The 71,372-nt window shown below is 45.0% G+C and overlaps 2 protein-coding genes across 2 annotated transcripts; both read right to left on the reverse strand.

The window, feature by feature from the left end:
* Positions 1 to 11,290: 11,290 nt before the first annotated feature.
* Positions 11,291 to 27,746, reverse strand: PPM1F (protein phosphatase, Mg2+/Mn2+ dependent 1F). The gene is made up of 7 exons (XM_088532262.1): positions 27,577 to 27,746; positions 19,245 to 19,375; positions 15,936 to 16,135; positions 15,193 to 15,381; positions 13,823 to 13,966; positions 12,692 to 12,785; positions 11,291 to 11,732 (listed from the first exon to the last, which is right to left on the reverse strand). Exons 1-7 carry the CDS (start codon positions 27,744 to 27,746, stop codon positions 11,359 to 11,361), a joined length of 1,302 nt encoding a protein of 433 aa, XP_088388388.1. The 3' UTR covers positions 11,291 to 11,358.
* Positions 27,747 to 28,464: 718 nt separating this feature from the next.
* On the reverse strand, positions 28,465 to 41,520 carry TOP3B (DNA topoisomerase III beta). The gene is made up of 17 exons (XM_010220687.2): positions 41,371 to 41,520; positions 40,539 to 40,670; positions 39,451 to 39,557; positions 38,973 to 39,047; positions 37,802 to 37,998; positions 37,301 to 37,457; positions 36,078 to 36,191; positions 35,100 to 35,190; positions 34,579 to 34,733; positions 34,242 to 34,347; positions 33,466 to 33,612; positions 32,777 to 32,950; positions 31,819 to 31,947; positions 31,454 to 31,603; positions 30,917 to 31,017; positions 30,477 to 30,678; positions 28,465 to 28,980 (listed from the first exon to the last, which is right to left on the reverse strand). Exons 1-17 carry the CDS (start codon positions 41,438 to 41,440, stop codon positions 28,499 to 28,501), a joined length of 2,589 nt encoding a protein of 862 aa, XP_010218989.1. The 5' UTR covers positions 41,441 to 41,520; the 3' UTR covers positions 28,465 to 28,498.
* Between the last annotated feature and the right edge of the window lie 29,852 nt (positions 41,521 to 71,372).

The raw sequence follows: 71,372 nt of genomic DNA on the forward strand, positions 1-71,372 counted from the left end.
CATCATTAACAAGAAAATTAGAAGACAGATTTCGAGGAGCATGGACAGGCCTTTGCTGTCTCCCCTTTGCTGGAGGAGATTATTAGTAATGGAGAGGAGAGGGACGGTTCCAGTAGTGTTTGTATTAAGGAAAGATTGAAGCAGTTTAGGATATTTTCATTAAAGTAAGCCCTGAGTCCACATTGTCTTCCTCACCCTGCAGAGACCAACCACTGCCTAATCATTTTTAGCATTTCACAAAACTAAACAAAACTCCACCACAAAACACCCATCAGCTACAAAGGGGGTAAAACAGGATGCCGTGGAGTGACTCCTTTGCCTTAGAAAGCAAACAAACCCAAAGCACAAACTGAGATGATACAGGCAATACAAAACACAATTTCAGAAGCACTTCCAGGAGGAAGAACACACTGAAAAAAATCCAGATAAAGTTATTTTTTTCTAAAGTTTTAATACTGGTCCAACAACAAGCAAGTAAAATACTTTTTTCATAATCCAAGATTACTGTAGAGTTTGTTACAATACATATCAGGAATTTCAGTGGTTTAACTGCTACACTCCCCAGACACTATGCTTAATTATAACCTTAATCACAGAATCACAAATGGCTGAGGTTGGATGGAACCTCTGGCAATGATCCAGTCCAAGCCCCCTGCTCCAGCAGGGACACCTAGAGCACAGGGTGGCATCCAGGGGGGTCTTGAAGATCTCCAGGGAAGGAGACTCCACAGCTTCAGCTCTACAGTAACACTGTGATGTTGTTAACACTCTGAAGAGTCATTTGGAAGGGTCGGAGAAGGGGGATGTTTTAAAAGCAGCCTCACCAACAGAACAGAGCCTGCCCACAGGGCCGAACGTGACCTTGGCCTCAGCTGCAGTTTTATTCCTTGGGAAAGGTCTAGGACCATGTGGGATGGAGAGGAACCCCAGCTCTTCCTATCCCAAGTCCCTTGGGTCTCGGCTCCTCCTGGAGCCAGGGGGGTCCTGCAGCTGAATCCAGAGGCAGCAGCAGGTTGCAGTGCTGCCCCGCACGCGATACCTGGGCCTGGATGCAACCCAGCATTAGATCCATCATTAGCAGCTTCCCTTAATTATAGCTTAGGACTCCTTCAAGCATAGACTTTGCACAAGATTTTAAATGCCTATAATTAAGCATACAGAAAGCTCAAAGTGTCTCCTGAACTATTGTTAAGATGGTGCTGGAACTCAGTTTCATAAAGCATCCAGTCTTTCATTCTGAAGTTAATGGACTTACCCATGCACACCATCACACAGCAATTCTGTGGCCTTGAGGAAAAGCTAGAAATTGATTAGATCAAGTATACAGGGGCAAAATAAAGACTTAGAAACTCGAGTTTAAGGAGGGGGGGAAAAACAAAACAAAACACAACACAACTATAAAGCGGAGCAAAGTGCTGGTGTACCTGCATGAGGCAGTTCCCTGAGACCTCCCAGCACCCAGGCAGGACAGCAGAGACCTTGGACCTGCTTCCCTGCAGGAAGGTGCCATCACCAGGAGACCTCGCTGCCTTTGGAGAAGCTGAGGCCTCTGCGCACTCAAACTTGGTGTTGAGGCCAGTGGCAGTGACCCTGGGGAGGAAGGAGAGCTGCAGGGATCCTTCATCATCCTCCTCCTGCATCCATCTCCCTCCTGCATCCTCCTCCACCATCCTGAATCCCTCTGTCTCTTGCATTCTTCTCTCCCTGCTTTCCCTCCTTGTCCACCTGCAAGGGATGGCCTGACCCAGGCAGGAAGGGATCCTGGTAGCATCTGAGGTAACATCCAAGTCCCCTCCCACTGAATGAGTGACATGACTCACTGAGGTGGGGCCTCTCATGCAGGGAATGCTGCACTGAAGAAATTAGGCTCCCTGGGGATGTCTGGAAAAACATTGAGTGGAGCAGAGCACTATGGAGTAACACAGAATAAAGTGAGGGGTCATGAAGCACCATAACACAGTGTGAAGTGGAGTGAAGTGACAAGAAGGGAGAAGTGCCACAGAGTAGCATGGAGTAAAGTGGAACAAAGTGGTGTAGAGGAGCATGGAGTAACACGGAGCAGAAAACTGGGCTTAATAGTGGGGCGGTATGAAGTAAATTGGCATGGAATGAAGCAGTGTAAAACAAGGTGGAGTACAAACAGCTCCAGATAAGAATATGGGAACACAGCAAAGGCAAGCTTCAAAACATTGCAACTCTAGTTAAAAAATAAATAAATAAAAGCCAGCATGTAGCAAATTGTTAAGAACCAGCCAGAGTGCAAGCGGTATGTTTTGTGAAATACCCAAAACAGAAAAGGTCAAGATTAACACATCACATCAAAGAACAAATAAGATGTTGACCTTAAAATAAAAATTATACAGACAGCGACATGGAGGCCTGGAATCTGCCCAGGCCCCCGCAATTGCAGCCTTATTCTAGCTGCAGACTGTGTCACCTGGCCTTGCCAGAGCACAGACAGGAGCCTCCTGCATTTCAACGCAAGCGCCTGCATTTCTTGCAGCTCTCGTGGTCATTCCTGTCCTCACCGCAGGGGACGGGCACTTCCAGACCCAGCTGGCAGAGCTGCAGAAGTAATTCCTGCTCAGCCACCCCCGGGACAGTTTCCCAGAGAGCCTGGATGAAACCAGCCAGCCCTGATCAGCCCCAGCCGAGCAGCCGTGCGGGACCTAAGCAGCCCACAGTGGTCTGTAAAAGCCTAAATGGGGCTCCAGGAGGAACACCTGCCTCTGCAGCACCGCGGCTGCACTGCTGCCTGCTGCGGCTGCAGATTTCACCCCATCGACTCCTCTGTCAATAGGAAGATCCTCCGTGAGGAGCGCTGAAGATGCCTGTAACTCACTGGAGCGGCTCTGCTCGGCCCCGGGTTGTTTCCATCGAGGAGCTGCAGCTGCCTGTGGCTCTCGGCGCTACCCGGATGATGGATCCCCGGAGCTGCTCCTGGAGCAGCAGCAGGTCGCTGTTGCTCATGCTCCCTGGTGAGCTAAATAAATTACAGATTAGGAAACTGCTGCTAAAGGTAGTCAAGCAAATTCCAAATCTACACTTTTTTATTATTATTATTAAGAACTGGTTTCTGGGAGATTAATACAAGTGAATTTTCACATTGGGGGAATTATTAGTTTTTTGAAACAGAGCCATGAAATGGAAGATATTTTCCAAACACTGCCTCTTCTTCCAGAAAGGACCTATAGAATGAAGCAAGATTTTGTGACACTCACCAGTACAACATGGTAACCCCACAGAGATGTTTGCAACAGACCAAAGGCTTCAGCTACTTGAGGGACAAAAATGAAATACACATTTAAGAAAAAAAGCAAACCATGCTCCAAATCACTATGCTTTATTAATACTTCAAAAAACATCAGATCCTACATTGGAGAGCTCTTATCCCCAACTTGTTTCCAATCATTGCTTTGAAACATTTCTTGCAATATGCAAATAGATACATGAGGCACCGTGTGAATACAAAAGTGACCATACAAAAAATTCAACAATTAAACCTCATGCGATACATATATATATTTATACACATAAATATATATATAATACAGTAATGTGGCAAAATACACACAAGCACTATTAGAACAATCCACAAACATACAATATGCATAGCACGTAATCATTACTAACAACAGGTTTTTGACTTGTGCACTAAAAACCAGTCAGCTTGACTAAGAAGAGTTTTAAGGAACTAGATAACTGGTTCGGTCACAGCTTACAAACCCTGCTGCAGCACAGCTTTTCTGCTCAAGGTCACAAGTGCAGATTAACATACAAAATAAATAAGGACGCTTGGCTAACAGCTCCTATTGCAAAGTCACTGGCCGTCTTGCTTTCAGTCAAGGTTCGTTAGCCAATACAGCGGCAAGAAATGTGCCTAAAGCAACAGTTCTGCTCTTGGACTATTTTAATACTGATAAGAACACATTTTTTAAGTCAGCAGGAGTAGTTACAGAAGTCTAATTTACCACTTATAAGTCCAGGATTGAGTTCTCATACAGACCAGACACTGCAGAATTGCATCAGCTGAGGGCTGATGCGCCACCAACCTGCCTGCTCAGGCACCAGGCAGGAAAGGAGGAGAACAGAGCGGGTAAAGGAAACTGGAGAGGATTTTATTTTTTCCTTCTTCCCCTCAGCACTGCAAATAGTTAAAAACACAATTCTGCCAGAACAAAAGGATATAGAGACAAGAACATTTCTCAAATCCTGCAGTCAGGATAAGGGAACTCCTGTTTCCTGGAGCAAACATAAGTATTCCTATGTAAGAACATGCAATAACAAGGTTTTCTCCCTGCACAGCCAATACTGGTCAGTGTCAGAAAGACACCAGTGACAGTCCTGCATCTTCCTAGCTGACATGGTGCTTTCTGCGCTCTTGGAGCTGCAAACCTCCCAAATCAGGCCACGCTCACTCCAAACAGGCAAAATAGAAATTATAGAATGGCAATTACAGTGACTGTGGCTATTACAGCCAACTGAGATTAATGTCCATGAAGCAGCATTTTTATTTTGGCTGGCACATACAAGGTAGAAGAAAAAGACTGGGAAGAAAATAAGGAGTTAGAGCAGGATTAATTTTCAGAAGAGGAAATAATTTTTAACCCTCAACAAAACAAACATCTGGCTGTTATTAAAAATGATTTTTTTCAAGCCCACAAAGCTAAAAAAACCTGCCAGCGCATTTATCATCCCTTTTTAAGCAGAATGCTTTTTAAGAGGGTTAGGAAATGGCAATACCAGAGAGAATACCTAATTGCCCCAAGAAGGCCCCAAAGGATCCCTGTAGTTTCCAAGCTGTTGTCTCTATCCTGAGATACCCAAAGGGAGCCATCGTTCTTTAGGCAAAAGAATAAGGACGCTCCCGCGTTCCTGCTCCGCTTGCCCCGGTGCCATCGTCCCCCTGCTGCCACCCAGGGGTGGCAAACCAGGCAAAGGGACCCGCTGGAGCGGCCCAGCCCAGAGCCCTTTAACCATCACCAAGGTCAGGACTTGCTACCTTAACATCTCCTGGGGGTTAGGAAGCAAGCTTGATAGCTGAGAGAAAATTCAATAACCATGATCTAAATAGAACAGTCACAAAACCCAGGGACATTCAGCTGCTCAAAGTTAAATATATCTTCTCCAGACTAAAAAGGGTGTATCAGCAAAAAAAGGTCACAAAATCTTCACTCAAAGGAGCTTATTAGCAAAACAAAGCAGATGTTATAAAGACGACAGGTTCATTCAGTGGTTTTAGGTTGACAGTGCACTGCCAGCTCTCCAAGGTCGCATTTTTATCCCATTGTTTGCATTCCAAGACACTTGAAAAATATTTCTTTCCCTATTGATTTTTACCCTCTTCTGTTTGACGAAAGTTGCATCTTGCTCAGGTCCCGAGGCTGCCAACACAGCTGCTTTTTGCTTGTTTGTGTGCACCACAGCCTGGCAGGGCCACACACTGCACCAGCAACACCCGAGGGCTCCGGGAGGCCCTGGGCACTGGCAGGCGCTGCTGGGTCACACACAGGTGAAGATCCAAACGATCCCCCATTAGCTCTTGGTCTCCCTCCCTAAGATCCAAGGCCTATTAGCTCATTTTAAAGCAGTATTTTAAGAAGCATCTCTGACAGACCCGTGTTCAGCTCCACTCCCTCATGTCTCTATTTGAATGCTTTTCCAGTGACATGACTGAAGTCATTAGAAATAGCTTTAGCTATAGTAGGATCCAACAAATATTTTAAAAACAACCAAAACACATGAGGGAAGCAGCTGGCTTAGCCCTTAGAGCTGTCTACACTACAACCCAAAAACTCAGCGGGGCTGGTTCTTCGCAGCTAGATTTAGCACGAAGGACTACGCTCATGTTTTCTGCACTGGCACTTTTAAAGGTTATGCCTAGTTTGGCAGAAAAACAATAATCTTCAGCATAATTACTGAAATGGTAACAGATATGCTATAAGATGTGTTTAGCGAGAATACATTGCTCGGCGCAGATTAGGGAGTTTGCAGTCATTTGAAGACTCATTTTTCTCTCTGTCCCTTCCTTCCTGGAAGACATTTTGTCCATCAGAAGTTGTTTGCTTCTGAAAAAGGGGAGCGGGATCAGCATAGGCCCACTTGGTAAGGGACAGCTAGGCAGCAACAGAACGAAGAAGGGAAATTTAATTTAGGCTTAACTGGAGCTAAATTACACATGAATCATCTGTAACACGCTGTGTTGTGGCTAACATCCCCCCACCTTCTCCCTAAAGCATTTGCTTGGTGCTTCAGTGCTGTAAGGAGACACACATCATGTCTTGTGCTATGCAGTAAGCATCTGCATCCACAAGAATCAATCGCCTCACCAACAAAATCTCAGCTACACCCAGCAGAGTTGCAGTCTGGATTTAAAGAATCCTAAGCAGCTCTACTGACTGCTTTACATATTGGCAGTGTTTGCTGGTTCCTCAAAAGCGAATGCCTTTTGGGCAGCACCATGTAGAAATACTGCTTTTGCAGGCACCTCTTTTGGAAGCACCTTTGTTTGCTTTTAAAGGAGTCCTGGAAACAACGTTTCAACTCCCCAAAAAGCTGTTTTCCCTGAAACTATCAGCTGAAAAAGGGTTTTCTAATGCAGACAACTTATTCACTTAACAGAATTCAGAAAGCAAAAGCCAGAAATTTTCCAAACAGCCAGAACTCCATACCCTCCCCCCAAAAGAAAAAAAAGAAAGAGCAGAACAAACATGCACACACCCTGCAAATTTTAGTGGCTCGTCATGACAGAAAGCTAATAGCACTGGAAATGCTTTTAAAAAGAGCAGTATCTCATCTGACTTTGAATTCAGATAAGTGTCTATTAAATGCTATTAAAGTCATCACTGTGATCAACACTATTCAACTGCCAGCTCTGCGCTGTGCCCAATTACTCATCCTGGGAGAGCAGCATCCATTCATTACCACACTTCACACCATCGACTCAGGCAGCAGTGACCAACAACCGCCTGTACCGAAGGTTCCTCGTAGCACTACCTTGCACATGACACGTTTAGAAACATCCATTTAGTAGCACTAACACCGAGGACAGTCACTGCAGAAAGCCACCTGGAACACAGGAGTATTTCGATTCCATCCCCAGCTGCTTGAAGACAGAGTTACCACATCAGAGTTTTGCTTTTCATGGGTGTGTTTCTAATTCTTTCAGGCATTGGTGTTTCACTCTAAGGAACTGACATCTGTAGCTCTATTTTCCAGCCTACTTCTCTTTTAAAATAGGCATTAATAATACTTAAATGCATTCCTACCTCTCTCTTTCACTCCTCCATCACTTAGAGGGTGGATTTTACTTATTTTTCCCCTTTCTAAAAAAATTCCTGTCTTTCTATCCTCCATAAAGTATTCTCAACACCAACAACAAGACTCTCATAATTTGTAAAGTTTTAATCTTTCTGAGTTAGACCCAAAAGATTTGGCCGTTTTAGGTATATTTCTTTGTAGGAGAGTGAGAAGTAGTGAAGCAAAAGGTAGAAGAATGAATTATCCCTATCGAAGGCTGATATTTTACACCCACTAAGTGGTATGACAAAAATGAGTTTCAATCAAGCACGAGGCAAGAATTCCAAAGTGGGACGTTTCAAATGCAAGCTCCCTTACTGAGCAACTTTCCTGAAGTGGGATACCAAAATGCAGGCAAGGCCACCCACAGAAGCCTAGTAAAAATCTGAAATTAATTTTCATTAAACGTTTGTCTTGAACCTTTCACATAGCTTTTATGGTCTCAAAGATTTTGGCTAGGCTCAAGAATTGTTTTTGTTGCAAGCTCAAAGTAACATGTCCATCAGAAAGAAAATAAGCAAAGTCAGTCTTTGGCTTACCTTGGTTAATAAACATTAATGCTTATTACACTGGCTAATAAGCATTAATGTTTTTAATGACACCTGGAAGGCCCAGAGATGTGGAACCATTCTCTCACCAAAATTGCATACTAGTTGCAGAGTGCTGAAACCAAGGGAGACAAAACAGGGGAGGAAAAAAGGCAAAACAGAAGACACCACACTTGAACCCCAAGGAGTTTGAAGAGGAAGGAGCGGGAACACTAATGCAGCAGATTAGTACTGTAAATAAAAACATAGCACCTTTTTTGGACAATTTCCTTCAACTCTGCAATCTGCCAGAGCTCCTAGCTCTCTCCCACCACCATAGTGGTGACCATGGCTGTAAGATCATTTCACATTATACTGCCAACTTCTAAAAGTGGTATCAAAGTCGTAAGTGAAAGAAGAGTCAAGGGTCATTATCCATCCCAAGGAGAAGACCACTTTTATGGCCATTTTCAGTAGAATTTTAAACACTCTTCCAAAATCCATAGTTGCATCCTTTGTTATACTCAAATAGTATGTGAAATCAAGTTGTACTCTAGGGAATCTCTTTTGTCTTATTTAGCCCAGACAGGATACAAACTGCCATTTCTTGACCATGTTAAACCTCCTACAGATCCGACTGGAATTTTTAAAGCTAGTGAGAATCCTCTGAAAATTAGAGAAACCCCTTTTCTCCTCCCCACAAAATTTCTGTTAGTTCCCAAAGACTATTCCTACCCCTTTAGGACTCAGAAGGATGCACCAAATCATTGGAATGAAAACCTCTCTATGATGGAAGAGATTCTCAAAACGCAGTTCAAGAATTATCTGTGTTTTTGTCCACGGACAGCTTTCTAAATGCACGTTTCACACACAGCTCTCCCCCCATCTTATTAAACTAAAATTTGATGCGATATTCTCACATGGCTCTAAGTACACATTATAAGACTTGGATTTTCACCATCTGCCTAAACAGGCTGAATAGAAGGATCATTGCAGAGAGTTTGGCCTCTCTGGTTCCATCCACATGGCAGAAAATTGGAAAAATTTCAGAAACCAGACCATACCATGAGCTTACCAACATTTCATAGCTCTTCTCCACAAATACTGTAGCTTCTCCCTCACCCCCTAATAACAATAAACTTCAGGGCAGTGAAGTCAGACAAGTCTGTGCGAGTCTTACCATTATAGTAATGGTATAGTAACGAGACCTCCCTTTCCAAGACCCCAAAAGGCACTAGTGGTCATCACAATTCGGCCTGACACCGAGTATCCGAGTTAGACACCGCAGGGACGCGAGGCAGGAGGCCCAAGGGGTTTGCTGGGCCAGGCTGAAGGCTTCCTTAGCTGAAGTAGATTCAGAACAAAATTTTAACCACCATCCCCAGGCTGGTGTCACAGACACTTTTCCCCACAAAAGATACCATGAAAGAGTGGTTACCACATTCCCAGGGGAAAAGTTTCTGTATTTTTGCAGCAAGTCTGTTCGAGGCGCTGCGCAGGGCCGTGGCAGCTTGTGGGACACCCCGAGTCACTGCGTTGGGCTGCCCCATCGCCCAGAGCAACGAGGAGAGAGGCCCAAGTCACTCAGGTAACTGCGTCACCCCCAGCTGCTGCCTCGGAGGCCACACGGACACCAACAGCACCGCCATGTTCCGCCACTGCCCAGTCATCCCTTCTAGCTAAACTTCTTCCTGAACAACATGAATTTCCAACACATTTTCATCACCAGGAGTGACATACTGCAAAGCTGCTCTTTGCAAAGCTTCTCCTCTTCCTACGAGGCGTAAAGCACTTCTTGCTCAGGTGCAGAAAGTGCTAATACCTCTGAGCACCGAGATCTTGTTGCATTTCCTGACAGACAGGCAGCGAGGCAGGATAGAACAACCCGCGGCTCACACAGGAAACACATCTAACACTTCACACAACACCATATAGGTTCATTAAGTTTCTTTCATCCTTTCCTTAGCTTCACATCTCCTTAAGTTTTCTGGGCCACAAAAGTTGATGGCAAATGGCTAACATGAAGCATCTATTAAAATTTTTAATTTTAGATAAAATTTTTAATTTTAGATGTTTAATCTATTAAGATCAAGTAATAGAATAAGTAATTAAAGAATTCTACTACTAGACAGATTTAGTTTGTGTTCTTAAATTTTCTTATGAAGGTCAGAAGAATAATTGATTTTAAATGAAAGTCATTATGAATCAGCTAGTTAATTTATGATTAACTATCTAGAGATTTTTGCATGGAAGTGGTAGGGAAATAAATCACAGTAAGTATTGTAAAATTTTTACTATGAGCCACAGGATTTGGCAGCACTGAATGAGATGTTTTCCTGAAACCCAGTTCCCAGCAAATCATTCACAAAATGAAATGGTTAAGTGCATTAAATGTTAATATTAATGAAATGAAAAAAAGTCATATTTTAAAAACATGATAAAGTGGCTCACCAGAATATGCTAGGAAACCAGCAATCTCTATCCTTGGGTGAAATATTTAAGGCACTTGAGGGTAGTCAGTTTTTAAAAACAGATAATAGAGACATAGCCACTTAAAAAAATCTAAATTAAAAAACAACAAAATAAAGTAACACTGCAAAAAATTCTCCAACTGTAAAGTTCAGTAAATAAACACATAAACCCTTAAAATAAAAATAAAATATTCACTCGTTATAGTACAAAAAATATGGCAGAATCAGAATATATGTCACTGGCGGAGCATACATATCCTGTAAAGGACCTCTTTCAAACATATCAATATGCATCCTTTCTTTCCAGGTTGCCAGATAACCAAGAAAGCAAGTTTGCTAGGGAAAAACAATCCAGTGCAGTTAAATATTGTATTCCAGTTTATAACCTGAAGCATCCTAGAGAGCAGATGTTTTTGCTGGGGATATTTCTGAATAGCTTTCTTGCTCTTTTTCCTGGAGCATTCACCTTCATTTTCTCCTCCTCATATACACAGAATTTAACCTCTTTGAAGAAAGTGGTCACAACATTCTCTTAATATCATCTTTGGTATAAAACAAAAATAACTAACAGAACACATGGGCTTCTACTTCTGTTTACCCAGTCCTCTGGCACCCCAAGCCTGTTCCTACAGGCCACACAGACTAACAAACCTCTCTGATGGTACTGCTTCTCTCCTCCCAAGCCCCAAAGTAACATCAAAATTAAAAATAACATACAGCTTGCTTTGTAAGCACTAATTTAAGCTTCACTCAGAACTCACAAACTGGCATTCTCACTGTTAGCTTATACATATTACAGTTTCTTACCACTTCCAGGGCAGAAGGATATGACCAGCAGCCCTAGGACACACTTTAGAAACTGTTCCCAGAGAAAAAATAGCTGCACAAATCTCCAAGCCTGCTCAGCAGTTTTTGAAGGGAGGAGAATAAAAGACAAGTGGGAACTCAGTAAAAGGTGCTGTTGTCCATTTGTCATTTTGTTTTGCCTATTATAGACTTCTTCAGTGGAAAGCAATTCCTTAACTTAACCTATTTCAATGTTGTGCATTAAGCAGATTCTGTCAGTGTGCAGCTGCTGCCTCGCAGCCGAGGAAGTTAAAGGCTGAGCTTCGAGCATCCTCACCAGCCCCAAGGCTCTTAGGGTCTCTGAAGCAGTCTGCCAAGATGTGCTGAGGCTCCCTCAAGAACACCACCAGGACAGTGATGTTATCACTGGATCCATTTTCCTTTGCAGCAGCCACTAGTCTTTCTGCTGCCTTGACACCCACTCCGTTGGTTTGCATTAAATGATCTAGGACCAAGTCTACAACCTCGTATGGTTTGATGGCATCAAAGAATCCATCGCAGGCTAGGAGCAAGTAATCTTCAGATCCACTCAGCTCAAAGGAATCTCCATCAGCATCGCCAGAGACGTAGGGTTTCTGATACAGGTCACCTAAAACAACCCGGATAAAGACGTTATTGCTTCAAATGTAGACAGTTACTTCCTTAACAACCAATTGCTTTTCCTGTCATCCAGAATATCCAGATCATATTCCAGAGATGCTTCATGCAGGAAAAAAAGCACTTAAAAGCTACAGATAAACTTGGAAAGTCTTTGTTACTTTGAGAACTCTTGTGAGCTACCAAAATTGAGTAGGTTTGTAAGGAGCTTGTGCTTTCCTATCTTTGCAGGGAAATTGAGGATATTTTTTCCATTTTATTTTTCCTCACTGGAATACCTATGTAAAGGAGATATTCAAGCCTTCACTGGCAAGCATGCCTCTTATACAACCTTCAAAATGCTACGAAAAGAAGATTTTTCTTAGCTATCCTGATACACAGCATAATGCTGCAAGAATCCACACATGCTTAGTTCAGTTTCATAAAGACACCTCAAAGTCACATTCCAAATCAATCCACAATTTTATTGATCCAAAAATGGTATTAGACAGATTTATGCAAACATATTTCTGTTCACAAATTACAATTCTTGCTCAGAGTCTTTTCTCCTTTTGCCCTAATCGATGAGTAGCAAAGCAAGCTCTTTCCGTAAGAGAAATACTACAACTAACATGTCATACTTCACTGAATTTGTATAATTTGAAGGAGGATGCTGCAATCTGATTTCTCATTTATGAGACGCAACAGACTTAGAAGAATAAAATGATTAGGACTCATGGTTATAATGTAAAAATAAAAATATTCTATGCTTATAGTAAAGGTAATTAGATTATGTAAAAGCTATGTAAAAACAATGCAGTTGTCAGCTAGCCTTACAGCAAAGGCAGTAATTTTGCTACATGGTCCACACTGAGCAAAATATCATTTACAGTGAAAAAAAACAAACCAAAACAAAAGGCTCAGGCTGTGAATTTTAATCAAGTTAAATCTGCACTGTGTGGTTCAGCTTACCAATTGCTCTGGAAACAGCCAAGGTACCATTAACCCTCCAGCAGTCCATGTAGGTTACGCAGCCACCCAGCGCCTCAATACGGGCTTTCTCATCCTAAAATGGAACAGAAGAGAGTTTTTATGACAAAAGCCAACCCGTGACTTACTGACCTTGTTCTTACCCAGCTGAGGAGAAAACGATGACAAAACTCAAAACCATGCACAGCTTTTGCTTCTACACCACAACCACAAACATATATGAGATTCCAGATCAGAAATGGACATTTACTAAGACTATTGGGAGCAACACACCTACTTCACAGCTGTATCACAGCTTGTCCATAAAGACAGCAGAAAATTGTTAACTTTCCACATCACCAGGTTCATTTACATATCCACAAGCACCTCTCCTGCCACTTCTTCCTACCCCATATAGCAATTGGGTAAATATAGAAATATTTGGAGTAAGAAACAGGCCAGCTAAACTACTTAACACTGAAATGGGGTATTTGCAATGATATTCCTTTAATTACTTTAGTTATTCATGCCATGGAGGCAAATGGAAGCTATTGAAGATTGTTGGATCCCCGCCTTATTCCATGTGATAGAATACCTAGCTGTTTCAAAAATGAAAGAAATGCAAGATGCTTTAAGGCAGTTATGCTAATATATTAAAACTAGATTTTAAATGACATTATAGCATAATGTGAAAGACCCGAATTACACAAATATTTTATGTAGATACTAATCCCATAAACTAAGAAGCCCATTTATAACAATGGCACTTAAAATTCCACAAGTAAAATCTCAGTCTGCAAACTACTACCAGTTTTGAAAAGACAGTCCAAGCAGGAACTGAAGTCAGGTCTGCCAATAATATCAGTATTTTCAGGGGGTATAAGACAGGAACGACCTTTCCAGCATAGGATAAGATGGAAAAATATGTCATTCTCTGAATTGCAAGCTAGATAAAGTTATGTAAGGTGCGAAATACAAAATCTTGATTCCAAAGACCCTTGAAAGAGAACTTTTACTTTCTCTGTAGTGTAGCAGTTGAGGAGTGCAAGGCTCAAGAAGCTAAAGGCTTCCCAAGCCTTAATTTGCAGATAGGTTTCAACAAACCCTCCACCCCAGCAATAGAGTCAGGCTTACTTCTCTTTCTGGTTTGTGAGGTTCCATCAAGGTCACAGCTTTTCCCTGCCGCACCAGCATTACCTGCGAGTCCCCCAGCCAGGCTATATGCAACTTGTTGCCTACAATCAAGGCAGATACCCCTGTGGTACCACTCCGCAGCCTCTGTGGTAGAAAACAGGTAGTCAGGTGAATATTCAACAAGCCCCTCCAGGTGGCATGGCAGTATTATAAATTTAAATCTAACCTAAATGCAGTACAGTATACCTGAAAATCATAATTCAGGTAGCTGAAAACATGTACAGGTGATTAGGCAGATTTAAAATAAACTGTTTACATATTCTAGCCTCTGGATAGGGGATATTGCCTCAGTTAGGTTCTCCTGTCTCTGCTATTAATTCCAAAACTGATCTAAGACAACCTTTATTGCTGAAAATACAAAAACAAACAAACAAAAAAAAACCCACCACAGAAAGGGAAGAGGACCTGAATTTCAGGATTACAAACAATGTCAGTTTTCTCAATTCCTTTAGCATTCTCACCTCTTCTTTTTTTTTTTTTTAATGCAATCTCTCATCCCCTTATCTTTGGGCATTTAAATGAGGACAAGTAAAAAGAAGGAATATAATCGTCTTTGATTCCTCATAAAGATTAGGAAGAGTAAGACCTAATGGAGATACTGACCCTTCTCTTCTGCCTCATTGACAGAAATGAAGACATTAGCAGTGAATACACTTGTATTCGGTTATTGCTGTAACAAGAGCTCTTTTATACAAACAGTGTATTATAATAAATCATCCTTCCACCGTGAAGGTTTGAAGAAAGCATATTCATTTGAGTTGTAACAGCTTGAGTCAAAGATGATCAATAAGCTTGATGAAGAGTCTGATTTAAATCATCTTATGATTTAAGTGTAAACTATTTTGATGATTTAAATTATGACATGATTGTGAATACTTTTTAAACTTCCTAACACTCCTGACAGTAATATTAGGACACACACACAAAAAAAGGGATTACAACCACATTACTTAGAAACGGGAATTCTCTTTTCCAGGTTAGAGATAGGACAAGAGAATATTTAGAAACTGCCTAATTTAGACAAAGAGGCATCAGAGTGTTCTTTCAAACAACTGAATTGTCAGGATCGTTCAAACTGCTCTTCATTTCAAACATTCATTTCATGAACTTGTAAGCACTGACATCTTGTTTTTCCTTCCCCTCAAAAAAAAAAAAAAAAAAATCAATGAAAGCTTTCTCATGAAGATAATTTCATAAAGAAATTAGAGATTCAAAAAAAGCTCTCTGCCAACGTTTTCTAGATAATAGCATTTTGCCCAACAGTTCTCACTACCCTTTAAATATAATGGAATTCATCTCTACCCACTCACCTCTCTTTTGGCTTTGAAAAGAAACATTTCATCTGTCTTCTGAAAAGAGCATTTCAAGGCCTCAGCTGGATTCTTAACAATCTCTTCGTGTAGCCCAACATTTACATGTAAATGGGTTGCTGAATAATTGGCAGCATCCACTCCACCATGGCCATCAAATACGGCAAAGTAAGCGCGATCAATGTCATCCTTTTGTAGGGAGGGAGAAAGATGTGCAAAAAGTCAAAAAGAAAATACTTCCTGGTAGCAAAGATTTCTCTGTTTTAGTCTTTCTTCCTTAAGACATTGCATTGGTTATGGCAATTAAAATCAGTTGGCCTGTGTGCAAAAGGAGCAGAATGCATAATCTGCAGTAGAATTACTTGTCTTTGCTGTTGACCACTTAGTATCTTTGAAAAGGGGAGGAAAAAAAAATTTAGGAATTGAAGTGGCAGATATCTAAAAATCTAGTATCTTCATTAATTGGTACTTGTCCTGGTTTAACTGCTATTTTCCACTTTTTATCCGTTACTTCAGTCACAAGAACATTACAACTACAGCAGTGCAGCATTAGGTGAACTACATCACTTCTGACATGGAGACCTGCGGGCCAAGATTCTTCTTTGCCAGGGCAGTAGTTTCTGACCCAGTTTGTTATGAGCTAAGCCCTTGCTCCAGCACAGACACGATAAACACTTTTGGCAACAAATTCCTAGCTGTTGAAAAGCTAAAAAATTGACCTCCCCAGTTTTGCCCCAACTTACTGATAAACCAAAGAGCTGATTGAACTCGGGGAGCAAGACGTGGCGATCCTCCATCTTCCGCCGAGTGTTACGGATGGCGTGGATGGACACGAGCAGAAAACGCTTCTGTGGCTTCAGTGGTGGCAGCTGCTTCTGCCATTGCAAGCAGACATCCCGAAGCTTGTTAAAGAAGCAGCGCTGCAAAGAGTCTCCATCCAGCACTGACAGCACAAAGAGAAACAATAATTCACGTGCTAAATTTTTCTCCCTTAACATGGAATTTGTCCTTTATTCAAGTTCCTTTCCTTAAAGCTACATACATACACGCAGGAATCTGCCTCTACAAACCTGGCAAGAATTATGGTAGATTGAGAATAATGCAGAGGAAAAAGCAGCATTAATGCATAGCAGTATAATATTAAGGAAAAGAAGATCTTGTATTTTATTTAGCACTTATCTTTCAAAAATAATTCCTTTCAAATGGCTGGTAGTTTTATGACTATGGATTGCATACAATCACATCAAGGTCCAAAAGCCAGTCCAGCACATTGAATATAAAATTTATTATTATGCAAGTAAAAAGCACAGGACAAAGGGTCGAGTGCAACCCAAAAATACAGAAATAACCAAGTATCAGGAAGTACCTTCACACTGGCTAAGAGTTGCTGTTATCTTGGACAGAAAGGCTGAAAGGTATTAGCTTGGGTTAGGGTTATGTACGACCATACCACTTCCACTGAAGCAACAAGAAAATATGAGAATATATTTTACTGAGGTTGACAGCTCAAGTCATAGTTGAACTGAACAGAATATTAGCATTTTAAGCTATTGTCTTCATCTTTCTGAACACCCAGAGTTGTAAAAGCGGGACAGACAGAAGAACTTCTCTGCCACTCTCCTGCTTTGTCATTCCAGAGCAGAACTGTAAACACCCATTGAGTATAGTGTGAAAAGCTCCAGCCAGACACTCAAATCCTTTTCTGGATAGCTCCCAAAAATCAATTAATCCAAAGTTATTGCTCATCAGACTGGATGTGGCAGCATTCAGGATTGTGTCTAGCTTTGCAATGCAGCCTCCCTCAGAATCGGTGATGACTTAAATTGTTATCTGAGTCAGAACCCTGGCCCAAAGCTAAATCATCTAACTTCAGAAAACATCGAAAAGATCATCTATACAGAAAAAAGACTTGCCAAACCCTAAAGAGTTTCCTAAATGACTATAGTGGCACAAACTGTTTTCTGATCCATCTCTCTGTGAATAAGCATTTTATCCTGACTCCACCAACCTCTGTCTTATACTACCTCTATTTTATCCTGACTCCTAACACCGTAAGCATTAAGGTGGGTTTTTTTGTTGATTTTTTTGTTTGTTTCTTTTGTTTTTCCAGAATTTTCTTTATACCTCCAGGTCCTCAAGTATTTTCCTGTCTCAGCAACACTTGGTCACCAGCTTCACATACATCTTTGGGCCTGGAGAATGAAGAAAGCCTAAATCTAAACACAAAGCTTTGATAAGCAGTCAGTATTGACTATCCAAAAAATCCCTTTTTGGTTTGCTTAACATTGCAGATGTGACAAGGTGAGATATAACTTAAATAAGTCATCCTACATGCAAATGTCCTTAAATAGATTACTGTTGACAATGGAAAGCCTTTCTTTGTCTCATGGGCATAAAATAGAACCTCCGCTTACAGAGGATGAGTAGCTACATGTCCTCCTGCCACCTGTATCTCCTCTTTGCTGTCGGCCTGGCCAAAAGCTCCTCTTTTGGCAGCCCCTTGCCCTTCCGGGCAGCAGCCATCGCTCCGAGGAAGCTCGGTGCATTGAGGCCCACGTGATCCCTCACGGAACAACAGGTACAGCAGGACGCTCACTAAAGAGGTGGAAATCAGAGCGATCCGCAGAGCCATCCCCGAGGGTCTCCCAGGGCTGCTTTTCCCGGGAGCGGCTCTTCCGGAGCGGGCTCTCCGGGAGCGCGGCGGCAGAGGGCGCAAGGCCTTCGGCCTCCGGCTTCCCCACGCTTCCCTCCTCCGTTAGAGCCCATCCCAAGATCACATTCCTGTGCTGTGGAGGAGGGCGGATGGGGCTTGTTATTTAGACCCCGTCACACTGATGCAGAGCCACCTCTTTCCATACAGTGTGCTGGAAGTGTGATAAATCTCTCTGGACACATTAAGGCTACAAACGTTAAGGCAAGGGAATAAATAATCAGCAAGATTTGATCGAATGTCTTCCCCCTTGCCCTGTTTGGAGTAGGTAAATACCAACATGGGCTTCTGGAAAGTGAAGCATCCTGGCCAGAGCCAGAGCTCTGCTTGGAGATAAGCAGCCCTTTCTGCAGGGACACAGGAACTGCCTTTGAGGCCGTCCTGGGAGAAGGGAATGGTGACTATTCCCTGTTGATGGGCTGGCTAGTCTGCATCAGATATTTCTCTTTTCCATTTTTATCTTCAAATTCTGTCTGCTTCTTGCTCTACTTACATTCTTAGCATAGGGAGGCAAGGCTTGGTGAAGTCTAACGCTAAGTACTTTAGCATGTAAATGCAATAGGACCATCTGTTACGCAAAGCTCAAACCCAGAAATCCAGTACTCACTCACTAAGGCCTGTTTCCTCCCCAGTTCGGGCAGATAGGAAAAAAACCCAGATATATTTTCAGGAGGAAAAAAAAAAATATGTATGCTTCAAGTTTTTCACCTCTCTTCATCCCATTTTTTGGGGGGGAAGGTTTTGAGGAGGGGGATAGTGCAGGGGGAGCAGGGGTAAAAGGACTCAGTAAAGACAGATGCTGTTGACCAGCTTGTCAAAAGAAAGGTTTGGAGTTTCAAGTTCTGGGCTGGCAGCAGGTCTTAAAAACTGATTCCCAAGAACAGCCAAAAGAGAGATGCATCATGCAAGTGAATTTAAGGTTTACCTGTGGCTGCACAATTGCAATTCTGGTGAAGCCAACACTGTAGTATAAGAATAATTACCCAAGGTCAGTCCACCAGAGAGAAGACACTTCAAAAAATAGAAGAGCTTATCAAGATAGGAGCTGAATCAGTTCAATTTAAGTGAATTCTTCCAATGAAAAAGAGTTTCCTAAGCAGTTCAGTTCAAGAAGTAGACACGCTCTGTCATTAATCATTTGTGGGGAGAAGAGAAACTTTCTTCCAGAAAAAACACCATAGCTACCCTTCACCTCATATGTAGGCAGCAGGAGCAAATCAAGTTCTGTTCACTACTGCTTGCCAGACATCCTAACCAAATATTCTGGGAAAAAAAAAATCAAAACAGAAATCTTCCAACGAACAGCCTCTGGGAAAACCACAAAAGGAAAAAATATACTTACAGGTGAACCTTTCCTCATCGCCTTCCTCCTCCGTTTCTGCACTCGGCTTCTTAAATTCAGTGAAGTCTATCCGGAGAACTTCATCTACTGCAGCATGGATCAGTGATGCTGCAAGAAGTGGTGAGACACCTCTGAGGGCAAGAAAAAGGAAAGCAGAATAGACTGCATTAGTTTAAGTTCAGCTACAGCCTCAATTTTTATGATTGGTGACTAACTCAGCACTAGAAATCATTACAATCAGTAATTCTAACTTTATTAGTAAACTGGTAAAATAAACCATATGTTTAATGTTTATTTATACAAGTCTTTAGTAAGATCTCCAGTTGGATGTGCGCTTTCTCAAGAGCGGGGGGAGAAGGGAGCGTATGAATCGTGTTTCCAAACTATTTCCTCACTAGGACTTCAGTCCCAGGCAGCACCTTCACTTTCTCCTGTGCTCTCTGATGGGGACCTTCAATCCTAACAGGTACCTGAATGCTGAATGCAAGGGTTTTGTTTTCACTCACTCTACACAGCTTCTCACGTGCAGTTAACTGTGTCACCACAGAGATGAACGCCAGTCAGTTAAGTCACCATGACATTGTGGTACACGCAAGCCACAGAAAAGGTTACCAGGATGCCAATTTGCTCAATATAATCACCAAAGAGAAAGATACAAAGTTGTGCTACTGGAGAATAAGCTAAGAAAAGACCAAGACTTGAGATTCAGTTGAAACTGAAACATCCAGGAGACAACAATGCTACACAAATCACTCATCCTTATGCAAACTATGTGCTGTATGGGAACTACTTGCAAAAGTGCTTTTGAACCTACAAACAAATAAGCCCTATTCAACTTAAAATCAGAATTACTAGGAAATAGTACTTTTATATTCACTATATTCCCATTCTAGGCACTAACAATTACAGTGCATAGCACACATGCCAGGCATTTTCTATGAGTACAATGATGCATAAGCACCAATCTCCACAAAAGGGATTGTGTTACTGTTCAAGGAATGTTAGATATCCACAAAATACCAAGTTATGCAACCAAAGCAAATAAAAACATGAAGGCACCTGCAGCAAGTCAGAGGCAAGAACCAATTTGGCTAGGAAACATTTCAGAAGCCCTACATAAAACTGCTTGGCTGCCTAACAAGAAATGGTGGAAGCAACTGGCTCCTGAGTCAAGCAGACAGAACTTGGTTTTGTGTGTGCAGGAGCGGGGAATGGAAGGCTGCTGGTTTTTAGAATATTTACAGCTCCTGGTGACAAACAGCTTAAATGCATTTTCACACTGTTTCTGAAAGGCAGCCCCGTCATTGCTGCGCAGCCCTGGACAAGAACCTCCTCTGGCAGCAAACAGGAACTTTGTGTCAGCAGGGCTGCTCACAGGAGCTTGTTCTGGGCTGTGCATCCTGCAGCAGCCGTGGCCTGCTCTAATGAGGCAGTACCTCAAAAACCACAGCAACGTGTGTGCAACCCTTCGGGACTAGCTGCAGTCGGACCACGTCATGGGAGAACAGACATGGGAGAAAGGCACGGGAAAGCCAGAGACTCCTACTTGCTTTTGTCCTTTCTAGCCGTGGAAAGGAAAATAAAAGGCACACGAAAAAGGTCAGATGTGTAGCTGATACTGCTGGAAGTTAGAAACTTTAGTTAAAGCATGATCCAGCTCCAAGCATAGATACAAATATATTAAGAGAAATAACTATACATTTCAATGGATGCTAAGAGCCTAAGTTTCATAATTTCTTTGTTTTACTGGAAAGCTAGGCTAGCTTTTCCAGCTCAGCATTAGACCGGGGCCCAATGCTTTGGTTTTAAACTGTGAAGACCTCTGCTTTCCAAACCCTGACTCACTCAATTGGGTCCCTTAAAGGAACCTTAAGCAAAAGCCAGAGAGAGAAGGCCATAACTTACAAGTCCCTTTTAAACCTCTAATTACAGGAAGCCTGTAACAAGAGTTACCAGTTAGTAACTCACATCCTTCCTCTTTTTCCAGTTGCCACTCAGTTCCTGAAAAAGGAAATTGAGAGATTCCCCAGTACCAATAGGCCTCATTCAGCTCTGCTTCCTATGCATTTCCTTCCTGCTTCCCCCTCCCTCTCCATTCTGTTGCAAATCTAAAAGAAACGGATGCATATTGGGATTGTATTTTGTTACACAGTCCACAACACCACCATTGTGCAGTTACTTCTGACAGGCTGACAGAAGATAAAATGAAAGCCTAAAAATATAAATATATAGGTATATATATATGCACCACACTAACCGTTTAGTTCAACGTCAGTTCGGAGCAGGACATATTTCTGTATTACTTATAAGCCCTTAGGGCTAGTGCGACAACCCAGGGAAGTGCTTTTTACACAAGCCTGTGTAAACTGAGCTCCACGACAGCAGCAACTTCCTCTGCGCTTAGATGTTTCCAAGTTCTAATGCCGTCCTCTCAAGCACAGGCCCAAAGAGTTAACAACACACACAATTAAAGAAGAGCAGGAGCCTCCTGCACACAGCGCCATGGTCTCGCTCTGCTCGAGGACCTGGAAGCAGCCACAGTACCTATGGCAACCAGAGCAAAAGCAGAAGCCCACAGCAGCCACCACAACCAACGCCAAACCGTTTCTGCAAGGAAAGGGCTTTACAAGGAGCCGCACAGAAGCCCTCGACGCCCTGCTGTCAGCCCGGAGCAAGCGCTGCTGGAATTCCACGAAGCAGAAGAATCACCACAGCTGCTTTCTAAGTGGGAAAACAGGGTGCTGGGGAGAAGGGGGAGCTGCAGGGGTGTGTTGTGTGCGGTTACCTTCTCTCAGGGGAGCCTTGGAAGGAAGGTGTCAGCCCCATTTCTGTGGCACAGGCACCACTAATTGCCAAGCCTCAGCCCATGCAGCCTACGAGTAAATGGTTTCAGGATTTCTTTGCTACAGGCTATTGCTTTGCTAACAGAAAGGGCGTGCTTCGACCACAATAAAAATAATAGTAGAAAACATGTTATAACAGTGGAGATGAGCCACTGTAGCTTCACCTCCAGCTGCAGTCAGATCACCAGTGGCTGGTGCATGGAGTTCATACCCTCCAGCTGCTTCTGGGTGGAATACCCGCCGCCTCCTGAAATCTTCAGCACAGGTATGAGCAGCAAGTTGAGGAGTGAATCAACATTTCAGTGAATAGCAAACACATTTCAATCTACACCCCAGCTTGCTTGAAGGACTCTGCTGCACACACATGGCATTGTTAAAATGATCCAGGTGAAGGCTTGCAAAGTTTGAGGATACATGTACCTGTGGGCCAAGTGAGTTACATACAGAAGGAGAAAGCAGCTGACACTTTGCACAGCCAAGATTTAGAGAACAGAACTTAGTTCCTTCTTAAGTTTGTTCTTAAGTTCTTTCCAGAACTTATTTCTCTTCTTGTTCACTTTGTTTCTCTTCTACAATAAGACTTCATTCTCTGTTTCACCTCAAAGGAGCAGCTGCCATCAAATCCACAGCATTCACATATGGTCCTGAGATGCCTCCAGCACAGAGCTTCGAGGCCGAGGGGAAGCACCTCGAGCACCAGCAGCCGGGTGGTTGCATCCTGCCCAGAGCCGCGGCCTCCCCCGGGACTTGGGCTTTTCTCCCAGCTTTGAAAAGACACGGGAGGCTCTTGGTTGTGCCTCCTGGCCACAGCTCAGAGCAGCTTTGGGAAAGCAGCGTGCTGCAACAGACGGCAGGTTCCCAGCAGCTGCTCTTCAGGGAGCAGCGAGCGCTGCGAATGCAGCGCAGAGCGCTACAAATTCTCACCAGCACATACCAAACACCCAGTGTTTTCCCAAAGCTTTCTGAATTTTACGTACTTTTCCAGAAGGAAGGTAACTCATATTTCCCCCTGCAATCTTCCACAGTAACGTCAGGAAATCTCTGTTTGTATAGAGAGAAGCACAGAGAATGCTAACACTGTCTGGTGAGTGTGATGATTGCTCACCACCTTTCAAAGGGGGAACAAAAAACCCAAATAAAGTTCTTCCTACAAATAAATTATTGGAGTCACAGCAATGAAGCAGCAGTAGATATGGTATTACAGGCCAGCGCACCACCGTGCAATTATTTTAAAACTTTGTTTAGTATATAGGATAACATATACATATTTAGGAAAGACAAACACCTCAGGGTATGGAGATGCTCTGCCCGCCAGCGAACGCTTCCAGCTAAGCCAGCTGCAGCAGGAGAGGGGATGCATTTTGGCTCCCACCTGTGCAGACTGGGCAGGAGCAGATGAGCTTTGCTGCAACGCAGAGGCCGGTCCCGCACGTCCCCGGCACCTGCACAGCTCTACCAGCAAAGTGGGGTTACTGCAGATCTGCCCATGCCAGCAGTTCGCTAATAAGTGCCAGCTCCACTCGGGCTGCCAGAATAACACCAGGTCACAAGTTTCCTAGTAAACAAAAGCTGTCTGTATTCAGTACTTTTCCTTGATGCCTTTTGTTTGCCTTCCCCCTTTTTATTCTTACAATCGGTTACAGAGCAGTTCCACTCGCATGGCCCTGGGCACCGTTCTGCCTGGGCAATGCCAGCGCTCCAGAATTCCCAGAAAAGCCCAAAGACCTGGTCACCACGGAGCGACTGCCTGCAACCCACAGCAGAGAAGGTGGTTTCCTGGGTTAGCAACATCAGACCTTGCAGCTGATGAACACTCTCGGAGTTAAAACAAAACCTAACAAAGGTAAGAAGCAACATCACACACAGAAATTCTCAATTTCCATCTTTACATGAAGTGCTTTTTTTTCCCCCTCAGATGATCTGAAGCCAGCAGAAGTGGCACCTTCAAAATCCAGTCCTCACCACCTGCTCAGGCCCTCCAGTCAGTACCTAACATTTTTACTGAAAATGTATAATAGTCAACATAATGATATAGTCAATGTAAATGTATAATATTCCTGCTACTTCCATTTCATTTTAAGCAGAGAAAAAAAAAAAAACACATACACACACGGTAGAGCAGGAAAGGCTTAATTCCGTGGAAGTCACTTTTAAATTAAAAAAAAAAAAAAAAAACGTTTTCCCCCTCGTCAAATTGAGTATTTGGTGCCTTGATCATTAACATCACAAGCTTGTTCACAGCAAATGGATGTACTGGTGCCATTGCTGCATTGATGCACTCAATGGTACGATTTAACAGTACAGAGGTCAGTTTTAGAGGATTTATTGAAACAAATTCCACAGTAAATAAGGCAGTAACATTTTTCAGAAAGACAGACACTAAAGGGAGTTTTAAAAAGAAATTGGATATGCCAGAGGCAAGATTGTTTTTCCCTCTCCATGCTAACAACACATAAAAGAGCATGAAGATATCAGGAATGAAGAATCAACTGTTAAAAAGGAATAAAACACTAAAAATAAAGATGCCTGGGCAGCGCGTTGGGGACAAGCATTGCCAAGACACTGAACAGGATGCCGGGCATGAAACATAGCAAACTGCTCCGGAGGGCTCAGAACAGGAAGCCGGAGCTTCACGACTGTTTCTGCAGTGACGCCTCTTGGAGCAGGAAGCCTCCTGGAATTTCCCATTGTGCGTTCGCGGTGTCACAGGCCGCACACACAAGTTTCAGCTCCTATCACAGGAAAGGAGAAATTTCGGTACTGGGAGTTTGCGTTCGGCTCGTGGCCTGCTCCAGTACAAGCTACTAACATCCTGGTTAACATCTAAAGCTTTGGGAATAAGTCAGGGATTCTTCATTCAAGGATTCATCCGTTTTTGTTGACTACCAGAGCATACGGCTCTTACTCGACATCGTGTGTTAACCAAAATTTGGCAAAGCAAGATTACTTAGGCCTGCCCAATTCAGCAGAGCAGTAATTTGATTTAGCTTAATAGAGACAACCAAGGGGGTTAAGCTCGAGCTATCCAACAGCAACAAAACAGCTGCCTCTGCGGAGCCACAGTGTTCAGGAACTGTGCATGGGATCTAACAACTCCTGCTCCTTCCCTGTTCCCTTCTCAAGGGCCATCCCTGCTGCTGGAGGAGGAATGTTCCTCTCTGCAAGGACACAGGGGTCTGTGGCTCCGAGCAACTGAAAGGACAAGCTAAATACCACCGTACCTTGTCCCTCCTAACCCAGGAACGAGCTCGGGCCTCTCCAAGCACGACCTGCACATCTGAAATATCTGACTAGAAAGAAATACAAAGCAGAACTGCAGATCTGTTCCCAATAACATTCTGATCTACAGACAAACCTTTCAATGTTATTGTTCGTGATGTAAAGCACATACTGCAAGGCCGAGTGTTGCAGATTTCTCAGATATGAGAAATACAGAACAAGTGCCAGTGCAAAACATCAGCACAGCACATTTAATAACACTGTGCTGTGCCCTAGCACAGAGCTTCACCCATTTATGTAGTTTTGCTTGCCTGTAAGCAAAACACTATTGTTATGCAATTGTGTTTTCCAAGTGCGTTTCCTGAGAGGATGCATAAATAAGCAGAGCTCTGCACACTTTCATTCTGCTCTACTTCCATTAGCTGCTTTCACCTCCCTTTTTATTTTTTGGTGGTCCAAGAAGAATTGATTAAGTTTGAGGAATAAGAGACACTAGGAAAAGCTTTTGTCAGCTTGGCTGTAAGAAGCCCCGTGAAGTTGAATTTGGCTTTCTAATCAGAAATAGCTGCAGGGCAGGTATGTGAAAAATGCAGCTTCTGACAGGGCAGGCTCCTTTTTGTGTAAACACCTCAAGTGACAGGTGAGATAAAAGGATTGCAAAAGCCTCATTATTTTTCTGCTTTCATTGGTTAATATACCCACTAGAGAAGTCAGCAGACAAATAACTCAGAAATGCTATTAAAAAAAAAAATCACCACATTTTGAAGAATCTCTCCCTGATCTCCAGGGCTCCTACCTTGCTTTCCACACTAATTCCAGAAAGCAGGAGCCTGGCCCACACAGCAGATGGAGTGCCATATGATTAAGTATTTGTTCAAGACCTGTGTCACTCTGTTCCCTAAACACTCACCCTGGACCATTTTAAGGCCAAACAGGTTACAGATTCAGTGCACACAATGGATTTGCTGATTTGGAATGTGCTGGCAATGGTTCCTTCAAGACCAGTTCAGTCATAGAGCACAAATAATAAGTAATGCAACCATCACCTGTGTCTCTTTCAACTGCAGCTAAAAACCTAAATATTTTACAAACATTTGTCATTCTTAGGTTTAGATACACCATTTAACCCAGTGGTCTTATCTCCAAATGAAAAAGCAAAACAAACAAACAAAAAAAACAGCAAGCACTGAATATTCATAAGCCCAACAGATTGTAGATAGAGAAAGGAGAGTCAAATCTGGTTTTCTATCTCTTCATCAAACTCCTCTAGTAAGCAACAAACTTGTACAAAACCTTCCTTATCTGCTGCCTTCTCTAGATTACCCCCGGGAGCCCAGCACAAGTTAGCTGTTTGTTTGGAAATCCCTTCGGGAGATCCAGACACTTTTCCTGAACTTTCGCAACGGGGGCACCTGCCCGGGGTGGCTGGAAGGTGACAGGGCCCCGCGGCGGCACGGGGAGACGCGGGACCGCCGGAGCGATGTGACCGGGCCTGGCGCAGCACCACCCTGCCAGGACAAGCCAGCCCCGTCCAAACGGTCACTGAATCGCAAAGCAGTGTCCGGGTGGAAGCCTGAGACAGCAACGATGCCGGTTGGGAGCCTAAGGGCGCCGGTTACACGCTGTCTCTTCCGAGACAGAGGGATCGCGTATGGAAGCGTATCCCGTGTTTCAGTGACGCTGTGACTGGGCTCCTGGGAGTTTTGGGGACACAGCAGCTGGGGAAACCCACCCAGGAACATCCCGTGCAGAGGGGAGCCCAAGGGAAGCGGCAAGGGCGGCGAAGGAGCCGGGCACCCCCCTGCCTGTCTGCGTCCCGAGGGCCCTGCGAGGCGGGCGCCGTCCCGGAGTGCCCCCCACACAGGTGCCCTCGGGGACTCCAGCTGCAACCAGGGCCGCCTCACCGGGGAGCCGTCCCGCCGCCAGCTGCAGGGCTGCAATTTAATCCCGCCCGCTCGGAGAGCGGGAGAGGAGCGTTTTCCCCAGCACGTAAACACCGCTGAGCGGCCGCCGGCGGGCGGCCTGCGGCAGGAGCGCGGCGGGAAGCCCTGTTTGAGCAGCACGGGCACCAAAGCGGGGCATTCGGGGGCGAGCAGGGACTGACCCCCGGGAGCGCTGAGCGGAGCTACCGGCGCAGGCGGCGGAGCAGCCGCCCGGGGCCCTGCCCGTTTCCCGGGGAAGAGGAGCCCCGCGGCGCCCGCACCTGCTCGGCAGCTCCCGGGCCCGCACGGCCGCCGCGCGCCGCCCCGCGTCCCGCCTCACATACCCACCTGCCGCCCAGGAGGCCCCTCGCCAGCTCGGCCAGCGCGCCCGGCACCTCGGCGCGGCTCAGGGCGCCCGCGGAGCCCCAGGGCAGCGGCTCCGCCGGGCCCAGCGCCGCCGGGAAGTCGCTCAGGAAGGCGCTGAGGGGAGCGCGGGCGGCCTCCGCCTCCAGCGCCATGGCGGAGCGGCCCGCGGCAGCGGCGGGGAGCGCGCGGCGCCGTGACGGCTCCTTTAAGCGGCGCGCGGGGGGCGGCGCCGCCGGGGCGGAGCGCGGGGCCGCGGCCGCCTCCACGTGGCCGGACGGGCGCGGCGCGGAAGGGGCGGGGCCGGCGCCGCGGGCGGGGGCGCAACGGCCGCAGCCGCGTAACCAACGGCCGCGGCCGCGCGCAGCCGCGTTACCAACGGCCGCGGCCGCGCGCAGCCGCGTTACCAACGGCCGCGGCCGCGCGCAGCCGCGGAAGCGCCGCGGGGCTCCCCGCTTCCCCCGCGGGAGGTGGCGCTGGCTGCCTGCTGGGGCCGACACGGCGTCAAGGTCTGGCAGCTGCTGCTCATCTCTCCTTTGAGGTCCCCTAAAGCTCACAGCCAGAGAACACTGATGGGGAAGCGCTCTCACATACCAGGCACTCGCATCTCTGAAAAGGTCCCAGAAAACGCAGAAATGGAAAATTTCACTTCCCTGGGAACGCTTCTTGAGTATTGCTGCTCTTTGTGAGCTCGCCTTGGCAAGTGAAGTCCTGTTGGAAGCTTTAAGGTTTACTCAGTCACTAACTGAGCATCCCAAAGGATGTGTTTTGTGATTAAATCAAAGTATACAACAATCCCCTCAGTTTAATTTTTCTAAGAATAAGAAAGTGAAGATTGGAAATACTTAAATGAACTAAAAGAAAACAAAGCCTTGTAAGAAGTTTATTTTTCTGCACTGTGTGGCCATTATACAAAGTAAGCAGCCAGAGCTGCCATTTTGTCCTTGGGTTTCTTTGGATTGGGTCTTCCTCCAGGCCTGCGGCCTTTCCCCCGGCCCCGGCCTTGCCTTTTTCCCTGTCCCCCGCGGTGCATGGGGTGCCTCATGGCTGCGTGCTTCAGCTCCACCAGATCTTGAAACACAGGGTCACAGAAGACGCAGCCCGAATGCTGGGTCTCGTCCCCGGGCAGGGGAGACTTGGCCTTGTTGAAATCTACGTCCACGAGGGCTGCATCGCACGAGTCGCAGGTCTCGGGCGACACGCGGACTTTGTGGGCGTTCTCGAAGAAGTGCACGATCACGTTGCACTTGTTGCAGGCCATCTTCCACTTGGGCCCCGACGTGGAGTCCAGCACCAGGACCCCGTTCTCGCATTCGACGCACTGCCCGATTCCAAGCATGCTCAGGGAGTGCTGGCACGTGGGGTGGGTGCACTCGTTACAGCCCATTCCTGGGGAGAGGAGAGAGCAGAACTAGACCATGAGAAACCCTCCACACCAGCACAGTCCCTTTGGCAGGAAGTGAGACACAGAACTGAAAGACAGTGTAGCATGGTTTATGCTTTCTCAATCATTACAAAACAGCATCACTCTACAAAAGGCAATCGCCTTTTCACAAATCCAGAATATTCTCCAAAATGTTTCTATAATGGTTTTCAGCAGTGCCAGACAATGCCATTGCACACTATAGGCACTATAAGACTATATAAGACTATAAGACTATACTAATGTTGAAGACACACATTTCCAATGAAATGTAGGGCTCCTAACTAACTGTTGTTTCGTTTCATTCTTAGTCTAGATGCTATTTGCACAAGATGTCGGAAAGCTCCAATAGCCAGAGCTCCTAAGCCTTCGGTTTTGACTCAGTTACCAGACCAACTGCAACTTTCTTACCTTCCTACCTCCTTTCTTGCCAATGGCATTTGACACAGTATCCAAACAGGACTGTCCCACTCGCAGACCAGACCTTATGCTACAGTCCCATACACGTACCAAGCACCCCAAGATCTGCAGCTTAAACTTGTCAGACTCAGTGTCTTGCACTGTATACTGAGCATTAGGAAGGTCACCTACTGCACATGAAAAAAAAGTTAAATCTCCTGTTTGCTTTATGTAGCCTGCAGTGGTCCTTTCAACAATCTGAGTAGGGACTTTTTATAAAAGCTTAGAAATACAATTATATGACTAACAATAAAGAGCTGTGTTTTACCTTTCCACATTAATGATTTCAGAAAGAGACAACTTTAAAAACAATATATCTTGTAATACTTGATTTATGCACAAAACCCTAGCCGTTTTAGTGAAAACAGCTTTTAGTAGATTCCAAGCTACCAAAATAACAAGATTAATTTTAAACTGAACAGTCTATTTCTTTTCCTGGCTGGTGGAAAATGAACTAAGAGTAGCATCTCTCAGCTTCAATAAAGTGTACAGGGAAATTTCACACACAAAAATGAACATTAAAAACCCTGTAAGACAGAGATTCATTAGAGAAATCCTATTAGGTCTCAAGCCCAGAAATTTACTAGGCAGAATTAATATTCTCTTAAATCAATAAATTATCAAATCAAGCAATTAATTTCACTACTTTACATACATATTCTAAAGGATATTACTGCTTTCACTGCTTTAACCCATTGTTGCTATTATCATGAAATAGCAAAAATGGATTAAAGTATTCTTCATTTATTTTCAGTAAAGGTACAAAGTCTTTGAAAATGTTTGCTAGTACTGATTAAAGGCAAAAATAATACTGTTATGAAATAGCTCAACTAAGAAATTTTCATCAGCAAGTTTAATGTGAATTTTAGGTATCATCAACAGCACTTGAACAGCACTTCATACTAAACAACATTGATTGAAAACTACTAAAAAATACACTGAATAGATTGCACATAACTTATTTCACATGAGGCTGATCTCTGCCTATCTACAGAAATCCTACCTTTTTTCATGTCCCTGAAGGGAGGGTGGTTGTAACAGTATGGACAGAGTGGGTAGCTCTTTCCTCTGGATCCAGATGACCACAACACCAGCTCAAAGTCATCCAGGGGACAACGCAACTCTTTGTAGAGCTTAATGGTACCATTCTGTGGGAGACTGTAGGTGTCATCACAGTGAGAGCAATGCAGGCGACTCGGCTTGGCCTGGGAAGAGAGCACAGATCTCCGCAGCTGTACTGAGCATGGGGGTCAAAACTTGCAGGACTCCAGCTGGATGCTCTGCTCCCTAGCTTGTTCACATGGAAACCTCCATCAGGCCTTTTGTTTTAGAGACGCTTTCTTGACAACCACATTTGAATCCAAATTCAATGATGGGAAAGAGGTTTCTACTCAAAATCCTCCAGCAAGTTAAGTTTAAAATACAAGCACAAGATGAACTTACCTGAATATACTTCATAAACCGATGGCATTTGCCACAGCGGGAAAGAGGCTTGCCTGTGGCAGCTAAAGGTGAAAAAGACACTTCCATCAGCTCATCCATACCTGCAGAGGAGGAAAAAACATATTGACACTAGAACTAATTCCCAACAGAAAACTTGCACAAAATCATCTGACGGGCCTGTAAAATAGTAATGTAATGGGTATTAAAATATTTTATTCACGATGCTCCTCATTTAGGAAAACTTCTTAGTACACCACATGTTGCAATGAGCATGCACAAATATATTAAGAACTTTGGCTAGTGCAAAGGTTTAGAAAAAACTCTACTACACCAAACATATTTAAAATAAATATTTGGACACATGACTGGCTCCATTTCTTTTGGAAGAGAAAGATGATTTGACCAAAAATCTCCCAGTCCTGCACAACTTTCAGTGGACCTAAATATTTATAAGCAACTTAGTATATAAGCATTTTCTACTAGCATCTTTACTACAATTCAGCAGTAGTAAGGAATTTCACACAGAAAAGATTTTACCCGCAATAGAATCCACAAAGTAGTGAAATTTCCTTTTGAAGATGTCAAGAGTATGCTCCAGGACCTGATGATAATTTGCTTTACCCAGAGCTATTAAGTTGAGTTGCTTCTCTACAGCGCTGCGGATTGTAGGAAGAACCAATTCTGCATCTAAAGGAAAATCAAAGACAGAAGCAATGGAGAAGCAGCAAGTGAAGAAAAACAATGGGAGTAGGAAAACAAACAAGTTTTAACTATTACAGGTTTGAAATGAGAAAGACCTTCCTGGATGCATAATTTCAGACAGAAATGCTACTTATACACTGACAACAGCACCTGACATACTGAAATCAGAGGATGGGGGAGGAAAAGAAGCATCAACTGACCTATTTTGTAATAGCCATGAACCAGAACGATGCCAAGGTTTGTAGGTTTTAGTCTCCGACCGCTCTCCACTGTGACATAGTTTCGCTGGCAAATGTTGTTAATGTGGACAGGAATACTTGCGTCAGTTCCTGCACAAACAAGGAATATATCTGTCTTGAATACAACAAAGTTGTGATTGAATTAGTCATTTCTGACTTCTCTTTTCTGTTTTTTTGTTTCCTTGATTTTGTTTGCTTTGTCAAATTGTAAAGCTTTCTAAAACAGCTTAAAATTTCAGGTACCTTTTTACTGTTATCCAGTTTCCAGTTGCTCATTTCTCTTTTATCTAGTAACTCACACATTCCTCTGCAGTTCTGAGAATTCTGAAACGTATGATTTAACCTTAATCCTTTCACCTCTTCCAGGGAATTACTACTGTGTAGGTAGCTATTATAATAATCACTTCCTCTGGAAAAATACAGTGGAGTAAGAGACTGTATTCATTTGGGCTGCACACATCATGAAAATACATCGCAGGGAGCAATCCAGATCGAAAAAGAGATCTAGTACTGTTGTAATATGTGTAATAAGAGACATTAGAAATACTGGAATCAGGAAAGAAAAAGCAAGCTGTAAAGACAGGAAGACATTCCCAGTAACGTGGGTGCATTCTTCCATAAAACACCAGCTCTTTCTGACAGAGAAATGACAATGGTGAATTATCAAAGGATGCTTCTTTGGCCAGAAACCACGCACGAGTGTAAGAAAGTGAAAACACTACGTGGGAAGAGAGGATCTACAGTCCAGTAAGAGTGCTACCAGCCTTCTAGTTTGAATGGAAACAGTTATCATTGCTGTACCTATTCAAAACGACACCAAAAAGTTATTACCAGCAGTGACTCTGCTCAGAGGAGTGACTCAGATTCTGCCCTGCTGGTGGATGTACTACAGGATAGTGTAAGTGCAGCCAGTTCCTACCAATGCCATGCTTTTCCATCAGAGTGATAAGTTCTGCTTCAGTCAGGTAATCAGGTGGACTGGTTTGCTTTTCCAGCAGTTTTATTTCACCAATTGGAAAGACATCTCCTCTCTCACAATGCGGGAGGCTCTCTTCTAATGGGATGCTGTGCCAAGGCATGATTTCTGTGAATCCTGTAGGTTTAAAAAATAAAATAAGAGCACTCATCTCCGCAACTTTGAAAAAGAACATGGAAGAGGTTTCTAATTTTGACTTGGGTTAACTTGGGCTGCACAGATCAAAGCTGGGAAGCTGCATGCCATGCCACGTAGAAGATAAGTGGTATTGAATGAGGCTGGGTTTACTCTGGAAACACTAGATCAACAGGAAGTTTCTCCTGCTCCACAGCACCAATTCTGTTTTGTGGCTGGCTTGAGTCAGGCTGACATACCAAAAAAGTTATGCTTTACTTGAAGGAAAATATGATGCAAGTGTGGCACTATTTCTATTTCTATTACATGCAAGATAAGATACATTCTTTAGTGTAACAGTAGTATGGAAATTAAGACAAAAATTTGGTATTTGCTACCTTGATATCTCACAAAAATGTCTTCAAATTTTCCCCAAAACCTCACTTTTATATACTCAATGTATTAAAGGAAAAAAATAATAATCTATAGCTAAGCACCCACTTCTTCATTAGTCCTACCTGGTGAAGTTACCACTTTTCCAATACAGGTAAAACGTTCAGGACCAATACTAAAAGAAATGGTCGTTTGTAGGTACTTGCAATCAGCACTGACAGTGGCAATGAAATGTCTAGTTATATACTCATATAGTCGCCATCCGTCTCCACCTAAGGGTAAACAACATTATCTTACTCACAAAACTCAGGTCCTGCAGCTCTAGGTAAAATTTGCACTAAGAAATACCAGATTTCCATTGCTATCCCAGAAAAAAAAAAGATAATTAAACTTTAAAAAAAAAATTCCAAAAGTACATTCAGCAATACATTCACTGTATTTTCTTTTAACAATAAAATTCCCTTTTGAGGGATTGCAGCATACAAAAAGTCAAATGTTACTTTTTAATATAAAAAGCCAAATCATAGAGATTTAGTTAAAAGGTGTGTAAAGCTTGACTTTCAAACACAAGTATATAATAAATCAACTACTTGCAAGCCACTATTCTGCAGGAAGTTTTTCCTTGTGAAAAGTAGGTGGGTTATTTGGGTGTGTTATTTCTTGTTCTTAGCAGGCACAATGATCTCTAGGATCATTTAGTGATGAGTAGACCAGGTCACTGATATCAGAAGATTGAGTTAGGAGGAAGTCTGCTCTCTCTTCCCTTACTGCCACTTGAATAATTACATTTTCTACAACGACTTAGGGATTTTCAGACATGCTCCTGTATCTCAAAAAAAATCTCAAATCTCAAAAAAAAATTCTTCGCATAGCATTCTAACATTATTGAATTTTCCTATACCTAATTCTGCTTCTGTTGCAGCTCTCATGGGTGTGATGGGAGGATGGTCACCTGCATCGTGGCCCTTTCTTGGCCGATTAATACCTTCTGATAGCAAAGCTTTTACCTGAGTGAGGAAAGAGACAGAAAATAAGCTGAAGTAGGTAACAAGTCTGTCAGCAGATTAGGAAATTTTTCAGATCAAACCCATAATGACAAAAAGCCCAGAAATGAAAGTAATTACAGATAATTATCTGTTGCTTGCACAGATCTATAGATCAACATATACCGGATATTCTAAAAAAACATGCTAGAGAATGAATTGTTAAATAATATAGATTTCGTTTCATGTACTCACAGTTTCTGCCCAGTAAGGATTATTAGCTTGTTGTCTCAAGCATCCTTTCAAGTCAAAGTTTTCTGGATAATGGGTAGTTTCTGTTCGAGGGTAGCTAATATAACCCTGAGTATAGAGACGTTCTGCTATCTGCATGGCATGTTGGGGACCCATTCCTGGGATGGGGTAGGAGAAAACAAAATCATGATCCCAGCAAAGTGCAGATGACTGCCTGTGTTGGATCTGAAAGTAAACTCTATCACAGCATTTAAATAAGTTCTGATTTGTCCTTTCTACAAGAGTTTTGTCACCTGATCTCACTCAAAACTTCACTTTCAACATGCTTTTTAAACTTGCCCTTCCCCTAGAATTACATATTTATTATGGGAAAAAGATGCTGTCAAAAATGTGTGATGTGCCCTTGATTATTTGATTTGAGAAGTCAAATACATATATATATATATATATATATATATATATATATATACACACACACACACACATATTTAAAGCAGTTTGAAAATCTGAACTTTTATACATACCTAAAGCAGCACTGGCCACCCGTAGCATTTCTACCGTGTTCAGAGCCAGTGGTCTCTGCTTCACCTTCTCTTTTTTACTCACAGATTCTACCTAGAAAATAGTATTTGCCCAGTAAGAGTTCTGAAATTTGGTACCTGATGAAGGTCTAATTTACGTGGTGCCTATAAACATGCTGCACAGATAACTTTGCCTATTCTTATCATTATCTGTTTTGTTCTTGCAAAACAGCCACGATATATTTTTATTTCTGAAAATCTGACTAGAGACAATTTTAGCAATCTAAAAATACATTCCTAGTCTGCCTTTGTGCTAGAGATTAGATAGACCTATAACTGGAAATGCAGCAAGGTAGCTTATTGCTATCTTTACTTCCGATTTACCTTAAAGTAGTTTCAGTGCTACAAGGATTTAGTGTTTAATCCAAGTAAATGTTCTTAACTATAAGAATCCAGACTTTTAAAAGCTTCATGCAGTCTTTGAACCTTGATGCCTGTAAGCACTTAAATCCAAACATACTGTCAAACAAATATTGAACAGAACAGAATGAGAAGTTAATTGGCTATAAAGACTGTACCATGCACATGATTAAAATTTTAACTGCAGGAATATTGCCATATAAGTAATTAAATTCTGATTTATACAATGTCTCATGGGAAATAAGAGGTCTGCTTAGAGAGATCTGAACAGTAATTCTCAGCAGGTTTAGTAATGAAGGCTTCCTATCATGACTGATGACCATTTTCAAACCCAGTACTAAAAATGGGCTTGCTTCCGTCGTGATGACCCAAGTAGCATAATATGTACTCCAATCAAAAACCTCTTGCCTTTTATTGTATTTATAACATACATAAGCTAAACGGAATAAAAAAACAGCATATCAATAATATCCTACACTCTTCTTAGAAAAGAAAATCCAGCAAATTAAATATTATTTTCTCTGTATGAAAGATGGTTCTACTAACAGTAAATATTCTTACCTTTGCTTCTTTTTCCATCTTTGTTATATTTAGGAACATTTGAGCAACCTCACGATCAAACACCCTCACTCTATCCCAATCCAAAGTGAGAGAATTTTCTTTTTCAGGGTTCACCTGGTGGATGGAAAAAAAGAAGTCATTAACACCTTACACTACTGCTAAAAGTACAAGAGTGCACATTTGCAACCATAATTCAGCAAACAAATCCCAATCCCTGTGCTATGAAACAACTGTTCCAAATTTGCAGCCATACTGTTTCTCACATGGGCTTTTGAAAAGGATGGAGTTATTGGAATAATGGAACTTATTTTGAGTTCTGGGGTCAACAGACTGAATGGAAGTATTCTTCAAGATAGCTGAAATACTGTACTTATTTGTAATGCCAGCAACAGTCAAGACTGAAATAGGCAAAAGTGAAAATTTTATCATTTTGTTTTAGTAAAATGAATGCTTTGTATTAAAAGTAAATCATTACTTGGTCACATTTCAAGTCACACGTATTTAAAAAAAAAAAAGTATAAACCAACCATCATGAAAGCTTGAAATTCTCCAAAAGTAGGCACCAAGTATTTTCTAGCACTGAAAAGAAAGTGTCAAAGGAAACAGACAATAGCAGACACTAGATTTCATCTTTTTATTTTAAAATCCAAAACTAGCAACTTTTTTTCCATCCCTCCCCTATTTGTTTTTTAAAAAATCCCACAATCAGAAGCAGTAAAACCACTCTGATTTGTTCTCAGAGCTTGGAGAGCAGCAAGGCTATAAAACTGCCATAAGCTGCCAAAGTATTCAGCAGACTCAATTGCCAATTAACACAATGAACATTTTATTTGCTTTAAACTTCCAATATTCAGCAATGCCAATGTTTGTTGGCAGCCTAATTAATTCCTGGATTCAAATTAACAACATAGTCAGTCCAAGGACCCCTGGGAACAAAAGCAAAGCATTTTAAGCACTCTTTCTGGCTGAGCCTATACTTGGAGAGTTAGCACTGAAGTATTCTTATAAGCAGCACACAATAACCGCTTTAATATAAAACTGATATTTTGGAATCTGTTCTAGAGAATGTGGCGACAAACATGTGAAGTGAATAAAAATATACAAGCAGATTGGAAACACTGTGAATTCTTGTCAGCAGCTACAAATTTATGAATGGAAAAAAAATGAGAATATATGTGATTTTTTTCAGGTAAAAATATATGTTCTTTGTAGGCAAAACGTACTTTAGCTTGCAGCACCCAGTAAGTCTCAGGCTTAAATGACTGGATTTTGTCATGTCGTTCAACACAGAATCCAAGAGTCGGAGTCTGACATGGCCCAAAGGAGATGAGGGAGCTGTCTAGATTTCCGTATTTCCCCTGGAAATATTTAGTCTGAAACCTAAGAGAGAAAAATATCAGCAACAAATGCATTAACATACTTGTTCCCACCAAAAGCAAAGACTTCCCTGAACTTACACGGACACATAAGAATACTCTGTTGGGTCAGCCAAGTATTAGGAAAACAACATTTATAAATAATCAGATCTTAAAAGCTAGCAAAGCTAAACTCTGCCTTACAGAATCTTTCTTATTCTCAATTGGAGAAGAAAGAGATAAAATAAAAACCAAAGTTGTTCAGTTTGGTGCCAAGGAGATTTAGCCACTCATGTTTTAAAGCAAAATTGTAGACCGGCGTAGCTTTCCCGAATCTCTCACAACACTGTCTGGAATCTACTTTGTCACCTTGTAAACGCACAGCCAATTCTGAGATCCAGCTCCTGGCGGGCATCCACCGAGAGAGCTTCATTGCGATTGGGTTCTCCCAAGTGATTCATAGCATTGCAGATGTCTGTGTCAGTGATAGAACTGAATTTAGCTCTGTACACGGTTCGTTCAGTGCTACGAGGTTTGTTCATAACAGGAAGAACAGCATCAAGAACCTAATGAAGAACAGAAACATATTTTTAAAGCAACCAAAAGGTGTGTAAATTACTATTGCTCGCTAAAGAATCCCTACAAAGTATTTGCCAAAGCTTAACTATTTTCTTCATTCATTAAGATGTCCCGCCAATACATTAACTGATAGGCAAAAGTAATATTGCGTACATACTTAGAAGTGTATCAAGAATTAACAAGATTGAAGGACTTATTTATTAAATAATGATTGCTGTTGACTGTTGGTTTGTTGGAAGCACTATTAGTGGCTAAGTGCGAGGAAAATCTCCAGTGGTGCTGGAGCACTTTTTTGTGAGTATGTTTCAGTTTCTATCTGGGTTTACTTTTAACTATTGCCAGAGTACAGTTACATTTAAATACTTTAGTATTTAAATGCAAGCAATTGATAAAATGTGCATTTTCTGTCTAAAGATATTACAAACTGCTTTTTTTTTTCATGTAGACTTCTGCAGATAATAAAATATTAATATTAAAGTTAACATTAAAATATTAAAAAGAATTTTAAAAAAATATATTATTTTAAAAGTCCAGCAAAATTGCTTATTTTAGTTATATACTTTTATGTGCAGAGTCCAAACTCTCCTTATGAATCTGCAGCCTCAAAAGTGTCTAATTGCCTAAAGCACAAAAGATGAGAAAGTCCAAGTTTTATAAGGACAACAAAATAGCTATTTCATCTGTGAAATTCAGACTGATCCTTGAAGCACTAGAATGTTTGGACAATGAAGAGATCTTATTATTCATCTCAGATGAGCAACTTCTATAAAATTGATTTACAATAGCTGACACCTTAGCATTCAGAAACAAGAATTTCTCCACCAAGGCACTCCATGACCTCCAAACTCCATTCAACTTAGTTTGCTATTTTTCAAATATCTATAAAACAGCATACTGATAGTGCTGTAGGTCACAGATGTATTTATAATGGTATTATGAGACCTAGAAATTGAAATCTTACTTCAAAACAGATGTTTTCTCCTTCTTTATCGCAATCCAACCACAAAACAATATAATCACAGCCTCTTCCCTCCACCTGTGAGAAAAAATAGCACAGTTCTTCAAAAACTCAGAAAAGTTGCCTCTCCTCACTAACTCAAAGTATTTTCTTTAAATTTCTTTAAATTTAAATTAAATTTCTTTAAATTAAATTTATTTTTTTTTAATTTTGAAGAACTAAAGATACAGTATTACTCAGTCCTTGCACCTTTCCGTTACAGTTTCCACATCTTAAAATAAATAAATGAATGAAACCACTCAACCAAAAATCTTTGCTAACTCACAAACATATCACAAAATCTTTCACAGAATTATTCACAGAATAATTTCACTTATTTTTCAGAGTAAGATAAAAAGAGGTCTCATTATTTTGTACCCAATGGAAGAGTAGAGCCAGTGAATGCCTGATGATGGAATGTATCCCATAAGAGGAGAAGTACCTGTAAAAATTTCACCATGGTCAGTTTGGGATTTGCTTCTTTCTTTTCTGTAGGGGCTTTACTAAAAAGTTCTGCTGGATCCACTTTGTCCCAGCTGTTGTATTTTCCTGAAAAATAAAAGTATATTAGCCAAAGTTCTACATTAAAAACAAACAGTAAACAAACAACTAAACAAACAAAAAAAAAAACACAACAAAATTAATCTGCAGAACAACTGATTTTCAAAATCTGTCATGGAAAGCATCTACTTTAACATACCTTACTTTAAGTTCTTAGCTCTTATGTGAATTGCAGCTATTAGTTTGAAGAATGACATGTGAAGGGGGGAAAAATGCTAGATGCCTTTCAGAATGACAACATGAGCTGTTAAAATACTTTCTGTTAGTAGAAAGCAACCAATCTAGCCAAACGAGGGAGTTTTTCCTTGCTTTGATTATGCACATAAAATGAACACAATACAGTCTCTCTTACTTTTCATTACATACAGCCAGCCCTACCAATAAATGTCCATCACGGAGCATCCCCTATCACCCTGTAGTACCAGTGTATTTGTTCATTTCCGTATCTCTGAAGCAACTGTTAGTAGTGACACTGAACAACCCTAATGCACTGCTTCAACAATTAAAAATGAGCCCTCATAAAATTCATGAAGCAGTCAGCATTAGATCAAATAGCCACATGGCTAGTTCAGCACTTCAAAGCAGGTTAGTGACAAGAACCCTTGCACATTCCTCCTTTACACACCATACGTTCTAGATAGTGTCACTGCAGACTGTGCATTCCTTAATTATCTTTCATCCCACAACACTAAATCATTTTACAGTCTAGCAAATTGAGCTTCATCGCCCCCTTATTTTCTGGCAACATCCATGAGACAAACACAAGAAAAGTATCTGAAGGCAGTACAAGAAGTCAGCTACAGAACTAGAAACAGAATTCAGAACTGCTGACCATCAGTGACCCTTTCATCCTTGCTTCCTCTCTAGTCTGAATGCTCTCCAAGCCATTTTCACCATTAGTATTTTCCCATTAGAAGTCCCAATTTTACAAGCCATATCAATTAAGAAGTCTCATACACAGACACATACCTATGAAATCCAAAGTCATCACATGGCCACACACAGATGTCATCTTGAAATGGGCACTCTGTCCAACAAATGATCCAGTGTACTCATGCACAGAGCAGGCACCATTCAGCCCTTTGCGAGAGGACATGTTTCCTACGAGAAAAAGAACATAAATATCAACAAGATTAAAAAAAAAACACTATTCAAAGATGCATTATTTCTGAGTAAATTAATATCCCACACCCTTTTTCTAGATTGCACAGATCAGGTTTTCCTGAGTACGGACTTCCACTCCGCAATCAAGCTCTTCTTCAGCCAAATATCACTTTGGGCCATTCTTAGCTTATATCACGTTAGCAATTTCACCTAAAACTATACAAAGTCTCTGCTGCATTTTAATTCCTAACAAGAAATCCTCACAAAAAGGCAGCATCATTTCTGGGTCAGCCACACACATTCTGTTTTCCACATGACTTACAAAACACTTCAAAATAAATTCAAAACAGCAACTTGCTACTTAACCGGTGCTTTTCAGAAGCTGTATGTGGAATTGCACTACGCCACTAGGTAAAATAAAAGGCTCTTTTATCCTTGGATTGAAGGGGTGTTAGCAGGCTCGAGAAGCACAACACAGTGATACGTTATCGGGGACCCATCCCGAGACAGCACTGGCCGGTGACACCAGAGCAGCTGTCCAGGGTGTCTCCCACCTCACTACCCTGTGGGGGCACCTTCCAGCAGGGAATCCACACGGATCCCCACAGGGATGCGCTCAGAAAGGCCGCGCGTGCCAGGAGTCTCAGGCTGGCACCAGGAGCAGCACGAGGATGGAGAGCGCCGCGCTCGGCCTTACCCCGCGAGAGGATCTTGGCGATGGACTGGGCCAGCGAGGGCTTCTCCGCCACCATCAGCACGGTCTTCATGTTGGGATGGCAACGCGCACCGCCGAGCTCGGCAGCACCAACAGCGCTTCCCGCTCTGCTGAGGGACCAACACCGGCTCTGGCGGGGTCAGTCTCACTAGGGACCGCCTCTAGGGAAAATAATAATAATAATAATAAAAACAAATAAACAAATGAATCAGGCAACCCGGCAGAGCTACCAAGCAGGTCCCGCACCCGCTGCCTCAGGGATCGCCGCACAGCCCGGCCCCGCGCTGGCCCCGGGTTCGAGCCCCACGCGGGACGCAGCGGCGGCGGAGGGATGTCCGGGGCTCCCCCCGCCGCGCGCACCACGGCCGCCGCTGCCGCCCCCTCCGCGCCGCCAGCACCTCAGCGCGCCGCCATCGCCGCCGCTTGCACTGCCGGGTCACGGCGCCGGAAGGCGCGGGGGGAGCGGCGGGCGCCGCCGCCGCGGGGAGCGGGCAGGGCGGGCGCGGCGCTCCCCGCCCGCCTCCTCCGCGGGCACCGCGCGGCGCCCGCCCCGGCGCGCGCCCCCTGGCGGCGCGAGGGGAGCGGGGGGAGCGGCGCGAAGGGGGTGCGAGGGGGTGCGTGTGTGTGAGGGATGAGCGTGTGCGTGAGGGGTGTGAGTGTGTGTGAGGGGAGGGGTGTGCGTGAGGGGTGTGTGTGTGAGGGGAGTGTGTGTGTGAGGGGTGTGCGTGAGGGGTGTGTGTGTGAGGGGAGTGTGTGTGTGTGAGGGGTGTGTGTGTGTGAGGGATGAGCGTGTGTGTGAGGGATGTGCGTGTGTGTGTGTGTGTGAGGGGTGTGAGTGTGCGTGAGGGGTGTGTGTGCGTGAGGGGAGTGTGTGCGTGAGGGGTGTGTGTGTGTGAGGGGTGTGTGTGTGTGAGGGGAGTGTGTGTGTGTGAGGGGAGTGTGTGCGTGAGGGGAGTGTGTGCGTGAGGGGAGTGTGTGTGTGAGGGGTGTGTGTGTGAGGGGAGTGTGTGTGTGAGGGGAGTGTGTGTGTGTGAGGGGTGTGTGTGCGTGAGGGGAGTGTGTGCGTGAGGGGAGTGTGTGTGTGAGGGGAGTGTGTGCGTGAGGGGAGTGTGTGCGTGAGGGGAGTGTGTGTGTGAGGGGAGTGTGTGTGTGAGGGGAGTGTGTGTGCGTGAGGGGAGTGTGTGCGTGAGGGGTGTGTGTGCGTGAGGGGAGTGTGTGCGTGAGGGGAGTGTGTGTGTGAGGGGAGTGTGTGTGAGGGGAGTGTGTGTGTGAGGGGAGTGTGTGCGTGAGGGGTGTGTGTGCGTGAGGGGTGTGTGTGTGTGAGGGGAGTGTGTGTGCGTGAGGGGTGTGAGTGTGTGTGAGGGGAGTGTGTGTGTGAGGGGAGTGTGTGTGTGTGAGGGGTGTGAGCGTGCGTGAGGGGTGTGTGTGTGAGGGGAGTGTGTGTGTGAGGGGTGTGCATGTGAGGGGTATGAGTGTGTGTGAGGGGGTGCGTGTGTGAGAGTGGATGTGGGGGGGTTGGGGTATGTGGGTGTAAGGGGTGTGAGTGTGTGTGAGGGGTGTGTGAGGGTGTAGGGGGATGTGAGGGGTGTGTGTATGTGGGGGGGCATGGATGAAGGTGTGGGGGGGATATGGGGTGTGAGGGCAGTGTGGTTGTGTGTGTGAGGGTGAAGGGGTTGCCTGGGTGAAGGGGCCGGGTGGGGCGAGGGGACTAATAAATGAAATTAATAAAAATATAAATAAATAAATAAACACCAAAATTGGTGACTGGGAAGCAGAGTGCCCGCAGGAAGCTCCTGCTGCCAGGGCAGGGAGGTGACCACACGCACACTGCATCCTCCACCATCCCTGGCCATCACCCGGCACCAGGGAACTCCAGGATTTTGGGGATCCTCCCCAGGAGCAACCAGCAAGAATGGGGATTGACACTAAATATTAACTGGACCTTGAAGTACCAGAAACACTCACCACCACCATTTCCTTCTCCTAGTCCATGCCCAGAATCCTGCTGCTGGAACCAATATAATAAAATATTTTTTTGTTTGCCTTCAAAGGTACAAACGAAATGGATATAATCAGACTCCAGTGAGAAAATACACGTGCAAAAGTTGTATCTGCTTTATTCAAGCACCTTAAGCTAAAGTGGCACAACCATGCAGAGCCCATAATTCATTTAATGGCTTTCATACAGTATAAATAGTCTCTGTCACCAACAGTATCTCCTTCAGCTCAAAGAAATTTGTCATAGGGCTAGTGGGAGCCACCTGATTCCCTTGCATCTTGACATTTCTGGAATTCTGAAAAATCTTTGATCGATATCTCTAATTCCTGAAAAAAAAAAAAAAAGTGTTTTCCCCTGTACAACTTTAGCTGGATGCTGATTATTCCTTTAGGATAGAGAGAAGGAGTAGGCCCAGGCAGGAGGACACCACTCGCCCCAGGCCCTGCAGCCGAGGCCTGGACCCTTCCCATAGACCGCATAGGGGCAGCAGAGACCCTCTGCCCTTGCTGCCACCGGACCCTGCTGAGAAGGCTCCATCCTTGGATCTATGGATTGGAAAGGGGCCTGGAGCAGAGTGTATATCCTCCTCCTACTGCCTAGGCAAAAAGGGACAATTTCACCTTCAATTAGACTGGTAGACAATTAATAGATATTCAAGTTGCTAATGAAAAAAAAAACTTTTTTTGGAGGGGAGGCAATTCTGAAGTTAGAACTTGTTAAAATTAATATGTTCTTCTGTTTCAATGACTTGTTCCCCTTGACATCTGGGAAACATCTGGAATAATCAGGATGCAAGTTAAAACTAAGTCTTCAGATATGTCAGATACATATTTTTCAATTTCCTCTACTGAAAACCCTCTACAAAATCCAACAACGTTTCTTTTCTTTTCTAATGTGCAATGCAACATGCACACTGACACACGCTCACCCATGAGAGGGGAGTCAGGCCTCTCGGATACGTGGCAGAGAGGCTGGGGCCGATGGGGTCCCTCTGTGCCTTTTGGTGGCACATCCGCTAACGTAGCTTGTTGATTGGGCCATGCAAGGATTTTCCTGGACTGAAGGAAGCCCTGATTTCCATACAGTCCACGTGTACCCATCCTCTTTGATCTAACCTGTGGAGCATGTTGGGGCGTCAGGCCACACTAGTCACTTTGAAGCATTCCCAATGGGAACAAGAGAGTTTTGGAAAGCTGTTTGCAGGATCTCATTTGCCCCACTCCTACTCTTCTGGAGTGAAGCTGCATCATTCTCACTGCTACAGAAGGGATCGAACAATCGAGGTGAGGGACACAGAAGATCACAGAGCCAGTGCTCTTCCCCAGTATAAAATGAGCTGTAACCTCATGGCATCCCTGCTACCTTTCCTGCTTGGCTGCTTGGGACTACCCTGCAGATCTGCCCCCATGTTTAATCAAGTCTAAGGCCTCTGGCATCTCCTAGAAGCAAAAGCTACCTCTCCATGGTCTCCCCCCTGCATGTTTAGTGTGAACAGTCCCTACGTGCCACAACCCTGTGGTGGGATGAAGACAGCAGGGTTGCCCTACAGTGGTAGAGGCCACATGCAGATGTGTTCTCAAGTACCCTGCCACATCCCTAAAACCTGACTGTAGCCTTTGTGCTACAGCCTCTGCTCCTGGCCGGTTAATTCTCCTCACACAAGCAGGACAGGCAGCGATAGGAACGTAGTCAGGGAGTGCAGAGATGCGACAAGGAAAGCTAAGGCACGTCTGGAAGGCAAGCTGGCAAGGGACGTTAAAAATAACAAAAAAAAATTCTTCAAATACATTAACAGCAAAAGGAAGATCAGGGAAAACGTGGGTCCGCTGGAGGACGGGATGGGCACCTTGGTTACCAAGAAAAAGCAGAGTTGCTCAATGCCTTCTTTGCTTCGGTGTTTACCAAGGGCAGCCCTTTAGAGCCCCAGGCCCTAGAGACAAGAGAAGAAGCTGGTGGAGAGGAAGACTTGCCCTGGGTAGAGGAAGATTGGGTCAGAGAGCACCTAAGGAACCTCGATACCCACAAATCCATGGGCCCTGATGGGATGCACCCCAGAGTGCTGCGGGAGCTGGCAGATGCCATAGCTAAGCCGCTCTCCATCATCTTTGAAAGATCCTGGAGAACGGGGGAGGTGCCGGAAGACTGGAAGAAGGCCAATGTCACGCCAGTCTTCAAAAAAGGCAAGAAGGAGGACCCAGGCAACTACAGGCCAGTCAGCCTCACCTCCGTCCCCGGAAAAGTGATGGAACGGCTCATACTGGCTGTTGTCTCCAGGCACATGGAGGACAAGAAGGTGCTCAAGAGTAGTCAGCATGGATTCACCAAGGGAAAATCTTGCCTGACTAACCTGATAGCCTTCTATGATGAAATGACCGGCTGGATAGACGAGGGGAGAGCGGTGGATGTCGTCTATCTCGACTTCACCAAGGCTTTTGACACCGTCCCTCACAACATCCTCCTGGGCAAGCTCCGGAAGTGTGGGATAGATGAGTGGACAGTGAGATGGATTAGGAACTGGCTGGATGGCAGGGCCCAGAGAGTGGTGATCAGCGGTGCAGAGTCTAGTTGGAGGCCTGTGGCTAGTGGGGTCCCCCAGGGGTCAGTCCTTGGTCCAGTCCTGTTCAATTTATTCATCAATGACCTGGATGAAGGCACAGAGTGCTCCCTCAGCAAGTTTGCTGATGATACCAAACTGGGAGGAGTAGCCGATACCCCAGAGGGCTGTGCTGCCATCCAGAGGGACCTGGACAGACTGGACAACTGGGCGGTGAAAAACCTCATGCAATTCAACAAGGCCAAGTGCAAGGTCCTGCACCTGGGGAGGAATAACCCCAGACACCAGTACAGGCTGGGGACCTACCTTCTGGAGAGCAGCTCTGCAGAGAGGGACCTGGGTGTCATGGTGGACGACAAGTTGACCATGAGGCAGCAGTGTGCCCTCGTGGCCAAGAAGGCCAATGGAATCCTGGGCTGCATTAAGAAGAGCATCTCTAGCAGGTCGAGGGAGGTGATCCTGCCCCTCTACTCAGCCCTGGTGAGGCCGCATCTGGAGTATTGTGTCCAGTTCTGGGCTCCACAGTACAAGAGGGATGTGGAGCTGCTGGAGAGAGTCCAGCGCAGGGCTACAAGGATGATCAGGGGCCTGGAACATCTGCCCTATGAGGAGAGGCTGAGGGAGCTGGGCCTGTTCAGCCTGGAGAAGAGAAGGCTGAGAGGGGATCTAATCAGTGTATATAAATACCTCAAGGGAGGGAGTGCAGAGGACGGGGATGGTCTCTTTTCAGTGGTGGCCACTGATAGGACTAGAGGAAATGGCCGGAAACTGAAACATCAAAAATTCCATAGGAACTTAAGGAAAAATTTCTTAACAGTGAGGGTGACAGAGCACTGGAACAGGCTGCCCAGAGAGGTTGTGGAGTCTCCTTCTCTGGAGATCTTCAAAACCCGCTTGGATGCAGTCCTGTGCCACGTGCTTTAGGTGTCCCTGCGTATGCAGGGGGGTTGGACTAGATGATCTCTAGAGGTCCCTTCCAACCCTAAGCATTCTATGATTCTATGATCTATGATTCTATGATTTCTAGGCTTCTGTAACATATAACTGCCACAGTCTAGGAGCCATGGAGTGTCCAACTTTGCAGGTTGCCAAACCGTTAAACTGAATGACACATCTAGCACTAGCCAGGGAGCTCTTCAAGGTGTGAGCATATCCTGCTTCCTTCCAAGGACCCTGAAGAGACACATGCTGCTACGCTGGCCATGTGTGTGCAACACAGCTCGCCTGCACACCAAATGGAGGGGAAAAAGGACTAGCAGGTTATTGCTGATTAAGGGTCAAATCCCAGATCAGAACAAACATGAGACTCCTGGTTCTCTCCTCAGTGCTCAACTCTCCTGACTGGTTACCCGACCTCTACATTTCTCCCCTGCTTGTTCAGCTTCCATGACCATGGCAGGAGGTCCTCAGCCTCTGATTGCCCTGTCACTCTCTCCATGGACAACCCTGAACAGACCCAGATGACAAGTTAAACAGAAGACAGAAAGACAGAAAGACAGAAAGAAAGACAGAAAGAAAGACAGAAAGACAGAAAGACAGAAAGACAGACAGAAAGACAGACAGACAGACAGACAGACAGACAGACAGAAAGAAAGAAAGAAAGAAAGAAAGAAAGAAAGAAAGAAAGAAAGAAAGAAAGAAAGAAAGAAAGAAAGAAAGAAAGAAAGAAAGAAAGAAAGAAACTCTCAGCCTCCCCAACCTCCCCCACCTCCTTTCATGCCCTTGTATTCACTCTGGTTGCTTTCATGGCTGTAGGAAATGCCGCCTTCAGTCAGTAATTTGAGCTGACAAGCATTCCTGGCTCCATGTCCCCAGCTCCCACCCGAGCGGGGCTGGGGGCAGGGGCTCTGCGGCCCATGGCCTTCATCTGGAGACGTGCTCCCCTGAGGAGATTTGCCTTCAGAGCCTCCCTCTGAACCGGCTCACGGAGGGGATTTTAACAGAGAGTTTGCATGGGGGATATTCCAGGCAAGATGAGGAGTCAGTGGACATGATGTTGGATGAACATGACACAGCAAACCGGGGCAGGGGTTGGCGGGATGGAGGATAACTGCCTTGTTGCGCCCTGTCAGCCAGCTGTGGCTGTCCCCACGCCTGCAGTGACACTCCAAAACGCATCTTCACGTATGAAGCGTCACCAGTGTGGCCTATAGCAAGAGCCGTCCGCTAGAGAGCAGTGGCAGCGCAAGGGAGATGGTGGCCACCTCCGCGTGGGTGGATGCTGGTGGCAGCTCGGCGCCGTCACCCGCGCAGAGCTCCTGGAAATGCACCCTGCGTCGCCAGGAGGAGAACAACACTTGACAGACATCAGCTTCACTGCACTTTCCTCTCTTTCTCTAAGGCCGCACCAGCATCTGACTCTAGGGCACTGTAAATTCACTCTGTACTGAGCTGCCCTGTGACAGGAGATCGCTCCCTCCCTGAGCCTGGCTGTGACAACCACACAACTGCAGGAGCCTCAGAGATTGGGACACCAAGAGTTTGTTCTTTTGAAAGGGCTTGTCTTCTTGCTGCACCATTGCTATTTTGGGTTTACCAGCCCTTTCTTTAGAAGCACTTCTCATGACTCTGAGGAGGCTCTAAAAATTCCCTTCTGCTGACCCCCTCGGCCCTCCGGTGAGCGCTCAGCTCTAGAAGGCACTTTGTTCCCTGCAAGGAACTGCCAGGAAAACAGGCGGAATCGGCTGAGCCTTAGTCCCCCAGCCCCTGGGAGCTATCACTGTGCACTGGGGCCAACTTCACTGGGACATCTGCAACGGCCACTGCTTCACCAGGTCACTCAGTGGCTGCTGTTCTGGGGCATCCTCTCATCTCCAGGGCTAGAGCAGCAAATTCCCTCTTCAGGAAAGCTTTACAGACCTGTGTTTGCAAAATCCAATGTAAGAGGGAAACCGAAAAATATACAGAAAGTGTTATAGGGAAATCATTCGTATCTTTGCTTCCCTGGGCTCATTCTTGACCTTAGAGTAACTTTTTCCTGTTTGTTTCCAAACACACTTGAAAAGATGGCCATGAAATTAATAAGTATTGACAGGAGGGTCAGGCAGGCAGAAACACATCTGGAAGGATGCCACAGACATTAGAAATGATGAAAATGCAGGTCAAATTATTAAAATAGCTCTTTTTTTTGAAATTAAATAAGAGCTATGCAGCCACAAAAATGTGTCTCAAATCTTGACTAAAATCTGGGCTCCAGATATTTCAGTGGGAAGGAGATGATAGACTATTTCATACACACAGAAAAAATGGTACTTGAAATATTTTGTGCTGGAGTGAAAAATCATGCTTATGCTCCTTCTATAAAATATTATTTTGTTGGAAAAATAGAGGTGAGGAAAGAGTGTGAATCCTGACCAAAACAGGGCACTGTTAGTTGCCAGGAAGGAAAAAAATCTCCAAACATTATATAAAACTCTTGGGTCTTGACTGTTTTCCTTCAGGTACTAGCCCTTTATTCAAGGGAAAAATGGAAAAGTTCAAAGATAAACAAGGTTCTGTATTAGAAAACATTCAGGGTTGACCTCCATGCAGATCCAGTGCACATCTGCCAATTCCAACAGTGCAGGTTAGGGTCAAAGGCTGCTATATTAAAATAGTGGGGAAAAATATCAGATTAAAGAGGCTGTGGAGATAAAAGCACCCATTTCTCATCTGCAGCAGTTATACTTTCTGTCACTTTAAGGCCTGAAATTGTTGACAAGATGTGAAAGGGATCTGTGTGAGTGAGAAGTGGGTCCTCAGGGGTGGAATGAGAGAAACTGAATACACACGTTGTGTTCAAGTTTGGTCTTGCACCAGCCTCTGTACAATTCGACACAGTTTTGGCATTGACAATAATCCATAATCCACATCTGAGACCACAGCACCTCTCCAAATACTGCCTGGAGTAACAAAAAAAAAAGGAAAAGGAACCCAAAGGAAGCACGATGGTGACCATTTGAAACACATGCTCCTGGGCTGCACGCAGCTGGGCTGCAGAGCTCAGGCCGTGGCCCGAGGAGGCCCAGATGCAGCAGATTTCACAGGGTTACTTGCACATTAGCAGCAAGGCGGCTGTGGTTGCACGAGGCCTCAGCCCACAAGACCTGGGCAGCGCAGCCCATGCAGGAGCTGATCCGAGGAGGAGGAGGATCTGCCTAGCTGCGGTCTCGCGGCTCTGGTGCAGACGTGCCCTGGGCCTACTCAGATCATCTATCACGAGCAGCGCCCGCGCGCTGCGCCGTCTCCAGAGAGATTAGCCTCCCGGGGAAGCAGCGCTGTCTGCGCGTTACGGATGAGGCAAGTCTCTGGTGCAGAGGGTGACGTGCAAATTCCTTGAGAGACGAGCTAGGCTCCCTGGCTCTCGGGCAGGATTTCCCAGCTGTAGTCAAGCTTTGCATAAGACAACCTGCCTTGTTCTGCTCCTCACCACATCCAGCTTCTTATTTCCTACCTCAGGACTCACTGCTGCTGCCCACTCTCTCTTGCACCAGCTCCAAGAGGGCCAACACTAAGGACAGGCCAATAAGCCCAGCTGAGCTGGGTGGCTGAACTGCTCATGCCACCACTTACAGACATTATATCCCAACTGTATTATGCTAACTGACTGTTTGCCATCTTGAAGTTCTTGTTCAAATGATACAAATATAGATTACAAAATAAGTGTCATAAGCATTGCCCATTGCCATAATTGAGATCTGAATGTGAGAAAATGTGTACTTCTTAATCCAGAACAACATAAACTGTTATTAGATATTCTTATAATATTTACTGTGTTCCTAATTATTCCTGTTTCTCTTGCCCAAGGCCCAAGTTGTGTAAATTCAAGGTGAGATATGGCAGCTAGATTCTCTTATGATATTCTTCTACACCACATTTTAGAGATTAGGCAAATCCAAACAATTGCAGCAACACAATCCTCTTCAAGAGGAATCACTCCTCCCCTCATAGGGAGGACATACACACACAGGTTAGGGCCTTGCTGATGCCTTTACTCCAGAGCTGGCTGCCAGATATCTCTCTATGGCGAATACTGTCCTTTCCTAACGATCTCTGGGCATTTACTTTCTACCAGGTAGGAAGGAGTACCTCAGAATCTGCTTCCCAGTTACTGTGATTTTTAAATTCTACCTAGATGAGAGGCTCCTACAGCTTCTTCCCTCTCTTGGTTCGTTCTGTCATCTAAGGCTTACACCGAAATCTGCGAGTTGCAGGGTTGCTATTTCACCGGGATGGCCCTGGCCTTTGAGCTGAGTCAATTTTGTGTTATACATTTTGAGCTAACAGCTGCACTTGTGCTGAAGTCCAAATTTGCTTTGTAGCTTTAGTGTTTGGCATTGCCTGTGAGTCTGGACCGATGCCACAGATCCCTCACCACGAGCTGCAGCGATCCTCCAGCTAGTGCTAGGAGCATGGGGGGAATGGAAAAGGAACACACTATATCTCCATGGGCACTTCACACCCTAGTCACTTCCTCTAGATTTTATAAAACCATTGCTCTCTCCTCCTGCTGCAGGAGACATTGCTCTCTGCATTCAGAGATAAAATACTCCAAACAATTGAGGTAAAAACATAGCAGAGAAGAAGCAATCTGAAATTACTGGTGTTAGCTACTAGCCCTTCTGCTTTACAGCTCTGAACTGCAGATTGTAGCCTGTATTGGAACAAAGTGGCTGTAAAGCTCTACCAAATGCAGGCTGGAGAGCTCTGCACCCTCCTGCTGAAGCGTGCTGAGGGTCTTGAGAAAGAAGCCTCTATGTCAATTCCTTCTCCCATGGAGCATGGGCTAGAGCCTGCTCAGGTCCCCACCGGCTCTGGGCTCTCTGCAGCCTTGCTCCAGGCAGCTCTACCATTCCTGATGGATTTTTCTCCCTGCTTCCCCTAACTTCTGAATGCCTGAGGTTCCATCATGCTCTTCAAGAAAGAAACAAGTCTCCTGCACAGCACAGTAAAGCATTCAATTGAGAGATACTTCTAACATATTCAGGTTTAATTAACAGAATTGCTGTGGGTTGTGACTCTTACTTGCAACAGAGCTGAAGGCTCTTGGCAAGTTCTGTGAAGACTGTTTTAATACCACAACGAAAATCCTTTACTGGGAGTTTCTTCTACAGCTGTGACTCCACCTAGATGGTAGGGGCTGCCTGGCCCCCATTCAGACTACCTTCGATGAGTTTGTTAGCCCAGAAATAACATCAATCAGCGATAGGTTTTGAGGTAGGGAAGTAACTTGACAGATTCTTTCAAAGGAGAATTAGGCTCCTAATTATCTGTGACCTTGTGTGTTTCAAAATCATTATAGCCATTACAGGACATCACTTGTCTTTACTTTGGCCGTTCTACTTCCTTTGCATTCTCTGACATTTTTCGTATTGATTTTCAAAGAAACTGATGGGGTCACGCTATGGCCCACAAACAAGGAGAGGAAACCTCAGTACCTCCAGCAGCTCTCCCTCACAATACCAAAGGACAGAAATCCACATATTGCAGGACTGGTTAAATTCAGAGCCCTTCTTGCTGGCTAGGAGATGGAGACAGAAGCAACGGCCACATCTGTAACTAAGCCCATCAGGGTGGGTTAGTCCATAGGGCCACAGCCTGCAAAGCAGTCTGCCACCCTGGCATCCCTGATTATACAACTCAGGGTTGTTGGGGTCCTCCTCACTCTGCTGCACATAAAACAAAGCCCTGCAAAAGGGATAGTCGGACACGTAGCTGATGCGTTCTGGATTCCCCCAGTACTCGTTACCATCGCTTCCCGGGAGCTGTAGCTCTCACAACGCAGTGACGAAGCGGAGATCTTCATTTGTTGACAGGGTGATGTGATTCTTCCTAAGTAATTTGAAGCTGCCTTCCAGATTGCAATTTGATACCTCTGGAGGTATTTTAATGCACAGCCTGCTGCCATCATCTTATCACCTGAAGTTGAGGAGAAGGTCTGGATGAGCCTGTGGGTAACGCAGTATTTTACACATACGTTAATTCTGAGCTGCAGCTGAAATCAAAGACCAGGCAGCCGCCCAGAGTATTTCCATGGGAGATGCCTCAGGTCAGTTTTCCAGTTTTCAAAATAACTCCTTGCAGATTGGCAGAAATCTCTGCAAAATGTCACATCAAAAATCATTTCTTTCCATTTTTAAACCTCTTTGGGTGAAGTGAGAGAAGGGGTTAACTGAAGAGGACCACAAATTCTGAAGACATTTTCTGATACCTAGGGTACCTTCGGCTCCACCACGCTGACCTCTGACTCTGGAGGTTTATCAGCACGTTCACTAATCAGGGGTGTTTAATGGAACAGCCACATGGATTCCTGGCATTCTTGAAACGTTATGACCCTGTCAGTTGTACGAAGACTAAAAGTCTCTTGCTTTTGAACTCACTGGAGTTTGCACTGTCTCAGAAGCCTTTGATAAATACTTGCTGGATTTCTTACCTAGCTGCTCTAATCTGCCCAAGGTCATCATTCCAGAAAAAGGGTTTTATTTTGTGGACATTCATCACTTAGATGGATCCAATCAATGTTTTCTCAAATCCTGGCAGGGAAGGAAAGCATTGTGTGCCATATTTATGGAAGCTAGGAGATAACAGATATACTTTCCTGTTACATGTGGGCTCTTTGTGTCCACTGTCAGACTCTAAAGATCAGTAAAAAACAAACGTCAAGTATGTTTTCTTCACCACACAACCTCCCTTCCCCCAACATTACTTAAAGGCATCTTAAACAAGTACCCAAGGGCTTCACCAAGAGTCCACGTGGGTGTTCTGCCTTCAGCATTCGTGCTGGAGAATTTCAGCACAAAGGTCTGGATTCAGTTACAGTTCGAGCCCAGCCCGGCTTGAGGAATAGGTGACCCAAACCTTGCCCACAATGTGAATGGTAAATGGACCAAATTCAAACACCTGGCTCTTATTCACTGCGGGTGAGGTGCCCGACTCACTTTGGAAAATTAAACTAGAATTTAACAGTCACACGGGCACTTTTTAAGATTTACTTCAAGTGTAGGACATCAATGTCCAAGTAAAATAGCTTGTTTTTTGAGCAAGAAATATTTTTGTTGGCCTGCTTGTGAATAAGCTCCACACAGAGAAGTCTTGCTAGCACAGATCATATGGAGAATCAGACTGAATAACCCATCAGTGGAAGAAAATCTTGTAATCAGGGCACGGGCAAGAGGTAAAGAAATATTGAGAGTTAACAGATGACTCGAAATGGATGACCGTCTCAGCTGCAAGGCTTTTAAAAGCAAACAGCTCACATCATTTATGAATGATTTCATCGTAAGGCTCACATTTCTCCTAAAAGGCCATGCCACTGCCTAGCAGACCTCACAGGAGACTTTTCAGGTGACTCTTCCTTCATAAACCTAATTTTGTTACTCCTAGTTCTATTCTTTTTCTCTTGAAAGACCCTTGATATTTTTAAACCCTTCACCTACTGGCAGAGAGTCATTAAATTGCATTGTTCAGCTGAGCTGCATATCCTTATTTTGAGATGGACAATGGCAAGAGCCTGATCCTTCCCAGCATGGGAAAAGAAAAGCTTTTTTTAAAATAATAATAATAACGAAGGTCAGATTTTGTCCCACGGCAGGAAATGCTGATGCTAAGCCAAGGGCTGAGGAAAAACATCTCCCTTGTAGCATAATTCTTGTCCCCATCACTCCCCATGCAGCATCTACCGCCTGTTGGATTTTATCTGGAGCTGGAAAGAGTAACGAAAGGGGAACACGCAGTGAGCACGGTATTTCCCCAGGGCTCGACCAGGCAGGCACCAGCCCACACGTGTGGTGACCTCAAGTGATCGGCTGTGCCTCAATATGAGTAGAGATTTGCAGCATTCCTTGGTAGGTCTTGCGCTCTTCATCAGCTCTCCCAGCCTCGCAAACAGGGACAGTTTGGGAGTGATCTCTATATCTAGGTCAGATCCTTTTTCCTTTTTTTTTTTTTTTTTTGATTTATTACAGAGCCATTTCCTCCTATTTCATCTCAGGTTCCTATTTCAGCTGCTAGTAGAACATTTGTCTGTTGATCTCTCCATCTGTTCTTCCCCTCTCCAGCCCAGGGCAGAATGATTTGTACTGAACAGGATGACACTTTTCTTCATTTTCTGTTTTCACTCTTCTTTTCCCCACCCTTCTATCATATCCCCATGTCCGACTGCTGTAGTACAACAAGATATTTAAAACCACACACACTGTTGTAGAGGTACCTGTGCAAGCCAGATTTTTTTTCCCCTTTAAAGCATATCTAATGGCAGAGCAGGAGCCAACTGGGGACAAGCAGGGAAAAACTCCTGCATTGCCAGTGACACTCACTCATTTGTCTCCATCCTCATGCTCCTCCTTGCCACGAGGCCGCGGAGCAGACGGAGCCGGTCTGTTTGCAGTCCAGCAGCCACCTTCATGCAGCGTACGTGGTGGCAGAGGGGCACTGGGGACATTGCCTCGCATTGCCCTGAATGTGTTGGCCACACCAAAGCCAAATGTCTTCTCCAGAGCAGGAGCCAGACAGGACATCAGGGCTGCCCATCACGGGGCTGTGAAACAAGAGCCCTGTCTTGCTTATGTGAGGTCTTCTCCATCTTCTCCCACCTGATAGCCCTTCTCATTTCGCTCTGGCCTTCCTTTCCACACCAAAAAGAAAAGTACCCTAATAATTACATGGCATGAAATGCACATGCAAGTCTGCTGGTATTTTTTTGATAAGAGAAATGGTACAGAGTGAATTTTTAAAGATGACTATCTCCTCAACCTAGATCGACTCCACTGACAACTGTATAGAAAAAAAAAAAAAAGAAGAAAAAAAATCACAGGAGTAATTTTGATCTAGAGTTTGCAAATGTGGTGCTCTAAGCCAGCACCAAAGGCCAGCATGCAGCTACAGTGAGACTTGTCCCACGTGCTGGATGCAAAACCCGCTCAAGGTGCCTCTCCGCAGCCCCAATTTTCAGCTTGGGCAAGCAGCAGTTTGATGAGGAGGCTGACTGCTAAACACACAGGGCTTGGAGTGAAGCAAAATATAATCACTGATATAACTAGTATCAAAATAAACTCAGAAAAACTACTGCAGTGCAGGAAAGAGAAATGGCAACCAAAGGAAAAAGCAGAAAAGCATCCCAGAAGCCTCAGGCCACAGCAGCCAGGTAGCAACACATTGCTGTTCCCAATCCTATCTCCTGACTTAGAGGAGAACAAGCCTCTGCAGCCTCACCAGAAACCATAACTGCAGCTAGACATCCTCTCCAGGTGATGACAAATGCATGAGTTTAGTGATCTTGCTAAAAGTAACACCTTATAGAAGCAGCATTCAACAGATACAGAGCCCTACATATACAGGCAGGCAGCATGACTCAAAGCCTCAGCACGGGCTGGCTGTGGACAGTATTTCCCCTCCCGGACTTGGTCACTGCAGTAGTTCCAGCAAGAAGAGTTTGAGAAAGAACTGCCAACTTGCACAAAACCTACTATACAAGTCCCAAGGAAGGACAGGGGCTGGAAAGGCAACCCCAGCTGCTTTTCCCCTCCCTTCCCTTTCCTTCCTTCAAGCCGCGCAGACGCTGATCTTTGCCCATGTATCTCCCAAGGCTCAGCAGACACGTGCTCTGTGGGCACACATCCTCTTTCAACTGCGAGGGCAGCTCTCCCGCTTGCCCTCCGTGGCCTTCCCTGCCTCTTGGAGATTATAGGTCTGAGAGCCGAGCAGCTCGTGCGACAGCAGGAGGATCTGGGTTAGCATTTGCTTGGCTGGCCTGGCTCAGAGCCCGCCCTGAAGGAAGCCATCACCGTCAGCAGAATGAACGATAGCGGAGGAACAGGGACAGGGACACACATATGGGTGCAACGGCTAATGTAGGACACAGCCAGGCACCAGCTCTCCAGCCTGGAGAGACCCCTCTCAGCCCATCCTCTGAAAGTGACTTCTGCCCTCCTGGTGGAGGCCGTACATAGATGCTCAATAATGCTAGGGAAGTGCCAGGTTTTTAATTTCTTCAGACCTGCTTTTCCCTCCCCTCTTGCTCCTCAGGAATGCAAGCTCTGCCACACACCTGAGCCCTGCCAGCCCCTTGGAGTTTCACACCTTTCACACTCCCAAGTTACTGGTGTAAGACCCCAGGGCAAATTGTTCATTTAAGGGGAAGCTAGCGAAACGCTAACGTGTGCGTACCCCTGCTAAGGCTATTGGATACCTTGGCTGCTGGTGGAAGTTTAATCACCCAAGCTCAAGTGAACAATTTAGCTGCAGTGAACAGTTGGTTTCATGCCACACTGAAACACCCTCAGCTGTGAGGCTCCTGCTCGCTGCCGCTCACCAGCACTGGAAACCTCTTAACCTCCTGGGCACCACTTGTACCTACTGCTCCAACTCACGTGTGCGCTTGAACATTGCTGGAGCTGGGAGAGACTGGGGTGCGCAGGATGGCACTGGGAAGCTTCAGCTACTGCACAAACCGTTGGCACTTGCAGAGAGCAGTGTCTCCTAGCAGACGAGTCTCTGCCAAAGCCTCCTCGCGCGGTGAAGAGGGGGTCATCTCCCCCAGCTCCCTTCCCTCCCCTACCTCACCTGCAGAACTCTCCCACTTCTACTCTTTGGATAAGAAATTATTTTTGGCTGCGTTTTGCTATATTAAATATTAGCTCTAGGCTTTCCCTTATGCACTCTGTAATCCTGTTCTGCATGGGTTTTATATATTGTTCTTTTGACATTATCACTATTGCATATTAATAAATTAAACTTTCGATTCATGCTATTCTCAGGGGCCAATGTATATTGCTAGGGGGTGAAAAGAAGGGATTAAACTGGCTTAAGGTGTTCTGCTTTTGTATCACATTACAGCAGATGCGTAAGAAGGATCAGGGAGTTTTCTTGGCTCTGAATTGTTATATTAATAGCAGAATTGTGGGGTCATAATTTTTATTACACTCTTTTAATAAGCTATTGATGTAGACACATTTTGCACCTATGGGAAAATATAATTATACTGAAACTATAACATCCACTGTTCTTAACAGAATATCACAAGTTATTAAGAAGAGAGCAGATGACAAGCCTTCTTGTTGCATTGAAACAAGTTTTAGCAAGGGTGAAGGTTTGAAACGGGAGTAAAAACAAGCTCAAATGTGTCCAAGTCTGGGCTTTGGGAATTACTAATAAGCACCGCAGTCAGGGCACTGATGGCATAGAGGGTCACCTGAACAGGAGCACACACAGGTGCTCAGTGCTGCGCTGCCTGTAGTCCTGTTCCTTTGGTAAGAAGGGACTGGAGAAAAGCCCCATGGTGGGGTACAGCTCAAGATGGGCTTCAAGATGAGCCACATTTCTCCTCAAAAGAGGCAGCACTGCAGCACTGAGCTGTGAGGGTGGGGAATACCCCAATGCCAGATGCAAGTGCCCCATCAGCCAGCTCCAAAATAAGAGAAGAGCTAGAGACAATTGAAGGACTTTCTCTCAAACGGTTTGATGATCTAAGGAGATCTTATATATCCTACGAAATCCAAGAAAAAAAGCATAATGACAGGACTGAAATCAACAGATTAGGAGAACCAGAAAGCTATGGGGTAGGCAATCCCTACCACAGGGTATGCTGACCATCTTCTTAATGCTCTCCACCAGCTCCCCCTGAACATCTCTGGACTTTGGAGACCTGACATTCATCCAGACAGTGACTTGGTGAATAAAGTCTTTATCAGAAAGCTCTCCCTTTGCAGCTCTTCAAGAGACTTCCAACCTCTTCTCACAGCCTCTCTGTAGGTCTGGGAAGGCTGGTTCTTCTGCAGGAGTTACCTTCCCAGGAGCTCATACCCAAAGGCAAATGTATGAACTCGCAGCTCTTCCTCTGCTCCATCTAACTCTCTCACAGTGTAAGAGGAGGCACAATCAAGACACTGGCCCATTCCACATCCCCACCCTGCACAAGCTCCCTGGACACCACTACTACTCTGAAGAAAAGCACCAGAAACTGAAGCCTTGGGTTTCTCCCAGAACCCACCTAACCAACCACTAGAAACCCAAGCTGCAGCAGGGCCTCCACTAGGGAAGGTCCCTCATTGTAGCCTGAGAACATTATTATTATATATTGCCTCTTACTGACATTTCGTTTCCTGCCCAGGCATGCGTACCTGCACTATCGAATGTATTCTGTCCATGGTTTAAAGATATTTGCCCCAGAAGATCAGATATTCGTGTAGTCTGATAATCATACAATGTTTAGAACATTTATAGTGCTATATTGAGCTCTTAAATGGACAAATCTGGTTGTATTATTTTTACTATGACTATTATTATTTTATTTCATGTTGCATTCCAGATGTGACAAGTTCTTTATGAACATTAATGGAAGTCAGTTCCTTACTCTGAAAATCTCATGATGGAGAACTGAAAACTGTTGCCTTAACTAGCTGCCTTTTTTGTTGTTGGGGTGGTGGTTTAGCACTTGCTGCCCCACACCAGCAAAGACACACACTTGTTCTGTTGAGACCTGTGTGTTTGAGACTCAAATGGTGGCTCCTGGGTTACGGTTCCCGCTTGAAACCCTGTCAAATGTATCTTAATTTGTTAACAGTTTTGCTCCATTAGGCCAACTCTGCTAAAAGGCTATAAAAAGTAATAGTCCATTTGTGAGTTTACTGCTATTAACTGCAAGTGTTAATTCGTGCGCAAAAAACTATGCAGCTATGTACACTCAACCAGTAATGAAGTAAAGGAGATTACATAGTGGGTGAGGAAATTATTCCCATTGCAGATTTGGTGCATATTCATCTATAAACAGTCACTCCTCCCTCCTACTTCAAGAGAAAAAGTGATAACTTCTTGGTTTTAATCACACTGTCAGTTCTAATTGCTTCACAAACAACATCACAGAGGTGGGTAATTGGACACTTCAGTTTCTCCATCACAACAATATGACTACAGTTTCTCCATCATATCAATGTGACTCCTCAGGAGAGGAAAAGCAAATCTTCATCGATTCTGGAAGCTAAAATAAAACAGTTACAAGTACATGGAAAGGATCCCTTCTGACTTCTGAGCAAGTCTCAGCCTCCCCACATAAGGCAACACTCACATGTTAACTTTAATCAGCCTACAAACATGGGATCTCCCCAAGGTCCCAGATGGATCTTTTAGCAGACCCACAAGGCCCTTCAGCAACACCCCGGGCAGGTAGACAGCACCAAGGATTTCTACTCGAGCAAGCCTCTAAGCAAGCCCTATGGATTAAGGTTAATCTTTTTTACCACCAAGAACAAAATTCTGTCAAATGGTGAAATCCAGTAAATGCCAGTTGAACACAATGTTCCCTAGACTTGTAGGGAGAAGAACCATAGCCTCTGAAATGGCTTCTAACAGACATGACTTTTCAGGAAAACAAAGAAAACAAAAGCAATGTGTGTGCAAGAAACATGCTGCATGGCACAGGACAGAAAAAGTCCAAGGAAGCTTAACATTACATTGACTGTCCTGTACATAGAAGCTGTAGATATCAAACTCCTTTGATACACCACATGCATACAACACTACAGCACCTTGTCCTCCACCTTTTTCCCCTCCTGGAAAAAGGAAGAATATTGTGTTCCGTTATTAGACTCTGAAAAAAACATCACCTGCTTGGTCCCAACTTCTGCCTTGTTATCTGAATGAATGCTAAGGTGATATAATGGTGTTTTCATTGTGTTCTACCTTGTTTGCACCACATCATACAAAAGGTAAGAAAGAAGAAGAGAAAGAAAGGGAGAAATAGCAATATTTGAGTATCAACAGAAATGTTGTCATTGATTTGAGAAGAGAAAGGAAAAGAAAGAAGAGGGGAAAAGGACAATCAGATGATATGTCAAACATCCATGTACAAATGATGATTCAGAGAGGAATTAATGCAGTACTGAGGCTACAGAGACACTACAGAGAAGAGACAAAATTGAGTTCACTTTACAATCTTAGTACATTACACAACTAACGAAAGGAGAAAACAAATCACTACCCGAGGAAGTGGAAGGAGGGAAGGAGGGGAAAAAAAAAAAAAAAAAAAAAAAAAAGGAATTGTTCAATGACTCAGTGCGCCTGGCTGGGTCATTCCAGGTTTCAACTATCCATTGACTCGCTTGGAAAAGTTTGAAGTGTTCTGAAAGGCATGAAATATACTTTATTCACTGAAAAGGTAAAAGCGGGACAAGTGGGATATATTCTTAGTCCCAACATTTATGAATAGAGAAGGAGCAAGAGAGGGAGTCCTGACAAGAGAAAATTGTGCAGGGAAGTGTGCATTTGTTATAGCAGCTAATATTACTCTGCTGACTAAACTTCCCCTCCACACCCTCTTTGATTTCTCTGCATGCTCTAGTCTTGCAATAACTCACAATTTTCAGTTTTAAGTTTTAGATTTACATCTCTCATCATTCTCCTTTCCCTGTATGTGCAGGAACATTTTTATGCTCTGAAGCTCTGCTAGCCAAATTGGTAAAAGGAGGAAGCATCCAGCAGACAGGAATTTGGAAAATTTGAGAAATGCCTACGCAGGATTTGCAGCTGTATATCAGAAATGAAAATATCCCAACCTCTGGGTGCATCAAACTTGCTTTATCTCTGGGAACAGACACATATGGGAGGCTGAGTACTTGCAAAAAAACCCAACATTTCATACTGCCTACCTGGGATCTGTGTTCTCCTGAAAATCATTCCTTATTTGCAAGCATTGAAAGCTAGAAACTCATCTGATGCTTTGCTTCCAACTTTGACTAGAAGACACCAGTTTTAAGTTCTTTAGGAAAAAAAAAGACCATTCAAAAGCTCATGTAACCAATTCATCCTCTATGAAGTTTAAGAGGAACCTGGTAATATCTATCTACTACCAGCCTTTTGTAGATAGTGCATTATATTAGCCTGTATGTCTTGTCATAATATATTCAAAGTGATATGTGATGACGGCAAATCTGTTATCCATTAAAAAGGTGCTGAAGACCAGCTTGTCGGAAGACTTTAGGTTTTTTTCAATTTTGCTCCTCATTAGTTTCTGAAGCTTGAAAGTTACAGAACAAAGTTCATGCTAAAGGCTACCCCTAACATTATCATGCTGCTTTAATGCTGAAGTAATCAAATATGTGAAAACTATATTCCCAATTCCTAGCACCACATTTTTATTCTAAACATTAGAAAAGCACACACATCCTGCAGAGAAAAATGCTTGCAGCTGACTGATATTTATCTGAAAAGTGCGATTTCCTCAAAAGCAGCTTGATGCAGCTTCCTGCCTGTGTGTCCAGCACCACCAGGGCTCCCACTCAAACTTGCATCCTCACTGAGCAGACACCAAGGGATGGAAATTCATTAACTTCCATGGAGTTCTTCGGATTGGCATGCTGTTGTGGAGTGAGGTCAGAAGGAGACTCCAGGTTTCCTGTAGCAGTATAATTCTTTCCATCAGCATGGGAGGGTATTTTTGTAAAGAGAAGGCAGGGAGATGGAATAAGTTTTATTATCCAAAATCCTGGTGAGATGTGGGTTTTGTTTTGGTTGATTGGGTGGGGTTTTTTGAGAGACAGAATTTGATTTACATTTAGGCATCAGGCATTATCCTCTAATCGGGTTAAACCAAGTGCTTTCTACTAAAACCTTCTCACACAAAAACCTGGGAGTAATTTCTACAGAGTTTTCTTCTCGCACCAGCTAACCATCTAGAACAGCCCCATGTTGTCCTTCTTCAAGATGTTCAAGGACAGAAAACCTCTGTGCCAGAGAGCCCCAGGAAAGTTTTCCACCTTTGTTTCCCAACCCCTGTTTTCAGCCTTGCTCTTCCCTACGAGACCTTCATTCTCGCCTCCGAGCACAAGGAAGTTCCAACACTATTTTGAAGGGTGGGAGCTGACAATAGGCACCACCTATAGATATGACTGTTTATGCCAATGCAGGATAAATGGATCAAAATCTCCATTAATTGTAACCACTGAAATAAACCTGGAAGTGCCTTTTTTTTGTGCTGAAAGATAGCAGGGCATGCAAGGAGCACGAGAGCCGCGCTGTAGCGACAATTGGTACTTTACAAGGAAGATTCCTGCTATTAATATCATTGCTATCATGCCAGATAATATAGTGAAAGGCAGCAGCTTGCAGAAAGGCTTAGGCTAGAGTAAACTGAGGAGTGCTCTTCCGATTACAGTGCGGGGTGAAGCCCGCAGGGTGTTCTCATATCTCTGCAAGCTAAACATTCACTGTACAGCAGGACAGCCCTGCTGTTTGTACTGCAGCAACACCTAGCAATGACCCGAAATATGCCTGACTGTGCCAGCTGCTGCCCAAAACTGGGTAAAGAGGCAGGTCTGCTCCAAAGAACAGGGACAGAGAGAGGAGGATAAGGTGTGGAAGTGAGAGAAGTCCATCACAGTGCACTGGGACAGACCCCGATCCCTCCAGGAAAGGGCATGTCCAGGGTTTAGGCACTGGGCTAAACTGCTTACATGGGAAAAATGTGATTAACTTTTAATCATTTGATTCCACCCCCACCCCCTCCAAAGCGTCTTTCTTGCTCATTTTCTAGATGAATATTTGGGTCAGGAATAGCTTGTGCTTGCTGCCAAGCAGACCAAGGCTGGACTTCTGCAGGCATCAAGCCTTGCATCACAGCACCCTCAGATTTCTTTGCCCAGGTCCACCACGTTAGATGGCACAAAAGCAGGTAAGATAAGGGGAAAAAGCAGAGTCATCCTTGTTTATCTCACCCCTGCCTCGGATCAGGGTCCCACCTGAGGCGCTCAAGGCTCAGACAAACTGCAAGCCCCAGCTACCTGTCCCATGTTCTACCACCTCCCAACCCTTCTAGTTCAGTCTCCTCATTCCCTCTGCAAAGGAGCCTCCTGCCTGGGAGCAGCTGCAGAGATGAGCATTGCCAGCAGACTGCCAGGAGGAAACCCCTGGCACCAGCTCCCAAGCACGTGCTGGGAGAGGTGCAGAAAGACACAGGAGGAGGCATCAGTGGAGCATCCCCCATCTCCTCCAAAGGCAAACAAGCTGCTCCAGAAGAGCACAAAGCTGCTCAGAACCAGGGCCTGTCCCTCACAGGGCTTGCCATGGCACTGGGACGCTGCTTCTCTGAAGAGAGCTTCACAGCAGAGCTTAGACTCCCAGCAGAAGGGCAGCTCTTCTCTCCATGCACCAAAGTCCTGGCCTGTTTCCTGATGTATTTTTAGCTCCTTCCTACAAAGTAGCCCCTGTGCAGCATGCAGTTCCCCCAGCTAGAGCCTTTTGGAAATGACTAATTTAATACAACACAAAGAAAAAGAAAGGAGGATACCAAAAGGCAGCACAGTCAGGTCTCTGAGCCATCTCAGGTTCAGGAGGGAAGGAAAGTGCACAAAGAGCTGCCGAGACCCCCCAGGCCGGCTTTCTGCAGGACCTCGACATATCAGATTGAAGCGGGCCCCTTTTTGCCTCTGGCTGTTCCTATAGTTTAAATGCTTTAACCTTTAAAGGTAGCATTCAGGAACCATGGTACTCAAGTGTTAAAGCTAACTTGGAACCCACTTTTGCAGAGTTTTACAGCAGCATTCACCTCCCAAGCCTGCATTTCACTTCAGTGTAGGTCACATGAAGTGCCAGCTCTGTCAAGTAAACAGTCCAGGGTCCCTCATCTCAACATTTTCTTCAGTCTGTCCTGGAAGATTCAACAGATTACCAAATACCTCTTAAGGTTTCTTTTGCAGTGGTGCTGGTGCCTGCTGCTTCTAGGAGTTTTAGTAGGAGGGAGACTCAGCACTTCTGCAAAGGGAGACATTTTATCCCTCTGTGCTGCTCTTTGCCCTTGTCTCTAAAGGTGACTTGAGACACTGGAAAATAAGTCAAGTCCCTCTCTGTCAAGTGGCATCAAAACTCACCTGAATTTTGAGGATGCCCAGATCTCCGCTACAGTCCCAGAGTAATTATTCAGTCTTTCTCTTGAGTCTTTCTTGCTCTGCCATCCAGTCAATTTTTTTTCCTCTCATGTCAGAAGTCCCACTTCTCTATTCCTGAGACCTATTCTTGTTCCTGAACTTCCTGTTCTATTCTCTCATTCCATCTCCAGTTCTGATATTCCCATAGCCTTTGTTTGCTCTACACCTGCAGGTCTTGGAAAGTGCTTTCTCCTGTGTGACAGGCCTCATGCCTCTTGCGTCCCTGCTGTTCTTCAAGTTGTGCTATCCTTCCATGACCAAGAGTCATCTTCTCCCTTCCTCCAATGGGACTTCATGTCGCTGCTCTCCAAGCCCTCTCCTGGTCAGGGGTACCAGGGGTCTCCTCCCAAAGCCAAAAGGCACCTGAAGACCCTCCATGGACACAAGCCATCAGTGCTCCTTCTTTCCTCAGCACTTCTCTACATACATCATCCTCTTGTCCTCCTCTGATGCGCAGGCTTCTATCATTTCTTCTCTGTCCAGCAGCATCCTGGGCCCCCATGAAGTTCTGCCCATCTGCTGTGCTCTGCTAGAGAGTTTTCTCTGCAGCTTTTAACCACCAAAAACTGTCTCCACAGGTGACTCCTAGCTCACTTTGCGGGGAGAAATGAGCTTGTTCACCAGGACAATTCATCTCTTAGTGTCCACCCTGAGATCACCCTTAGCAGCAACAAAAGAATTTATTTGCAAGTACCTGTACATTTGAGCAAGAAGTAATCAGGTTTTTTTCATGCTCTTTTTCAGGCCATTAAAGTAGTTAAGTGTGGGATTTGTAAGTAACTACCTGCAATCCTTAAATGACACAAGGACAGCAGCATTTCAACAGTTCTCTGCAGGACAGAGTAGGTGTCCAACAACAGGCAACAGCATCACAGCGTGCCTTGTGTTTGAGAGCAGAGCAGGAAGGTGAACAGCTCTGATGCTGTTACCAAACCAAGCGCCCAGCGCAGCAGAGCAGCCACCAGCTCTCAGGACTCCCATCGGGGCCTGCTGCCGAGCGGGTAGCCAAGGCTGCGCCACCATCGTGCACACTGTGACCCTGGTCCCACACAGGAGACCCCCGGCTCCAGCAAGGCCTCCAAGAGCAAATGCACAGCAGGTAACAGGCTGGTTCTTCCCTCAAAAAGGGCAGTACGTGATCCCTCCACCAGGTGCAACAGTTCACACCAGTCGCAACCAGCACCCTCGCACCCTGTTCCAGCTGTCCTACCCACAGCATTTCATTATTTATCAATGTATGGAAGCAAGTTAAAGTAGCAGATCATCTTTACAAAGGGCCAAAGCAAGAATTAGAGCACAGATCCAATGACAGACATAGCTTGCAGACAGGTCTTCCCAAAATACTTCCCATTACACAGTACTTGACCACACATTAACTCCAAGGATGCGCAGAGCTCATGGATCCAGCTCTTCCTGCTCTGGGAAGCGGTGCCCGTTGGCTTCACAAGCACAACAAGGGAGACAAGAAACCTAAAAACAAATTCTGAGAGAAAAAGTACCATGCAAACAAAATACCCACAATATGCCTTTAGTCCAGACCACGTCCTGGATTAACTAACCCTGGTGCTTATCCAATGCCTCAGAAGAGACTTCAAGCAGCAGTGCTCAAAGACCGCAGGCCCTACCAAAGCGGCAAGACTTGCCCAAGTGACCGATGTCCGAGGCCACAACGAGCACAGCAGCCTTGGGGTCCCCGAGAGCAGCAGCAGGAGGGATCGCTGGTAGGAAGCAGCAGCTGGCCACAAAGCAAGCAACCCTAAAACCCCATTTACTGCCTGCAGATCTGCACTAGGTTGCTGCTGACAAGCCTAGAGACATTTGCAAACCAAAGGTGGGAAGATTGGGTGCCTTTTCTCTTGGTTTTATTTTCTCTCTTGCCTTTTTTTTTTTTCTCCTTTCTCTCTTTCCTCCTTTCAGTAGCTTTACCCCAAATAATCTTCATCTTTCCTAAATTGTCATTTCCCCTCTCTTATTCATTAAATCTCAGCTGAGATTTGATGGTTGGAGGACAGAGGTGCGCTGAGAAACTTGAGGCAGAGAAGAAAACAAAAATCAGAGGTATTTGGTCTGAAAAGAGGCTTTGTCCAAGGCATAATTCTTGTGTGTTTAAGGACAGAGTAATAGATTTGGAAGGATAAGTCATATATCTTAGGATTTTCTTCCCTGCCCCCTTTGATTGATTAATTCCAGTCTCTTCAGATCTTTGCCTGTTCCCACAAACCTGGAATCTCCGGATTGTTTGATTAAGTCATGGTTGCCATGGCGACCCCAGTGCCTCTGGCCAGTGTGACCTTTGACTGGCTCCGGTTCCCGGGGAGGACGGACCGAGGGACCGCGGAGCCGGCACGGCGCTCCTGCGCATCCGGGCGGTGGTTCCTCCGCAAAGACGTCCATGGAAAATCCACCGCGGCAAAAATGAAGTGGGGGGAAGGAGAAGGGGTTTCAAAATTAAACTTGTTACGGGATTTGTAAACGGGCCTGACGGTGCCAGCTGAGTGGGCGCCGCGCGGGGATTCGCGGGGCCCCGGTGGGTGGCAGCGCACGAGGGAACCCGCGCGTCCCGCGCCAGCTCCCGGCCTCACCATCCTGCTCCGCTGCTGCCTGTTCCCGTGCGCAGGACAGGGACCTTTCCCCGAGCCCGTGGGCATTGCATGCGCTGGAGCAGCGCGCGCTGCTTCCTCGGCGCGCTCCACCAAGGTGCGCGCTGGCCGGAGAAATGGCACGGAGCCAGATAAAGGGAAGGAAAATAAACACATGCGCTGTAAAAACAGAGCGGAAAAGGGTGCTTGGGCTGAGGGAATAGCTGGGTTGACCTTACTTGGGTAAGGGATAACACCGGTTTAAACGGCATACCCAAGTGGCCACACTGCAGCTTGGGAAGTTGTTTTTCCACTCCTCAAATACAGGTTTTGGTTGATTCCTGGCTCTTTTACTGTCAAGGAACTCGCTGTTCCTCTCACCTGGGTACCTGAACCTACAGGAGGTGACTGGAAAGCCCCGCTGAACCCCGCAATACAGGGCTTCGAGCACCAAGTCCTGCTGATCTCCATGTGCCCCACTGGGACAGTGGCCCTGGCAAGTGGCGCCACTTGAGCGAGCCTGAGCGCTGTGGGACGTTGTGTCCCCGAGCACACAGGGCTTGGGGAGATGTTTGCTTCAGAGGTGATGGGGGTAGAGGGGCTGCCCCACAGGGGCATGAGAGCAGGGGAGCATGAGGAGGTGCAAAAGGAAGACCATCAGCCAAGAGAAAGCCTCTCTCTCCACTGGAAAAAGCACTCTTGCTTCCAAGGGAAGACACAGATGAAATTTAAAAGTTTTCAAAAACAGCTTCCATGGAAAACAAGTTCCTAAAGATCCTCTCACTCTGGATAAACCACTGAGTCTTTCCATCTCCATAGCTCATAAGCGAAATGGGTTTGGATGCCGATGTCGCCTTCAAAGAGGCAGCAGGCACCTACGTCCCTGGCTCATTCACTACCCCAGCGGCAAGACGAGAGAACATTATTAATGTAGGATTTGCCTGCTCCATCTCGGCCCTCAGCTCCCCTCATTCTTTTGATGCTGAGTGCTTCCAGTTGTGTCAGTCTGTAAACTCTCAGCAGCATTTTGTATTTTCCTTCAGTCGCTCTCCCTCTCTGTAAGATTTCACCAGCCTATTAGTGCTAGAATGTGAGTGTTTATTAAATCCAGATATCTATTTATCTATTGGTCTATCTTTATGCAATTCATACACATGCACGTCTGCTGAAGCCCAGTCCTGGGTATAATGTTCCATTAGAGTGAAATGTTTACATAAAAGAAACTGAGGAGTTTAGCTATTATAAACCTGGACACTGTCAGTTTACTTACAAGAATGTCATATACAGCCCGTGGCCAGCCTTAAATTGAGACCCTATCACATCTTTCCTCTCATATCTGTCCCCTTCTGTCTGTCTTCACTTGTGTCCCATGATGGGCATACCCAAGGCTGGTTCAGGAGCAGCAAGAAGCTTAGATTAGCAGAGGAGTTGATTCCTGTCAAGACCCCGTGCAGGACAGTGGTCACTTTGTCCAAGAGGGTATCCATTCCCATAACCTCAGAAAAGCATTGCTCTGAGACGCTTAATCCAGACCCAGTTACTCTATTTTTTCCATATCAGAACCAAGAACAGGACAAGCACCCAGTGTGCACAATCCACACACACCCCCAAAACAGAAAAGAAATACATTAAGCAAGGGGTGGGGAAGAAGTGCAGCCTGGGAACACCCGTTCCCTGGCACAGGCTGGATTTCCTGCTGTGGAAGAGCACACCTCATTCAGACCCAGTAAATAAGACGATAGGTGACTGCTGAAAACAGGAGCTGCTCTACCTGCCCAGATGGCTGCACTGCCCTCCAGAGACACCTGCAGCACCATCCCAGACAACCGGGGTGGTTTTAGGCACGAGTGCCTTGCTGCGGTCAGAGGCAACATGAGCTGACAGGAGCAAACCCCCTCCTGTCCTTTGGCCAGGGCTTGCTGGGGCAGGACAGTGTCCTGGAGCTCCGTGTCATCACCCGCAGCCAAGCACGCGTCCCACCTCGGCCACGGGTGCCCACAGGGGCACACGCAGAACCCAGTGCTCGTGCCATGAGCTTGCACGTGCCTCCTCTGCAGCAGCACTACACCATGCCAAAATAAACGCATAGAAACACCTTGGGAACTGCTCATAGAACTGCACCCCTTAGCTTGTACACCCTCATAACAACTCTGTGACCGAGGATGGACTGTACAATGTACTGTCTCAAAACACACATGTAGAGCAGAGCCAAAAAGTCTGCTCAGTCCTTAGATAACTCAGCAATAGGGTGAAAACAATTACAACTTTTTGTAGCATTGTTTTTTTGCAGAAAAGCCATGGCCACAAGATTAAGAAAATAATAAAATCTCTGCTTTGATATAAGCTCAACCTGTCAACTCTTCATTCAAACCAGACTAGCGGATAGGGCAGCCCTGCAGCTGGATCAGATATCCGAGCGCTGTGCCCGGCACCGCACAGCAGCTCCGGAGCGTCCGACCAGGAGCACGACCATATGGCCGGGGCCGCTGGGGATGAAGCCTGGGCTACCAGGGGTCCTGGTAGGGCACAGTCCAATATTAATGACCAGGGAACCACGTGGCACAATATATGTCTTAAACACAAAGGATAACGTGTCCTCAGCGCCGTGCCATCGGGACGAGGCTCCTGTGCACCATAATTGACTTCCAGCCAAGTCTCTTTTAATAATTACTAACAGAGAGGGCTAGCTGGGGCGTAAGGGCTGTGATACCTGTATATCAAAGGATCTCTAAAACACCAATTAGAGCTGGTAATGGGGCCGGGCAGATTTTTACTTTAACAGATAACAGTCTTTGGCATATAAAAACTTGTAAACAATTTCTAATCACATCAATGTTTTCAGTTACTTAAGAAAAATGTAAACAGTATTTTGAAGAAATGAAGGAAATGCTGATAACTGAAGTGAATTGAAATTTTTGAAAAAAGTGAAAAGAATTTAAAATTGTCCTTTTTTTAAAAAAAAAAAAAATCAGGATGAAATGCCATCTGAGCTACTTTTACACATTCCCATTGCAATTTCAACTCCTTGTAGTGAGGCATTTTGCAGAAGGAGACCAGAAGGGCCGTTATTGCCCGTTTCCTCGCAGCCCTGGGGAGCCCTAGGCAGGCAGTGCCCGTGCTCCAGCTGCAGCACCTCCGTCTCTGGGCTGCATCTTGGGTGCTCCTGGGCCCAGCACAGTCAGCATTCCATCAGGAGTGGTTTGCCTTCCCCACACAGGTGGCTATCTACTGCTCCATCAAGATTTCATCCCTACCATTAATTATTTCCCTCCGTTTTTGCAACCCTGGTACCTGCCCTTCGCTAGATGTCTCTTCCCTTGCACCTCTTTGGCGACTACATGGAACAGGAGGTGACCCACCAGCCCAAGGGGTGCAATCTCCTCCAGTTTTGCCTTTTTCTCCCTCCCAGCCCCAGAACAGCCTCAACGGTGCAGGGAGAGCACCCAGGGAAGCCAGGCCACCCTTTCCCATGCAGCTCCCCCAGTGTCGGGCAGGGGGTCGTTGCTCACAAGGCACCCGCGGTGGCCACTTTGCTGGTGTGCCGAGTGCCAGGAGAGCCTCGGGCTTTGCTGGCTGCAAGGTGGCAACTCTAATTCCCTTAACTGTTTCTCGCCTGAATCCATAGGCTGCTAATCTCCCGCATCCCCATAGGAAAGTCCCGACTGAAGACTCGCGTTGTCAAAACAGCACTTGCCCTTTCCACCGGCGCTGGTGGAAGCGCGGCCGTGCCCGCCTCGCCGAGGTCCCTCTTTCCAATTTAGCAGCTCCCAGGAGGTATTGCATTTCCTGGTGCCGAGCGGAGAGCGCTTTGAGATCCTCCCGCACAAAGCCCTGTTGTTTCACTCGTGCACTGCTGGGCAAATTCTTCTTCCAAGGCTTCCAGTGGGGAAATTTCCTCCAGTTTCTCTATAGCAGAGCCCAGGTTAAAGTTGTTTTTGCCCTTTTAATATCTAGCAAGCATG

This window comes from Tinamus guttatus, unplaced genomic scaffold (assembly GCF_059628265.1).
Source record: "Tinamus guttatus ecotype Peru unplaced genomic scaffold, ASM5962826v1 Tinamus_guttatus_pri_ptg000459l, whole genome shotgun sequence".
Lineage (NCBI taxonomy): Eukaryota > Metazoa > Chordata > Aves > Tinamiformes > Tinamidae > Tinamus > Tinamus guttatus.

Bases quoted from the DNA above. Each gene is read 5' to 3' on its own strand.
- PPM1F (XM_088532262.1), bottom strand. From the start codon at position 27,746: ATGGCGCTGGAGGCGGAGGCCGCCCGCGCTCCCCTCAGCGCCTTCCTG. The intron at 19,376-27,576 runs GTGGGTATGTGA...TCTTGCCCTCAG, and splicing joins AGGGGCCTCCTGGGCGGCAG to AGGTGTCTCACCACTTCTTG. The intron at 16,136-19,244 runs GTAAGTATATTT...TTGTGCTGTCAG, and splicing joins CGATGAGGAAAGGTTCACCT to TGCTGGATGGAGACTCTTTG.
- TOP3B (XM_010220687.2), bottom strand. From the start codon at position 41,440: ATGAAGACCGTGCTGATGGTGGCGGAGAAGCCCTCGCTGGCCCAGTCC. The intron at 37,458-37,801 runs GTGACAAAGTAG...TTTCTCTCTTAG, and splicing joins ATTGGCTGTGCGTTTACAAG to GTTTCAGACTAAATATTTCC. The intron at 28,981-30,476 runs GTAGGATTTCTG...TCCTCTCCCCAG, and splicing joins CTTCAGGGACATGAAAAAAG to GAATGGGCTGTAACGAGTGC.